Here is a 64,110-nt window from a genome sequence, read left to right as displayed (position 1 = left end):
ATACCGTGCTAATAGTAGCGTATCATACGGAGCAGGCTAAAAAAAGGCAGGCCACTTGTACATTGTTCCCGATGAATAATTTTTCAGACCCTCAAGATTTTCTTCCTGCAGAAAGTTTGCCCCGACCGACCCGAAATGTCTCGTCAAATTTCGTCAACAGCAAGGCGGCCAAATGGCAAATGTTAAGTGTGCACACGAGCCAGGCAACCAAGAAAGCCGTTGGCACTTTTGTTCGTTGCAATGTCTGGCCGTCGTCCTTGACGCAACGGCAGTTAATTAGAAGAATTATTCTGAACCACCTGCAGGTTCGTTGCAATGTTGTGTTTTGTTTGGTGAGCTTTAGCATCAATCAGTGTTTCGCTTGTGAACATAAAGCATGAACCGAAAATAGCTGTTTTCAGAAACACATGAGAAGCATCAGGAAGCATTCAGATGGCGCTTGGTGTGCCTGCTCATTTCTTTCTTTTACGCAATATAATAAAATAGGTAGCACATTCTCAGTTAAACAAATAGTACTCCCCACCACCTAGATCTCCAACAACCATGCAGGGGGAGAAAGAGAGATCCACTGCTGCTTTGCTAGTACTTTGGATCTGAATGCCGTACATACCGATCGATGCACAACCAATCAATTTTAGTAGCACCAACAATTGCAACGAGACATTAACGAACAAGAGATGATGATGTGTGTGTACAAAAATGTACTTGTGTATCCTCCTCATCTCCATCCATATATATATGATACGAATAATGTGTATCCGATTATTTATGTCATCACCACCAAAGAATGAATCAAGGTTACACAAACACACCCCAATGTAGTAGTAGAATGGAACAAGAAACAATCTATCAGACCGACCGATGGATGAAGAAAGAAGGCGGACACATCGCCCCAACAACGGATGCGTGCGTCTTCAGTTCATCAATCAATCAGCACTAGTGTTGTATCTCTCATATATCGTATATATGACGATTGTACTCTCCTAGTATGTATGCATGTATGATGCGATCCCATCCACATCCACATGTGGTGAAGCGGAAGATAGATGATCCATGAATCATCCGTCAGACGAGCTCGAGGCGCGCGGCGTAGTCGGCGTACCTGGCGCGGCGGATGTTGGCCCGGCGCTTCCTCCAGACGAAGCATCCCAGCCCGACGACCGCGGCCGCCGTGAAGGCGCCCACCACCACGCCGGCCTTCTTGCCGCCGTTCATCTCCTCGTGAACCTCGCCCTCATCAGCGCCAGCGGCCTGCTGGGAGGCGGCGGCGCTCGAGGCCTTAATCTCCTGGGCCGCCGGGGCGGGCGCGGGGGAGGAGGCTTTGTTGTTGTTGTTGTTGTCGGCGGCGGGCGCGGGCGCTGGAGCAGCGGAATGCGTGTGCGTGGGCGGCAGCAGGGAGGACGGCGCCTCCGCGGGCGAGTCGGAGGGGGCCGCGACGGGGGAGGTCTCTGGCGGAGCCGGAGGTGATGAGTTGGCGGCGGAGTCGGTAGCGGAGGGGCCGTCTGCCGCAGCAGCGGTAGGGGGCTGGGAGATTGGCGAGAACGCGGCGGATTTGGTGTCGGCGACTCCGTCGGCGGGGAGAGGGGAGGCGGCGGGCTCGTTCTGGGAGCGCGCGGCGGAGGCGAGGAGGAGCGGGAGGAGGAGGATGAGGGCGGTGCGGGGCAATGCCGGCGCCATGGTGGGTTCTGACTTCTGAGGCGGGCGGCGGCGGAAGCAGAGCAGATCTGCGGCGAAGCGGAGGTGTTTGGCCTTGCCCCTGGTTGGTGGTGCGACTTGGAGGAGACGTTTGATTTTATACTGGGGCGTGGGATCGGCTGGGCTGGCGTGGCGGCGGGTGGTGGGAAAGGCGAGTGAAACGCCATGGCTGCACGCGAATGATTGGCGGGGAGACGCGGACGCCAACCACGACCCTGACTGCTAGTCTCTCTCTGTGCCTGCCTGCCTTGGAGCCTCAGAGCCTCGTGCTCGATTGCACTTGCACGCTCGCTGAACAAGCACAAGCACAACGGCTCAGCAGCTCTGTCCTACACAACCCCCCTCCGATCCATCCTTCTTCTCAGCCTCAGCCCTCTGGGAGACTAGACAACGCTTCCTGATCCAATACAATAGGGAGGGACTCGTGATGCTCACAAATTATTTCAGTTTCACAAGTGCTTTGGCAGCGTGCAATACAGCCGCCTCCATCCGCACAATGCGCCTAAACATGACCGACTCAAAACTGTCCTGTCCTACAACACATTGCTGCTTCAACACATCAATTGCGCTTCTATTTTGGATGACATGACACCATCATCATCATGGTAGAAAACAAAGTTGCAAAATCCCCCCAAAAATCAACGTTTCCACCCCGCTTCTCCTCATCATCGACCATCACTGCAAAGCTGCAGCCTGGTTCTTCCGCTGCCCTCGTGTGGCTCTCCCTTTCCCTCCTTGGGCAGATGCCTTATTATCCTCTGCCGCCACGGATGAAGCGCTGCCTTCCTTAGGTGCCTCCGAGCTTTCCGTGTAGGGGGAATACAGGAACTTCTTTGCGTTGCCGACGTGTACGCATGTCAACTTGACAACCCTTCTTCCCGTCATCCATTTCAGCAGGATCTTCATGTGAGTCTTGCTGTTCAGGCCGCTAATACCAGCATCCTGTTGTTAAGCTAAACATCAGTGAAAAGCTCTTCACAAGACAAACATATAAACTCGCATGCTACACCTCCTGCTGTTAAGCTAAGCTACATCAGACAAGGGTAAGTCTAATCAAGATGCAACTGAACTGCAGTCTGGGAAATAAAGAGATGCAAAACATGAGGGGATGAGCAAAACGATTCTAAGTTGTACATGAACTGCACCCAAGAACAGTGCAAGGGCTCAATAATAACTAATCTCCATACCCACACTGATACGTTAGGTATACATACTTCTAAATCGTCATCAGCTACTTCCTACACAGTGAACAAAGAAATCCCTATTTGATAGCATAAGTTCCCATAGTACAATCGTGCTGATTCGAACACATTCAGTTCAAAATAGATGACATAGTTTCATTTTATTACAAGCTGACTGAATGGTATCATCAGCTGCTCAATTTTTGGCAGATCGAAACCTAAGCCTGCTAAGTAGTAGCACACATATTGCAGATAAAACTGCCGCTTCAACCAAGGCTGGACAAGGTACACAAACCGTGGATTGAAATAAACGTAGACAAGTTGCGATTGCAAAGGTACCGCAATAAAACTGCGCTCTAAAGCTCCAAAGTTGGAACGTCTCAGAAGTCGCTAAACTCAAAAACTACCTAGGAACTAGGAAGGATTCCTCTCTAACTGCCGGAATGGACCATGCTCCAATCAACAGGTGGATGGCACAGTGCCGCAGAAGGACAATAATATTATCGCAGACTGTATTCTATTTCTACTTCACCGCCCAATTATTCGAAAAAGAAAGAAAGAAAGAAAAACTTCACTGCCTAGTGCCTAGTATTTGTTTCCCCAAATGCGACGAGCACGCGCGGTAAAAGGAAAGAAACTACCATTCTCGTGATCATTCTGATGGACTATTCCTAGTTTCAAGGCGTCTACTGCTCTTAACAACGCTACTGATTCACTTTAAAAATAAATAAATAACCAACGCTACTGATTCGGAATGACGAACAGAGCAACAGGCCTGGGGATTTGCGGCTATTTGATGCAGGTTATTACATAGGTTGATAGGGTGTGTTGTACCTTGGCGTGGTTCCAGGTGTTGCCGACGGTGAGGGGCCCGTGGTCGGAGAGGATCTGGAGGAGGCGGCCGGAGATGGCGACGGCCTCCTCCTTGGGCACCTTAGGGTTGATCCGCCGCACGTCCACCGACCGCTTCCTAGAGAAGTGCCGCCGCAGCAACTCCCACGCGGCCCCTCCGAACCCGCTGCCACCCCCGCCGCCGCCGCTTCGGAGGAACTGCATCACGCCGCCGCCGCCGCCGGTCGCTGCTCGCTAGGGTTCTGTCAGTTGACAAAGCCTCCTCCAAGACTGGCTGGGCTGGCTGCCGCAAGAGGAAATGACCAAGGGAAGGAAGCCCAACTGGCTTGGAATAAGGCCCATGAATTGCATCTTTAGGCCCAATATTTTCTACCTCGGGCTCGTCTTCGGCCGCTCCCCTCCATCCAACTACCCCCATCATCTCTCTCCACTCCACCACGGGGCCGCGGCGACTGCGCCGCCGGCTCCGGCGGTGACTGACCGGTGACCCTCTGCAGATCGACGAGGAGCGTCGTTACAGGTCAGCGTCCCGCAGCCACGCTCCTCTTCCTTCTTACGCTTCTCTTGAGCTGCTGGATACTTGGATTTGTTTCAGATTGTCTTAGTTTACTTCCTCAGCGGATGGGATGTTTTAAAAAAATTCTCGAATTTTTCAGCGCAGCGCAGATGCTTGCCCAGTAGCCGCCGGCCGCATATGTCAGCTCTCGCCTTGTGCGAGGGAGCCGCCAAGTCGCCGTGCTGGTCGGAATGCTCTGGATCGAGGCTGCTTTTTCCTACATCCCGCGTTCGGAGGGGGGCCATTTCCTGCCGCTGGGAGAAGCCAGGGACCTTTTGCTTGCTCACGGCATCTCCTTCCTTGCGCACAAACTCGAGGTTCGTTCCTTGTGCACCACTCAAACAATTAGCTGCCTCAAGCGTCTGTTTTATATGCTAATTCTCGTGACCAGGTACAGATTTATTTTTAGAGCTTTTGATTGGGAATCCTAGCAATCAGTCTCTCTCTTGTCTTTCACTGCTGAATAGCTATGCAGTTCACAACTTCAGATACAGCATACCACCGGACTGAATTTCAAAGTCAAGTAGTGTTACCGAGTTTCAATGTTGGAATCCAATCTGTTAATTGCTCTATGCTTGCAAACTATATAAATTTTTTCACATATTTAGGCATATCTCTAGTTCCACACCTTCACTAGAACTATTCAAATTTATTCTTGCCTTGACCTAGGTGTCTGCTTTCAGCATTTTTCAAGTAGAGAATCCTAAATGTGAGATCTCATTCAGTACGCTGTTAATTAATAGTATGGTTTGAGCAGTGACCGTTCACTCCTTTAATCAAGTCCTCTCATTTTATTCAGCTATACATCTTCCTTTGTCAATCCGCTGATCTGACTAAAAAAATAACCTCCTAATCATATTTCATTCAGCAATGCCGTAGTGCATTTCAATAAGAAATGTTTCATTCTTTATGTAGGCGGATGCAATGGTCCGTCAAGACCATGTCAGACGATAGTAGTGACCAATCAGGCAATAACACTCGCCTTTTCAGTGCAATTCAATCCTTTTGGAACAAGTTTTCTGCCAAGCTGAACAAAGCAAGGAGAGGGCTACCAATGAAGATCCTATTCTTCCTGATTGGATTCTATTGTGCGACGGCCTTTGCTACCGTCATTGGGCAAACAGGTGACTGGGATATATTGTCTGCCGGACTTGCTGTTGCCATTGTGGAGGGTATTGGTGCACTGATGTACAGGGCGTCCTTTGCATTTCTTGGTAGGATCAGGAATATGATTACCATATTCAATTACTGGAAAGCTGGGCTTACACTTGGGTTGTTTTTGGATTCTTTTAAATATGAAGTGGATGAGCTTCTTGAATCGTGTAATCCATTCAACTTCGAGATTAATATATTTGCTGGCCTTTGGTAAAATTCTGTTCGAGGTTTTTTTTTTTTGCCTATGGAACATGTCGGTTTTCCAACTCATCCAAAAGAGAAGATGTCAAAGACAAGTTGAATTTTTGGATTAAAATTCAAAACAACGATCCATCATCTTGTTTTGAGTTACACAATCTATGTCCTTTGTTGAAATGATAACTAGTTATATAATATACAAGTCGTTATCCCATATGCATCTATAATTCATGGCATGGATCACACACAATTTTTGGACACAATGTGGAGTTACATATAAGCTGACAATCAATCGGACGCCAAGACACTACTAGCACCCCATCATCGCCGGTTCAAAATAGCTATCACCGCCACTTTTGGAGTGGTGTTGGATTTATGTCGATGGTGATGGGAGGGTCCACCGGTTTATGAACCGGCAGTGATGAATGTGTCCGCGTTGGTGACGAGGGCTCATCACTGCTGGTTTGTATTTTGAACTGACTGTGAAGACCTTTTTCCATCAAAAAAATATTAATATTGCACCATTTTTACACTATATATTTATAATCTATAACTATTTCTATAAGGTTTCCACCCAATTTTTAAATTTGATCTATTTGGTTTGGTCCATCTCGTATTATTGATAGGTGGGCAGTCCATCCCGTATACGAGTCGGATCAATCACGTAGATCTCTACGAATTAACGCATAGGCACCGATACATATCCGATATTTATACCAACTTTATTCATAGCAATGCACGTGCATAATTATTGCCTAGTAATATATAATTATAGCAGCAGAACTCAACTAAACAACTTGTACATCGAGAATAAATGAAAGTCCATACATCAAGATTAAACACAAAGAGCCCATACATCAAAATTAACCATGACAAGTTAGACATAAATCATAGCAAGGATAAGTAGAAATAATTTTCAGGTATATAGCCTATGATCTCCTCGCTAGATAACATGGAGATCTCGTAAAACAGAGTCCTAGGACGAAACAATTTGGTCAATCTATTCTCTTTGTGCCTTTGCAGAAGGACCGAAAGAGAGGGGGGAAAAATTAAGAGCAACTCTAGTATGGCTACTAAATTTGGGTGAGTAAATGCTCATTTAGAAGCCCACATCTAAAATAGCAGCCCATTTGCTCTCTCTGCTGGAGATTGATTTTTTATGTCCACCGACTAAATTTTTATATGACAGCCCATTTACTCTCTCTACTGGAATTGCTCTATGGGAGAGAAGTGAAAGAGAGGAAGAGGAAAATTAAAATAGGTGGAGAATGCCGCCGGGTTCATTTGTAACGGGCGGTCCTTGCAGAGCGTGTATTCAGATGGGGTGTTTGCGATGATATATTCGGGTGGCCATCCAACTTGCAGGGCGTGTAGACAAATGTCTCTTGGATGCCTCGGCATCTGTCCTCGAAATCGACCTCATAAGATCAAGTTTTATGGTTGCGCTTGCAGCCGGCAAAACAACACTCAAGCATGGACAATAATTAGTACGGCGCAGCACTGCGGCAGCGCGCTGGGAGCTTGGGACAGCGACATCCGGCCAATCAAACTGAGAAGCTGTGTGGCACAGGTCTTTTCGCCCACCTTCGGCCGGCGTCTCACGAGTCGGTCGCTTCAATCTCTCTCTTACTTTCTTTCTTCTCCACGTAATATAAAACGTCGTCTGCTACACGCCGATTATAATATCCGCTCTAACTTGTAGGGTACAGGGTTTGAAATTCGGCGAAAAATTTCGTTTTCGCTACTTACCGGAAAAAAAAAATTCGGTATTTTTCGGAAAATTTCGTTTGAAAATTCAAAATTCAAAAAATTTCGGCCAAAAGTCACCGAAATTCGCCGAAATTTACCGAAATTTCGGAACGAAATTTCGTTTCCGCTAATCACCGGGATTTGCAACGAAAACGAAATGGTTAACCCTGGTAGGGTATAGGGTGGCTCGGCAGCGGGGGCAGGAGGGCGCTTCGGGAAGGCGGAGGGGCGGCTCGGTGTCGGGGCAGACGCGACGGTGAGGCGGAGGTCCGGCTCGGTAGCGGGGCTACAGGCCGCGGCGCCGTTGGCCGGTGGAGAGCGAGAATACGGAGCGACGAGGCACCACTGACCAGGAAGCAAGGAGACTTGGTTTGACTCAGCAGGAAGGAACCGTAGGATGCGACCTGGACGGCGGATGCGGTGTGCATGCCGAGAGACAAATTTGTGCACGGCTATAAATTAGTCTGTCATTATTATTTGTCAATCATTGTGCACGTGGTATATTATTATATTTGCCAAAAACATTCTAATGATATGTAAGGGAAATAGAGCAATTATACTTGTGAGGAGCTAATGAGTCCTTTCAGCTAGCTGTTACCTCCAAACTAACGGTTTTGGCACTGAGAGAAAGTTTGTAAAATTTTGATAGCACTTAGAGAAGATTGGAAATTTTTGTGGCACTGAGGAAAGACCCTTAATTTTTTGTGCCACAGAAATTTAGATAGATTTCTTTAATGCCACTGAAATTTTCAATTTTCTCTCAGTGCCATCGAAATTTTGATTTCTCTCCTCAGTGCCATTTCGTCTCCTTTTCCATCCATGTGCCATTAACTGAGTTCTAAAAAGACCGATGTACCCTTGTCCACCTGTGCGTGGGCAGAGTCCATGAGTGAGAGAAGAGGAGACAGCAGACATGTGGGGCCAGAGGTAATTAATTTTTTCAGACTTCAGTTGATGGCACATGGATGAAAAAAAGGATGAAATGGCACCGGGAGAAATCAAAATTTCGATGGTACGGAGAGAAAATTGAAAATTTCATTGTAGCCATCTAAATTTCTATGGTACGAGCAAGAAAATTCTCTCTTCGTTTATTGCCAGCCGATTGAAACCCTGGAGCCGCGTTCCCAACCCACCCTGCGCCCTCCCCAGTATCCCCGGAGCCGCTTAGCCATTCCCCTCCTCCGCCAGATGTGTTTAAGCTGTATGTTTGTATCAAATAGACACATCATATGTTGCCTGTTTATCGTTACTGACAGTACAAACCCTTTAAGCACCAGTCATGTACAAATTGCCACTTCATAGAGCCACATCAGCTGAATTTGCTATCCAAGTCAATTAGGGTCTGTTTCGTTTATTTGCTGGCTCTTGCCTTGCTTTGCCCAGCGAGGACGGGTATTTGTTAGTCCCCTGAAGCTTAGCTTTGCTAGGCAAACTTGCTTAGCTTGGACAGGATGCGGGACTTATTTGGCTGTCCAGCACGGGCAAGGCTATCTTAGCAGATGTCCCCACCTGATTCATTGCATTGAGCTAAGCAATAAAACATGCTTAGCAGACATTAGATGTTTGTTACAGCACATCAAGACTAATTAAAAGATCTCAGTGCGAAGTCGAGCTCTATCGTCCCCAAATCAAGCACTGCCCATAGGCATTGAAGCTTCATGCAGCGAAAATGAGCTCCAGTGGATTGGATTACTGACAAATCAAGGTCAAATGGACCTCGTCTCTGCAAAATTGTGTTTCATTTCCCCAAATAGCTAGCGCAGCCATCAATTGAAATGTAGCACATGTCCATTGAGAAATTGAGGCTGCTCGAGCAGCGGTGCGTCAAAGTATTCCACCCATTTGTGGATTTGCTTTCTTGTTCATTTTGCAACTTCTAGCTTGCTTGGACAGTTGGACCTATTCCCTAGTTAGTTTGTATGTGAATTGTTTCTTGTCTGGCTAAGAAGCATGAGGAGGAAGAAGGTGTTGAGGATGTGGAGAACCTAATGTTGCTGTCTCTGCCTAACCTTGCTTGGCTGGGTAAGGCTAGGCTTGCCTATTTGGCCTAGGTTGACAAGGAAGCCTAACATGCCCTTAATTGACGTTACTACAATAAAATGAAATCTATTATTATAATTTTGAACCAAGGCGTTGGATGCAAAGTAGTCAGATCTCATCACGCAAAGCTATCCTTCATTAGCCCAGTGGTGTACAGCTATATGCGGTACAAGAATTGGGTGGGACTACACATATATATGTTACGATCAAAGCATTTATATTTTCCTTACCAGTTCAATTCCACTCATGAAATTTGGCAACGAAAATGCTATTAGAACAACTTCTTGTACTTGGTTACAAAGGTCACATTTGAGCAGCATAGGAGGCTGGTTATACTGGAAACCTATCGAATGGGTTCAGTTTGATGGGTGTCTGGTCTGAGTCAAAGCGCAGTATAGGCTTTCTCTTATCATACAATTTAACTGATAAGGATAGTTAACATTGCATAAATGCCGACCAAATGCTGTGTACCAATAGCAGTTATATATTTTTTGATGGGGATAAAAGTTCATGGTGTAGCAAATAGCTTGCACGTAATTTTGAACTTAAAGAACAGTAATTTGTACTTATCGAGCAAATTTCTTGTTATTATTCATTTTTATATTTTTATAACAACATTACTTTGCTATGATAGTTGGACCCCTCTTCAATTTGGACATGAGGTCAGACAAAGAAGCTATGCCCTTTGATGTAAAGGACCTTGAGTCGGAGCTAACCTTGAGGGCCTTGTACAATCGGTGGTGTAGCTACTTCAACATGGCACGTAGCAGTGAGGGCTATCGATTCAACATATTTAAGGAGAACGTTCGTTTAATCTATGAACGCAGAGGTGCTGATCCAAAGAAGTTGGAAGCAAACCATCTCTGTGATGTTACCATAGATGAGCTCTGCCCCCCAAAGTTTGCTCGTCGCCGTTATTAGTGAGGATCTCCATGAACTCGGCAAAGCGGGCCTGCAACTCCACAATAACCTCCAGCCGATCTCCCTGTTGCTTTATAATGTGCTCTTACCTGCTGGTGCATCCTGATTTCACCCCCTCCGTCCACGACTCGATCACGTAGATATCTACATATTAATGCACAAGCACCAATATACATATATGATATTTATACCAACTTTATCCGTAGCAACGCACGTGTATAATTATTGCCTAGTAATATATAATTATAGCAGCAAAACTCAACTAAATAGCTTGTACATCGAGATTAAATGAAAGAGTCCATACATCAAGATTAAAACAAAGATCCCATACATCAAAATTAACCATGACAAGTTAGACATAATAAATCATAGAAAGGATAAGTAGAAATAATTTTCAGGTATATAATCTAAGACCTCCTCGCGAGATAACATGGATCCCGTAAAAGAGAGTCCTAGGCCGAAACAATTTGGGTAATCTATTCTCCCTGTGCCTTTGCAAAAGGACCGAGAGAGGAAAAAAATCTAAAGGAGAGGAGCGAAAGAGAGGAAGAGGAAAATTAAAATAGGTGGAGAACGCCGCCGGGTCATATTACGACCCGGGGGTGATGCTAACATATCACTTTGTAACCGGCGATCCTTGCAGAGCGTGTATTCGGATGAGGCGTTTGCAATGATATATTCGGATGGCCATCCAACTTGCAGGGCGTGTAGACAAATGTCTCCTCGATGCCTTGGCATTTGTCCTCGAAATCGACCTCGTAACTTGTAGGGAATATATTGCCCAAGTATTGAAACTTGGACGAATTCATATCGTAGGCCAGGGCCCTCTCTTTTCCTGATCCCAAGAAGACAATCTCTTTGTAAGGATGGAATCCAAGTACCCACAGATCAGAAATGTAGCAGCTGCTGGTCGTATCCTCAGTGGTTCTACAGCTATCAAGAGAAAAATCGTCTTCATCGAAGCTGTAGCCGCAGTCAGATTGCTGTTTTACTACTGGTGCTGCGGCGGTCGCTCCATCACTATCAGCATAAGCCATGAGATAGTGATTATAGTTGATGTCTTCAAGGATCCAAGGGCCAAACACTGTGTTGTCCAAGTAGCAGCGTGGCAACATCGTCCCTAGATGTTTGTTGCAATGCGTCAACACCCATTCACCCCTCTCATGGTTGGATTCGTCAAGGATCCAAACTCTTAAGCAGGGATCGGCGTAGTACAATGATTGGGCGGCAAGGTATGGCCCCTTTTCAGATTTTCCCAAGACAAGATTTTCTGAATGTATACTAATACCAGGTGGCGGTTTGATTACTCGGTACTCATCTTTTGACAAGCAAATCCTGCAACACATACAATTGTATATATCATCGCATTGTATCGATGTATGTATGTATGCATGCATGAATATTAATGCTTCTGATCATCACTAACGAATTAATTACTAGCTGTTATTGATAAAGTGATGATGAAGGAATGAAGGATGAGCACCGTACCTGAAGAAGAAGTTATTGTGGCAATGCACATAGAGCGTTTGCTTCCAGTAGGCAGCAAAGCAACGGCACTCGCGTTGGGTTTCTGTTTGTTTTCCTAGTCGAATGTCTGCAATGGCCCCAGCGGCCTCCCCTTGTCGGAGGAATGGTCGCTCCTCCCACCGGCCAGTCCTCGACGAGAAGACGTGAAACAGGTAGGGGGATGGAGGCCACTCCGCCTCCGCCGCCGGCGATGATATCATCGATTCTTCTTCACCGTAGTAGAGAGGAGCATAGTTGATTATGAAGACGCTGTAATGTGAGGATATGGTGGGGTCGAACACGAGGTAAGCACTGTCGTGGAAATAGTGTCGTATGCTTGACCTTGGCCATGGAGGGAAGGCAGCAAACCATCCGGTCGCCGGGTTGGCCACGACGCTATCTAGCAAGATGAGGCCGTTGCAATGATCCTTGACCATGCCGGCGTGCCATACGGTCCATGGGTACAGGTGGTGGACGCTGCCGGACACCGTCGAGCCCGAGGGGCGGAAGAACTCGGCTTGGCCGTGATCACCACCCAAGATGTCGAAGTTGAGGAAGATGCCTCCGACGGAGAGCGGCAGGAGGTGGGCGCACAGCAGGCGGCGGCCGTCGATGGCGCGCTTCCACTCGCCGCAGACGCACCTCGACGCGGCGAGATCGCGCGGCGCCAGGCGGCACAAGATCTGAGCGAGCACGTCCTCAGGCAGGAGCAGGACGCGCGTCGTCGTCGTTGTCATCACGTCCCCTTGCTGCTGCTGCTGCTCCGTCATCATCAAATCAAATCAAATTATTAAACCCTAGCTTAAGATGAAGCTCAACTCTACCCTAGCTATATATATATATATATATATATATATATATATATATATATATATATATATATATATATATATATATATATATATATGCTGCAGGCGTGGCGAGTGCGGCCTGTTATGATGTGGATCCCATAGGAAAAGGATTTCGCCGAAACAGTGAAAGGAAACTGAAGATGCCTACATGTAATGCTTGTTATGGTATTATTTTTAGCTGCTAGTTAATTGCTATACCATTACCATCCTAGCTACGGAGGGCAATATATATATATAATTAAGGACGGATCGGATTAGCTGAATTGACCATTGAAAGGAAATTATCCTTGTTTATATATTCTGGCGCCGAGTAGAATACGCCTTGGGAAGCCAATAAGCTCCAGACCAATCAATGGTTTGTTTTTCGAAGGAACAGATCCACCCCTCAGGCCCTCACCATTAGCGCCAGGCCATGCGTACGTGGGAGATTCAGCGCGGGCAGTAACAAGCAGACAATAATTAATGGGGCGACCTGAACTCAAAGCATGACAAAACACTCTGCTGGCTTGGTTCTCCTGGGCAGGTTGCTGCACGAAATCGACAACACGGCAGACAGTTATATTAGCTGTCTGATGGTGTCTGTCTGAAGCAAAAGCAGCGAGCGAGCATGCAAACCAAATGGGCAATGGTCGGCGGCGGGCGGCCTCCAGATGAGACTCCCACAAGCCCAAGAAATTAAGAGTCTAGTTGTTGCGTCTCGTCTTTGGTTGCAAGCATGCCCATCCAGCATTTTCTTTAATTTTTGCAGTGTTCTCGACTCAAAAGGAACGAACTACGTAGAGGTAGCTTGCTAGTAGGTCCTGTGATGCATGCAGAGAAAGATAGATAGATGGAGAGGCAGGTCAATGCATCGCATCCAGCAGCTGCCTTGCTGCCCTTGTCAGCAACTAACACCTCCGGCTCCGGGCTCCGGCCGGCCAGTCAGTTCCTTGCACGCACCGCAGGTTAGATGGATCGGAGTTGGACTGTCCACTTCAATTCATCCACACGCTAGCTGCAAAGTGGAATATCCGCGCGCATCGGAACTCTTCCATCTCTACACTCCATCCCGTTCCATTCCATCCACTAGCAGCTAGTAGATAGTCTCTTCCTTTTTATATCCATGCATCCATCTCTTGTATTGCATGGATCGATGAGCTCCTCTGATCTTCATTAGCTCCTACGTTATTGAATGGCGGGCAAGATCAAGACTGTGGTGGTGCTGGTGCAGGAGAACCGCTCCTTCGACCACATGCTGGGCTGGATCAAGTCGCTGAACCCGGACATTGACGGCGTCACCGGCGACGAGACCAACCGCGTGGACGCCTCCGACCCCTCCTCCCGCGCCGTCCGCTTCAGCGACCGCGCCCAGTACGTGGACCCGGACCCGGGCCACTCCATCCAGGCCATCTACGAGCAGCTCTACGGGACGCCCTTCGTCGACGCCGCCGCCACGCCCATCACGCCGACCGGCGTCCCCGCGCCGCCCATGTCCGGCTTCGCGCAGCAGGCGGAGAAGGAGAAGCCCGGCATGGCGGACACGGTCATGAGTGGCTTCCGCCCCGACGCCGTGCCCGTCTACCGGGAGCTGGTGCGGGAGTTCGCCGTGTGCGACCGCTGGTTCGCCTCCGTGCCGGCGTCCACGCAGCCCAACCGGCTGTTCGTGCACTCGGCCACCTCCCGCGGCCTCGTCAGCAACGACGCCAGCATCCTCGTCGCCGGCCTGCCGCAGAGGACAATCTTCGACAACCTTCATGACCAGGGCTTCTCCTTCGGCATCTACTACCAGTACCCGCCCTCCACGCTCTTCTACAGGAACCTGCGCCGGCTCAAGTACGCCGGCTGCTTCCACCAGTTCGACCTCCACTTCAGGCGCCATTGCCGGGAGGGCAAGCTGCCCAACTACGTCGTCGTCGAGCAGCGCTACTTCGACCTCAAGCTCCTCCCCGGCAACGACGACCACCCCTCCCACGACGTCGCCGAGGGCCAGCGCTTCGTCAAGGACGTCTACGAGGCGCTGCGCTCCGGCCCGCAGTGGGAGGAGGCGCTGCTCGTCATCACCTACGACGAGCACGGCGGCTTCTACGACCACGTCCCCACCCCCGTCGGCGTGCCCAGCCCCGACGGCATCGCCAGCGCCGCGCCCTTCTTCTTCCACTTCGACCGCCTCGGCGTCCGCGTCCCGGCGCTCTTCGTCTCGCCGTGGATCGAGCCGGGGACCGTCCTGCACCGGCCCTCGGGACCCTACCCGACGTCCGAGTTCGAGCACTCCTCCATCCCGGCCACCGTCAAGAACATCTTCAGCCTCGACGGCTTCCTCACCAAGCGCGACGCCTGGGCCGGCACCTTCGACTCCGTGCTCACGCGCGACACGCCGCGCGCCGACTGCCCAGTCACCCTGCCTGAGCCCGTGAAGCTGCGGCACACGGCGGCGGCGGAACATGCCCCGCTGTCGGAGTTCCAGGAGGAGCTCGTCCAGCTCGCCGCGGTGCTCAACGGCGACCACACCAAGGACTCCTACCCGCACAAGCTCGTCGAGGGCATGACGGTGCCGGAGGCGGCCAAGTACTGCGTCGACGCCTTCAGGGCCTTCTTGGACGAGTGCGACCGCTGCAGCAAGTGCGGCGAGGACGGCTGCCACATCCCCACCGTGAAGCCGTCGTCTGCTGCGCCGGGCAAGAACAAGAGCAGCTTCGCGTCCATGGTGCTGGCTTGCCTTGCGTGTGCCCATCCATCTTCCTCTTCCTAGACGTCACGCTACTTCTTCGTTCTCTCTGTCTCATCAGGGAACGAGATGGGTTGCTTGCTAGCTCATACTTGGGTTTGTGTTGCAGCAGGGGAAGAGCAGTGTACAGAGCCTGATTCATTATACGATTTAATTTACAGAGCCTGATTGATATGGTTTATTCTACTGGGTCCCACATCATGGAGATTGGTGAGACAGATACATTTGCATTTCAATTGTTGGTATTGACCCTCCCAATTGCATAACAGATTGACAGTAAATACATGGGAGCAAGCAAATCACCAAAAAACACTTCGGATTTCAAAAAGGCCAAGTGATTTTGTTGCATCTGCTGTTAATGTTACTAGGAATCTGAAAGCAATTCTTTAGCTGTAACTTCTCTTCGGAAGAGTGCATGAAACATAAACCAGCATACATCAATTGCAAATTAAAATGAATTAAAAAAAGACACAGAAAAGATATTCTCAAAGAAAGAAGGTTAACATAGTAAGAGTAGCTGTTAGTAGAAATTAGTACAATGTTGTAACTCATGTTTCAGAGGGAGTACATAGGCTCAGAGCACTAATCATTTCGTGTTTTCAACAACTGTGGTACAAGACATTTGACTCAAAAAAAAAAAGTTCTGCTCTCTAAATGAAGTCGAATGTTGAGCTAGGAAATGTTGGATAATAAGTCTAAAGCATGATCTTGGCACCTCCAGATCAAGAGGCTAAAAGTGGGATTGGTCTCACAGCACCCTGTATGCGACGGAAAGCAGTCTTGATCCGTTCTTTCAGTGTAGCATTTTCACATTCAACATCACCACTCCTCCCATCCAAGTGTGCCACATCTCCATCGACGGATATGACAAATTTCCCTTCCTCTCCAACTTTAACATCACCAAAAAGCGACACCATAAGAGAATACACTACCTTTAGTGCTACCCTTTCTGTATCTTCCTTGGTCTTCGCTGCTTCTTCAACCGGAACAACTTTTGGACCCTCACGGCCTATGTTCAAGACCACAGCCACCACAGAATCAGACACCATGTCGCTAATGGGATCCGATGACCATTGCAGCGTAACATAGCTTTCTGACTCTTGGCGAACTGTCACTCGTTCATGCACAATAAGTGTGGGAACATCAGATTCTTCAGTTGCTGACTCCACGCTCTCATATATTTGCTTCAGCCTGTACTTTATGACTTCAAAAGAACCAGAGTAAGGGACCGCAATGCGTTGAGTGATGTTAGCTGTAGATAACTGTGTGAACACTCGGAGATCTTCAGGAGCCATAATCTGATATGTGAACCCTTTTTTCACAAGTAAGCCACCCGATGACTCTCCACCTTCTGGTACGCTCTCTGCCAGCCTGCCAATAGTCTTGGCCATTTTCTCACAGGTGAAATACATCTCCACTGATTGGCAGTTCTTGGGAGAAACAATTTTGGTGTTTGTCCCATCAAACTGAGAAATAAGTTTCTGTTTAAGCCTTGACATTTCATTTGCTTCTCCATGCACAAGAATAATGTTGGGTGGCCGAAGTTCATCCAAAAAGTTGCTTGTCTGAGGGAAATCAGCATGAGCTGAGAAAGATATATAGTGAACCTGCATATGAAGAGGAGCAGTGAGCCCATTAGCTAGCGTCACTTCTCTTGGCTCGTTGATAATGGTCTTTGCAAGGGTCCCCTCCACAACATAGCCTGGAATAACACAAGCATTCTTCTTATCTGTGCACCACTTATCAAAAAGCTGCCTGGAGAGACCGCTCTGAAGACCACCTGGACTAGCCATCACCACTGAAGGACCTACGTCATGGAAATTCTCAATGCTATTCAAGGACTCGATATGCTTGAAAACAAAGGGATTGGACTGTGCAAACTGGTTCCGTATCCTTTCATTCATGGAGTTTATGTATGTCTGGTAGACAGCCATGCACCTCTTTGCAAGAGGGGAGGCATAATAGATTGGAATCTTATGGAGCTCTGGGTGCTTGGACCAATACTCATCAAGGATAAGCAACAGCTCTTGTGCTCTGCCAAGAGCAAATGCTGGGATAAGAACACGACCCCCATGTGAAACAGTATTGTGGATGACCTCAGTAAAGCGCTTCTCGCGTACAATCCTGGGCTGATGTTGTTGTATGCCATAAGTCGACTCAATAATGCAAATATCTGGGGAGAACTGTGGGAGCTCAGCAGCTCGTAGGTGGCGGTCTTCTTCACGGGAGTAGTCACCAGTGTAAAGAATGCGCACACCAGCGATATCCACCATGAACATGGCGGCACCAAGTACATGGCCAGCAGTGTAGCACCAGAAACGTATGCCATTAACTTCCAATGTCTGGTGGAAATCGATAACCTGTGCAACACTTTAGATTAATAAAATTGTCTTACCTGAATAAAATAGCCTTTGTTTTCTTCAAAAAAAAACCTTTGAACAATCACCAGCACAGTTCTGCATCTTCTCTAAAGATGAAATATAAGATTATGCTTTTGGGGGGGGGGGGGGGGGGGGGGGGGAGTGAGCAGCTATGGCATGCTGCACTAAGCAGAGCATCATGAGCAGTAGCATTATAAGGATTGTTTGCCATTCAGAGATGCACTAACATAAGCATTTAAAAGGGTAAAACAGATGCTAACATGATGAGGCAGAGTTGAAGGTAGAGAGATCAAATATAATTTCACAAGTCTCTAGCTATCATCTTCGCAAAAAAAAAAAAGCAATGACTTTGCCGCGGAAAGAGAAACAAGCACAAGCAAGGACATAGCATACCTCAATTTTCTCCATAGAGCGAGCAATGTCATTCTCATTATACAGCATATCCTCCACGGAAACTTTGCTGACTTTGACATAATCCGTAAGCAGCAGCTTGTAAATAGCCTTTGTCGCATGGGTCATAAACACCCTGCCCTGGAACGTAGTCTGTGGAAATGACCCAGGAAAGGAAATTTGAGCCACAAGGCAGCATGACAAGAGCAGTGTCGCAAATCTGTAGGCGAAAATTACCTTCTCGAGGAAATAGGGCAGCGAGGCGGCATGGTCCAAGTGAAAGCTGGAATTTTGCAAAGGTTATTAGGCATGCAGAGGGCGCAGGGGTGAGTAGGCAATGCAAGTGAAAGGAGGGATTACTGACTGGGTGATGAGGAGGACGTCTATGGTGGAGGGATCGATCTCGTCGAAGTAGGGCAGCGCCGCCATGCCGGAGTAGGCCGGGTGGATGCCGCAGTCGAACTAACAAGAGCAGAAATCAGCAGCAGCAGCAGCAGCAGCGACGAATTGGAGGAGGGGGTGGGGGGATTGGTTGCTTACGAGGACGGTGCGGCCCTTGAAGGTCATGTGGACGCAGGAGCGGCCGACCTCGCTGCCGGCGCCCAGCGGCGTGATGACCATCTGGTCGCCCTCCCGGGCGCCGGAGGTGGGGCGCTTTCCCGCCAGCGAGGCGGTCGGCGCGGCGACGGACGCCATGGTTGCCCTTGTCCGCCGCTCCGGGGTGGGTGGGATTTAGGGTTTGGGAACGGCTTCTTCGCGGGCCGTGTGAAAGCTGGGCCGGGCCATACTTTGAACACAAGTCTTCCTTTCCTTTCTGCTTCTGCTAGATGGTGGTGGCCTGCATCATGTCTTCCTCATCATCCTTATTATTATTAAAAATGGAAAATGAGGGAGGGCCCCACGTGTCATTAAATTGGGTCTCGTCGAATTAATCCAACGGTGGAGTGCGTGTGTAAAGAAGAGACACGTGCAGTATGTATGCATACTGGCTCAGCACTCGGCAGCAGCAGATGCTTTGAGGCTTTGAACAAGAGAGACAGATCCTGGTGCCTGCCACCTGCGCCGCCACTGGGGGAAGAAGAAGAGACTCAAGGCGGCAGCAGGGCAGCAAGACTGCCATGCCTACGTATAGGAAGGAGCATGGCATTTGGGTGGGAGGATCCCCATGCCATCGAGGCCGGCGTGCGTGCTCATCATGCGTGTCGTGGGCGTTCGTGTGCGGCGACAGTGTGTACTGCCATCATGGCGACCACCCGGCCGGCCACTTCCACTTGGTTGCCTGCCTGCCTGCCCCTGCGCCAATTAGTAAGGGAGATTCCTGAGAGCAAGCCCCGTAAGCTTGGCTAATAGTCAAGCCACATCATTTGTAGACTAACTTAATAGACTACCCATACATCGGTTAGTCTCTTCACGAATTCCAAAAACATTTTTCATTTACTTGGGACCCATCACGTTCCCCTCCTCCATGCTCTTCCGTAGCTCCCACCTCGCCAAGCCGCCTCGCTCTCCGCATCTTTTTTTTCGCCGCGTGGCTCGCTCTCCCGTACGGGGCACGGTAAATCGACCGGCGCCGAAGCACGCGACAAGCTGATTCTCTCTCCTAATTTCTCTCTCCGGCACGTCGGATTTTTCTGACGTGGCTCGGCGAATGGACTTGTTTGGCTGGTGCTAGAATTGTAACGTGCTAGAAATAGTAATAACTTTGACCGTTAATTACGGTGTCAAACAAAGTCAGTTTACAAAATCAACTTCAGAACCCCGACTCTGACCGCGCGATTAGAGGACGGTTATTGTAGCATCACTGTAGTAAACCATCGATTAATTACCATCATTAGATTCGTCGCGAAAAGTTACACCCATCCCTAAAAAGATTTTACAAATAGACTTCATTTAGTGTTTCATGCTGCCAGATTTTTTTTCCAAAAAACATGAGCGCTAGGAATCTTGCGGAACCAAACAAGACCCAGCTAACGTGGATTATTGTACCTGCTCTGAGCGAGCATTATTATGTCGGTCGGATGCCATGGCCGTCGAGATGTTCTGTTCTGCTCATCGTCGGCTGCGCGGCGTGCGGCCGTTCCATTCTTCCATCTCTCTCTGTATGTACAACATGAACGATGCTTGCTCTCGGAACAGTGGGATTTGATGACAAGTTTTATAATCCTCTATCCAGTTTTGATAAATATATTTTTATATAGCACCAAATGTGATTATCAATCTAATAAACCCCAACTCAAAGTGGCTACTAGTATAGCTTTTACATCAGTATCATGCATGGGGACCGTGCGTGAACTCCACGTCATTCATCGATGTGGTTATTAATTGGCCTAATAAGCCCCAACTCTTAGCGAGGACATGCATGATGCCAACTTATTACTTATTATTAAGCCTAATCCATTAGTGGTACAAATAAATGCATGTGAAACGCTCAGACGATCGAGAATGTATGCTGGCTGCTGCTAATGATGGATCATCGCTAGCTGCGCCGGCTGGCCTCGATAATCTCCATCATCTCTCTCTACTTCGTCAAAGTTTGTCACCACAGCCATCATGATCATGGGCGCGCATATAACCCTGTAATTCAAGTGGAATTAGCTACCACGATCGGCCTGCTCATGATCATCATCACCTCCTCCGATCCCTCCCTGTATGTTAGTTTATCTCATCACCAATCTAAGCTGGTAGGTATGGTATGGTAGTACGGGCGGGGCCATGCCAGTTGAGATCACGGGATGGATCGATCGGGGACACGCACGAACCGACGACGCATGCAGCGCAGCGCAGGGGATGGATGGCTCGGAGAGACAAAACAACAGGCCTCTGCCGTCTCTGCAACAAGCAAGGGCAGTAGTGGAGGCAGCTGCTAGCGGTAGCAGTAGGAGCGAGCGAGCGGCCGACCAGAGCGGCAGCTGCCAGCCAGCACCACAACAGTATACAGAGAGCAGCAGCAGCAGCAGCCTTGACATGCACCATGAGCTGCTGGAGCCTGGAGGTAGGTATCAGCGAGGCTCCATCCATCGATGGATCAGCTTCTGCACGCACGCCGCATGCGGCAGCTCAGCTAGTTTGTACTCGTAGCTGGGGCTTTTCTTTTGGATCACTAGGACTAAACTAAAATTTAGATGACTACGTAATAAACATTAGATAATTAAACTTTAGTCTAATATATGTTTGGATCCGTTGACTAAACTTTAGGTGCGGGAAACTATTTCAAACACATGAATGGATAAAACTAAGCTTTAGTCCGAATCAGATGGGTTCTATAGACTAGATTAAACTTTAGTTAGGATGAATCTAACCTATAGTCTAAAGTTTAATCCACTTGTTTGGATCACCTAATAGACCTAAAGTTTAGTCAATAGATCCAAACACGAGTCTACACCCACGATCAAATCGAGTAGTGAAGAAAGATACACACACAGCTTGGCCCTGTTTGGTTCTCTACACTAGTAAGTGCTAGTAAACTTTGACCACTAATTACGGTATTAAATAAAGTCAGTTTACAAAACTAACTTTAGAACCCCTACGCTAGGAACTTTGAAGAATCTAATGAGGTCTTTGACCGCGGGATTAGAGAATAGCTATTGTAGCATTACTGTAGCCAATAATCGATTAATTACCGTCATTAGATTCGTCGCGAAAAGTTATATTCATCTCTAAAAAAGTTTTGTAAATAGACTTCATTTAGCGCTCCATGCATGCGAGATTCCTTTCTTGGCTTGTGTGCACTAGGAGAACCAAACAAGACCATGGTGCAGTTGCAAGTTACAGTGTAGTACGCGTCTCCTGCATGGTCATGGCGCCGCAACAGTTGCAGTGTAGTACGCGTCTCCTGCATGGTCATGGTGCCGCCCAGCCAGACCACCAACGAACTCGGTCGGTCGTGCCGTGCCCGTGCGTGCATGCTAGAGTGGAGTAGTAGGGGCCAACACCCAGGCAGCACCGGCTCATGTTGTTTGCTGATCGAGCCGAGCCCATTGGACTGGACACTCGGCCAGGCAGGCAGGTGCAGGCCCAATGCGAGGCAAAGCAACGAAGCATGCTGGGCACAGCCATCCTGGCTTGCACGGCTAGTCGTACTAGCACTGCACTGCCATCCATATCCTTATATATATATAATATAATATAATACTTCTTCGGATTGATAAACAAAGTCGTTTCGAACATCGACACAGTCTTAAAAAAACAATTTTGATCACTATTTTTACTATAAAAAATTATAAAAAATAATCAATATAAATTTTTACAAAACTATATTTCAAGATGAATCTTCTTACATCGCTTAATGTTTTCAAACTCAACCTACAATAATTTATTTATAGTCAAAATGTAAAAAATTTGACTTGAGATAAATTCAAAAATAGTCTGTTTACCAACCAGGGTTAACCATTTCGTTTTCCGGTCAAATCCCGGAGTTTAGCGGAAACGGAATTCCGAAATTTCGTTGAATTTCGGTCGAAATTTGTTGAATTTTGAATTTGAAAACGAAATATACCGAAAAATACCGAAATTTCGGATCCCGGTAACTAGCGGAAACAAAAAATTTTCCGAAATTTCGGCGAAATTTCGCCGAAATTGTTAACCCTGTTACCAACACGCGCTGCTCATGTTGGCTGCTGATGAGCGTGACTATATAAATAGGAGCTAGCTAGGGATATAGTATTGAGAGCGCGCGGCGAGTATATAGCTAGTATCTAGCAAGCTGCATGCTGAGAGCATTCCGTCACTTGCACACCTGCTAGCTAGCTAGCTCTATCTACTACTAGCAACGTACGCAAGGAGCACCACCGTACCACTCACTCACTCACTCACTCACTCACCGATCCATCCAAGACATACAACATCACACACTCTTCGTGCCTGCTTGGAGCCGTGACACTAGCAGATCTCTCTGTCTGAAGCTGAGTAGCTTGGTCGTGGCTGGTGACCCAAGAAGAAGATATCGTATATATAGAAGAGACCGGCTGAAGAAGAAGAAGAAGAAGAAGAAGAAGAAGAAGAAGCTAAGAGACCCAGGAAGGAAGATGCTGGCCTGCATCGCGTGCGTGAAAGAAGAAGGCGGCGGCCGGGACCGCGACCGCGATGACGCTGCGCGGTCCGGCGCCGGCGACACCCCGACCGTCAAGTCGCTCACCTCCCAGGTACGCGTGCATCTCGATCGTATTGATCTGTGCTGTGGTGTATTAGTAGCAGCATGCGTATTCATTCTGTTCTTGCACTCCTCCTCTTCGATGGGTACGGTTCTTGAGCTTGCTGCTGTTATGTTTCTTCTTGCAATGGAGAGGTATATAGCTCCTGTCTTTGGCGACAGCTCCGTCCCGTCCGTATATATATAGTAACTGTACGTAGCAGTATGCAGAGTACTGATGAGTCACATCGTATATACTTGCATACACTGCGCGCCTCTGGCTAGCTCTTCAATTTCTCTAGCTAGCTAGCTAGGTAGCTCTCAGGACAGGAGAGGAGATTCAGAGATAGATTCCTACGGCTTCTGTACTGTCGTCGTGCACCTGCGTCTGCATTCATACCATACCCGACCACCTGCATTCATTCATATCCGGCTTCCCTCCCTCATCCTATATATGGGACATACTCGATCCCTACACGAAGAACACAAATAGTGAAACAAAACTAAGCGAGGGGTTTGTTTGAAATTTGAATTCGGATACACACATCAGTAGTTGTAGTTCTGTTCTGAACAAAAAAGAGAGTAATAATAAACTGCTGAATAAAGCCATATACTACTCCTGTATGGTTGGCATGATGATTGCGCCAGCCAGCAGGCCAGCTACTCACTGATCGAGCTGCTAGTGGGGTAATACGCACGTAACGTAATAAGAATTGAAGGAGCAGAGCAGAGCAGAGCAGGAGTAGTCATCAGTGAGCTAGGCAGGCGTGGGCGTGGCGTCGCTTTCGTCGGCAGCGCCCCCGAAATCGGCGACATGTCGTGGCCCTCCTCCCTCTATCCCCTCTGCTCTGCTTGGACGGTGTTGGTGTTGGTGTTGGAGTTGGACCCCGCCGCGCCGCGCTGCCTACCATGGATGGCATCCATGCCCACCATCACCATGGATGGATGGTGCTCCCTCTTGGCTCAGGTAGGTCGCGCGCGGCTACCGAGGCCGCGGCCGGACGGTAGCAAGCAAAGGGATTGGGATCGTTGCCCTTGCGCGCGCGCGTGTCGGCATCCAGACCAAATCATGGCAGGGCTTTGCTTCTTTTCTTTTGCTTTCTTCCATGGGCCCTGTTTGGTTTACCTATGGTACCTATAGCACACGATTCCCGAGAAAAGAATCTCACATGTATGGAGTATTGAACGAAGTTTATTTGCAAAACCTTTTCACGGATGTGTGTAATTTTTCACGAAGAATCTAATGATAGTAATTAATCGATGATTGGCTACAGTTATGCTACAGTAACCACTCCTCTAATCGTGCGGTCAAAGACCTCATTAGGTTCGTCTCGCGAAGTAGCACAGGGTTGTGGAGTTAGTTTTGTAAATTGCCTTTATTTAGTACCCTTAATTATTGGTCAAAATTTTTATGCTACTTGTGCTCCTTCAAACAAACAGGCCCATGGACTTGGATGCATGAGACTGTACGTTTGGCGTCGATCCCGATGGCTGGGCTGGCCCCCCGCGTCCTCTAGCTCCTTTCATTCCTCCTCTCCTCTCCGATCCGATCCGCCCGTCCTGTGTACACTACACACGCGCAGACGCATCATGTGTTCACACGACACGAGCTCAAGCAACGGCAGCGCAAGCGAAGCAGAGTTTATTAGGAGCTAGCTAGCACTCCGATCCATTGGATTGGAGTAGAGATCGAACAACAATTTTCCTTGTCCCTTTTCGCTTTTCTCGATCTCTTCTTCTTTACTTACTCGGACGATCAAAGAAAAGAAGAAACTAAAGCAGATCGATGAGATGCTCCATCGGCTACCTCTGACGTCCTGAGCGCCACAAACAACAAAAAACAAAAAGAAGGAAATTAAAGCGAAAGAGGAGAAGAAGCTAAGGTCTCTTTCGGCAAAGCCAAACACCAGCACATACAGGCTGCATGCTCCTCCTGGAAGCTCCCCCTCTTTCCTTTTCGCTTTTTGTTAATAATATATATGTATCCATGATGCTGAAATGCTATGCTTCTAGATCAATCTGATCGCCACGCCTTTAAGTTCAAAGTTCAAAGCGCGCCTTTTTTTTGCCCCTCTTCTGTTCCATCACGACCGTTGTTGTCCCACCCGAGTTCAGATAGTATGGCTGCATGGTTTTCAAAATTCAGATCACCTACTGTGAAAACGTAACCTCTTAGCAGGCTGGCAGGCAAAAAGATCGGTGCAAATTTGTGTGATTGAACTGATCATAGGCTTGCAATGCAATTGTTCACTAATTTGCTGCCTGTAGAAGCTCTCCAATGATCACTGTTGTTACTTGTGACATTCTATGGGATTTTCATCACAGTAAATCAGCGAACTTGGAAAGTCTTGTCCTTCTTGCTACCTTCAAAATTTCAGAGTCCTACTCCACATATAATTAACTAAACAGTTGAATTACTGAACCACACTAGTGACTAGTCAGTGTCGGCTGCTTTGTTTGTTTAGATGTTTAAACTGGACCGAGCAACACATACGTCAAAGGCAGTCAAAATTAGAGGGCAGATTTATAGTGTAGGCTCAGGCCTGCCTGGTAGATACCATCACCTTTCACTTTGTGTCATGTCCTTCCATTCCCTTGGAGATGGAGAGAGAGAGAGGCAGAAGACATCGTGGAACAAATTAAGGAAAGCACAAAGTGCGGCCATGGACTATTCCCTTGTTCTTTTCTCTCTTATATATATAATTAAAGAAGCTTTCTTTCAGCTCCAACTCCCTATCCTGTGGCCTTATGCACATCTTTGATTTCCCCTACCATATTTTCCTTCTTTTGGCTTTTGGGTCAGTAAAGTATGTAGGCATGCATGTTCTTCATCAGACGAGACTGATATAACGATACATGGGTTCTTCATTGCTTTCTCGAAAGGAGAGATGGATTGGTGGTGCAGTGCCGTAGTGTAAACCTGCAAAATGCAAAAGAGATCCTCTGGATGGATGGATGGGGATGTTGCCTTGCTGCTTTATTTGCATCTCACCCGGAAGCAAGGCAAGAATCCTCCAAGCATTGGGATCATCAGTTTATTTTAAATCTTGGATGGAAAAGAAGCCACCAGGCCTGAAAAGATGCATGCATCTTGCATTGCATCGCAGGAGGAGTATCATCAAAGGGGGAAACTGAACTGTAGATGAAACATACAAGTGAGAGGGTGTGCTGAAGCTGAAAAGAGGATAAAGTAAAGTGAACATTGCCAGAGAATCCATCCTTGTTTTAAGCGGCTGTAACTGTACCTCCAAACAAACTTGTTTCCCAGCTTTTTTTTTTTACCCCGTGGTAGAATAAGGGTTTACCACACACATATCATCTACTAGACTCTAGTGTGGAAGGCTGGAAGCTACCATCAGTCTTCTCCACAACTCATCTGAGTGTGAGCAACATGACATTCTGAGGTCTGAACTGAATAAATATAAGTGGCTGATTAGGTATAGGTCAAATAGTGGACCTACTAGAATGCAAGACAATCTTTGAAAACATGTCGTTGCTTGACCCCTAAAGAGGTAGCACTAGCAGTGCATAGTTTGACCGAAGCAATCAAGAGATACAGAAGCTCCACACCTGCAGAGAGCAGAGCAGAGTGCTTGTAAAATGCAGTGTTCCAGTGGTAGTCAAAGATTAGCCTACCTAATTTTGGTAATACAGATAAGTGAAAATGTTAGCTTAACATGCTAACATTAACGCACGTATGTCAAATATGTTCAAGTTCCTCTACAACCAAAGATCTAGATAATAACGGTGCAGATATGTGCTAGTTGACCGGGCAGCAATAGTACTGACCGGCCAAAAACTCTGCTTCAGTATATGAGACCTCTGAAGAAGAACACTGAATGTTGCTGGAGACCATCCAGTAGTGTGGCCTGCTTTACAGTATTTTTTTTTTTGAAAGATTGCTTTACAGTAAATTCGCACCTGTCTATATGTTCCAAAGTCCAAAATAGTGCAAAACTCACTCGAAATCAACATGCATCGTCCACACTCTGCTTTAAAATCACTGAACTCTGAAGAATGTAATTTCTCCGTCCGAACTCTGAAGCCTTATGCTGTCATGCTGCCTTAGGAACAGTGGAACACTGGCTGACTGATGAAACCATGCATTGCTTGACAATGATAATCTTTGATTGCCGTCCGATCATTTTACTCTGAGATGATGCAGTCATGCAAGTTCTGCGACACAGTCCGGCAGCTGATCTGAATTTGATGGGCATGCGCAGCTCAAGGACATGGTGCTGAAGCTGTCCGGCACGCACCGGCAGCAGGGCGCGCAGCAGAGGCGCGGGGGATCGCCGCCGGCGAGGGGCCGGGCCACCTCCATCTACCGCAGCGGCTACTACCGGCCGGGCGTGGTGCAGGACGACATGGCGGTGCCCCCGGCCACTTACCTGGGCGCGTCGAGCGCGAGCGCGAGCTCCACCCCGGCGTGGGACTTGGCAGGCCGCGCGGAGGGCGAGGCCATGGCCAGGGAGTGGGTGGCGCAGGTGGAGCCGGGCGTGCAGATCACCTTCGTGTCCCTCCCGGGCGGCGCCGGCAACGACCTCAAGCGCATCCGGTTCAGGTTGTCTTTGTCGTCCGAATATCATTTGATCTGACTGACTGACGATGGCATCCATCATCGCCTCGCCTGATGAACATGAACGATGCATGCAGCCGCGAGATGTACGACAAGTGGCAGGCGCAGAAGTGGTGGGGCGACAACAACGAGCGGATCATGGAGCTCTACAACGTGCGGCGCTTCAGCCGGCAGGTCCTCCCCACGCCGCCGCGCTCCGACGACGGCGAGGTCAGTCGCAATCGCAACGATTAAAGCTGCGTTGCATCAAAAGACTCCACGGAATAATATAAAGCAGCTGTCTGTTTGCTCTGCACTTCAGAGGGAATCCTTCTACTCGCAGTCCCAGGTGGGCTCCATGGCAGGGAGCCCTGCCGCCACCCCGTCGCCGGCGCCGCTCACCCCGGACAGGATCAGCTGGGGCGCGTTCGCGCGGCCGCCGGGCGCCGCGCGGCAGCAGCAGCAGCAGCACAGCTTCCGCCCGCTCTCGCCGCCGCCGCCTTCCTCGTCCAACCCATCGGAGCGGGCCTGGCAGCAGCAGCAGCGGCAGAACCACGGAGCATCAGCCGGCAAGAGCCCCGCGGCCTCAGAGGCCACCGCCACCGCCACCGAGGCGGCGAGGACGACCACCTCGTCGAGGGACGACGTCTCCATCAGCAACGCCAGCGAGCTGGAGGTGACGGAGTGGATCATCCAGGACGAGCCCGGCGTGTACATCACCGTCAGGGAGCTCGCCGACGGCAGCAGGGAGCTACGCCGTGTCAGGTTCAGGTCAGCTCCACTCCAAAACATCTCTTGTTACATACAATGCATGGTTACTGATGATGTTATGATGAACGGGCCGTGTGTTTTGCATTTGCAGCCGCGAGAGGTTTGCAGAGCTGAATGCCAAGCTGTGGTGGGAGGAGAACAAGGAGAGGATACAGGCTCAGTACCTTTGAAACAGCACAACTTGGTGATCTGCTGCCACTAGGGACACACAATTAATCTGGTATAAGTATATACTACTAGAGTTTGTGTTTGAGTTTGGAGATGGGGGAGAGATAGGGGCCGGGGTGATTAATTTGGAGCTGGGAGAGATAGGAGGGGATCAGGAAACAAGGAAATGTTCATGCATGTTTAGGGCACCTGGCAGCCCAGGTAACTTGTGATTGGTGTACCGTGCTAAAGTTTTACCAATCAGTCACTATGCCCAATTCTCGTTTTCATTCTTCTGATCTGATGCCACTCAGGGTAACACAATGGCTAGCATTTCTTTGTCCCCTCTATAAGTGTACTCCTATATGCATGCAGCGTACAACACATAATTCAGTCAAACAGCAACCAACCTCACGACAAATCAATCAAGCTGCATTGACAAGAGTTTGCTCAACAGTCGGCAATGCACAAACTACATACATATAAGTAATCATAAAGTGACAAGAACACGGTTTAGTACATCCAAGATTGTGCTCTAGACACAGTTAGGTGAATCCATCATAATCATAAACATACAGCTATACAAATCCTAACAAAATGGAGAACTACAGAGTGGCAAGTAAAGCCTGCAACCAGATCAACGCCCTATGTGCAAACAGTATGGCGAGGAGCCTGCATCCTACCAACAAATATGAAGACAACTGATCTAGGACATGATACAACAGAGGTCAAAATTGAGACTAATGGGGAATTTTTTTTTCTATTTTGCAGAAATCAGTCTCTTTTTTTTTCTGCCTGTAAAATTTGGTATGATCCTAGATCATTTCTCTTCAATTCTGCTAATGATCGCCATAAAGGTCAAGGGGCTACATGAGTGAGCATAAACTTGATGTTTTACCTGCTGAGGGCAAATACCAATGGGCTGTCCAGCTTGTTCATTGAATCCCTGTATTTGTAACTTGTAAGGGGAAGATGGTTCACCGAACGGCAGAAGCATACGGAGACAGAAAATATTCCCTAATGCGTGAGGCCCCATCCCTTGCTAACATACCCTCCAGGTCTCCAAGAATCCTTGCCAGCCAAATCTCCAAGCTTCGCTGGATTTCCTTGAAGTTATTCCTAATTGAACTTAGTGCTCTTCTTGTGCACATTTTGGCTTCTGCTGTTAGCTCATCACCAAAGCTGCTTTTTGCGGTCTCTGCTTGCAGTGTGCTCAGCTTCTGCCTTGTTTCAGTTGCTCTGTGCTGAAGGTGGAACGCTTCCAGAAGGAATTCTGTTTGCCGCTGCGTTCTGAACTCTGAGCTAAGTGTTGAATCACAAGGGTCACTAGTTTGCTGCACAAATACATATTCATCAGTTCTTTTTCCTGCTGAAGTAGTTAAATAACAGGACGTTGGTTCTTGGGGCGAAAAAAAAAACCTCCTACTATGAACCTAAAGTAAACTTCAATTAACATCGTGTCTAGGTTAGGACACAGCAGATTGAAGAAATCAGAGCATACTCACCAACATACTAGGGGGGAAACATGCTAGAAAAAAAATGCGACTACTGTTAAGCATGATCCCCGAAACTGTTATTTTCTTCATAGACATCAATTACCGAACCTTTTTTCTAAAAAAAAAAGAATTAGGTAGAATGTGTTAGGAAGAAGAGGTTTTCGAATTTAAATGCAAGTACCACAGGTCAGGCGGAGACAGATTCTAGCACTACAAACCAAAAGAACTAATCTGATATGTGGCTGGAACTGGAAACTACTACTGTCTTTGGACAATGTATTCAATTACAGTCATGTACAGAGGAAGTGTAAAGTATCAACACACATGAATCTTTTCATTGTATCTTGGAAAATGATTCAACAAAAACAATCAGGCAAATTCTATTTAGATGAGCAGACCTACCATCCGTTTGCAAAGATCATCAATTTTTCCAGCGAGAGTCTGGTATCTTTTCACTTGTTTTCTCATCACCAATGGAATCTTGGATGAATCTGCATTCACTACCTTTTCCAGGTTGATTAATTCCTGCTCAAGCAACCTAAGTTTTCCAGGAACTCCTGATGATTCTACATCCACCTTCCAGGGTGACTCTCTCCTGTTAAAGAACAATGGCTTAGACGATTAGACCTAAGATGAAAATGATAAGTAGAATCTAACTAGCAATGTGCATCATTTAAATGTTTACCTTGGTACAGCATGTTTTGTGTTGTATGTTGACTCAACTGTATCATACTTCAGGTCCTACAAGATGCAAGTTCAACATAAGCCAGTGCTAAACACACAAATCTAACAGAAATCTATTTTTTTGAGGCAACCATTCAACGTTCCTGAAAATAAAATAAACCATAGTTTTCTTGACAGTTAGATTTTTACTAATGTTTCTGCGAAGGTTGTAATGCACAGTTAGCAAAATAGAATTGTACTGAGATTTTTTAGAATTGTACTGAGATAGAAAAGCAAGAAACAAAATTGTAGTTTACAGTATAGTATTAGCACATGAGTGTTTTTGAAAATACAGGATAAATCACCCTAAACCCACTGAACAGAAATACTAATGCAGTAATGCTTGCACTAGGTTTAATACAGATTGACAATGATTATATCCTATGGATTCTCAGAGAGTCAGGCTTCTAAGCACCCAAATTCTTCAAAAAAGTAATCTGGACTGAACATCATCATCTTGTAAGACTGTATATCATTCATTTAATGGCAAGGCGCAGAAATATCATCTCATTTGTTGGTTACTTGGCACCTCACAAGTGAGAACTTCGTTTGATAGCCAATTCAGGTTGCAGCATTCTACCAGACTGCTGGTATTTTCCGTTTGCGCATTAGCAGCCATTTTCTTCACATATGTATCATAGTGTACATTAAGTCTTTGAGCCAATGCACCTGTAAACTTCGCAGTGGGTGAAATTGGCCTAGACGAGGAGGTATGGGATGATCCCTCTGAGTTTCGGCCAGAGCGGTTCCTGCCAAGCCCAGCGGGAAGGGGAGGACATGGACCTAACAGGGAGCAAGGAGATCAAAGTGATGCCTTTCGGCATGGGATAGGGTTGCCCCGGCATGGCGCTCGCGCTACTGCACCTCGAGTACTTCGTGGCCAACTTCATGAGGGAGTTTAAGTGGCGCAAAGCTGACAGCGAGGAGGTGGACCTCACCGAGAAGCTTGAGTTCATTGTGGTCATGAAGCGGCCGCTCAAGGCCAGGGCCGTGCCGCTGCGGTCATCGCCGCCCGCCGTTGCAGCTGCTTGATCGATCAAGTTTACTCTTCTCGCTAGCATGGCAATGGATTGGGATTCTTGCTTGTCATGTTGTGCCATTATATATACCCAATGACTAGGGTAACAAATTAACATTCTCTTGTTCTTTTGGGCGTGTACTAGCGGTTGTAGCAACCTGAAGCTCAACTAGTGTGTATGTGTGTGCAATAAGGCATCAATTAGTAACTATTTAGTACAATAGTACAGAGTTGTATTTACCAAGGTCATTCAGAATGCAGCGGCAACATCTAGCTGATTGAGAGCTCTTATGGCCATGGCCCATAGAGTGTCTCAGGGACTTCCCATTGCTATGATTTCTTTGCCTCACCCAACATTCATTCTAGTGCCACCCAACACGACTATAAATTGAGGTCCATTGGGCTTATTTTACGAAAATAAATTAATAAAAAGAGAAAGGGTCTAGCGTCGTGGAGGTATAAAAAGGGAACAGATGTATTACCTTCGTTCCTAATTATTTGACATTGGTTAGTTCAAATTAACGTCAAAGGGATGGAGGGAGTATGTGTGTTGGTGGACAGTTGCTTATAGCAGACATAACTATACAACAACAACAACAACAACATAGCCTTTTTTCCCAAGCAAGTTGGGGTAGGCTAGAGATGAAACCCGAAAGAAATAAGTTCAAGGTTCAGGCACATTGATAGCTAGTCTCCAAGCGCTCCTATCCAAAGCTATCTCTTTAGAGATATTCCAATCCTTAAGGTCTCTCTTAACCGACTCATCCCACGTCCTTCTGAAGTTCAAATGTAATAGTAAAAATGAGGAGCCGTCAACTGAGACATTCCTGGATTTCAGATGCTACCAAGTGCCATTGTGGTTGTTAACCGGCAGATTAGCCAGTTACACAATCAGTAAGGGCAAGTTGCAGTGTGGTCGAAACTGAATGAACTCTTAATGCTCTAATTCGAGTCGTGATTTCCAAAATTTGAGTTCTCAATTAGTGTGCTTTTTTTTATGTAAAAAAGGATTAATGGTATGCTACCACATATGAGAACCATGCCAAGCAACATATGAAATAAAAGAGAACTAGCTTCAATCCTATGTGCCCATATTTAATGTACAAAGGCTCAATTAAACAACAAATGCAAATATAAGAAACTAAATGGTTAAGGAAATTGCAGTTAGGCAAAAGTCTTCCTGAATATGGGTCTTCTGGACTCAACCAAAAATCAAAAGAGTTCTGTTACGACATAACCTTTTCTTTAATAATATAATATTTTGACAAGAAAAGTATAGGAATAAAACAGAACCAATGGGATTTATTCATGTACAGTAACTAGGCCCAGCCTGTGGTGACTTCAGTACAGCACCAATCTTCTAGGTGTGCTGCTTGCATGAACAGTAACAAGAGCCTGTGATTTAGGTCTTGCTATGGACTGTATAAGTTCAGGTAGCCCTTTTTTTTTCTTTCAGAGGAAGATTCAGGTGGCTTTGGCAGAGTAGCTAACAAAAACCAGGTAGCTTTCTTGCAGGCAACCTTGCCCCACGGATACAGTATCGTATTCTGTTGGATGGAAGAGGCTATCAAAGTGGTTGTTTGTCCGTTCTATTCAGCAACAGGCATGGCATTGTGCATGGCGGAGATCGATGATATCACTATCACTCATGGAAAGATGTGTAGCAGGGCTACTTAATGATCCTGGAACTAGAATTAACCAGAGCTAAATTGATAATCTGATGGCATTAATGCAAATGGAAACAATGATGTAAACCCAACATTTAATGAAATGTTATCAAAATTTAATAAAACGGAAGAGATCGAAAGAACTATAGTACTCTAAAGTGTAATGTGGCTAAAAATTGTATCTGACACGCACTCTGTCCTAGCTTATTCTGTAATCTGCGGGGACTATCTGTATCAACGATAGAGAGCAGTCTATGCGTCCACAGCACCATTAATTTTGTGAACAGGATGCACGAGTTATTGATTTAAAAGCAATCCATTCTATTTGCGGCCGCCCTTGCTAAGTTGGAAGTGAACACTGAAGAGGAGAGAAAAAGGAGGTGAGGTGCGGAGAAAAGGGTAGCAGGAGGCACCTTTTTGTCATGCTCACTCCTCACCTGCCAGCCTTTTGATGGGTCCATCCACGGCGGCATTCCCGACGCGGCCGTGGCCGCGGTGTAGAAGTCGTCGTGCTTCTGGCGCTGCTGCGCGTAGAGCGCGGCCGCGGCGGCCAGGGCCTCCGCGTCTGTGGTCTGGGGCGGATCCAACGGCGGCACGGGCACCGGGTCCTGGTCCTCCTCCCGCTCGTCGCCGAGCACGCGTTCCCCCTCCTCCTCGCCAGCGCGGGAGGTCGCCGCCAGGAGCGCGGTGAGCAGCTCGTCCCGCTCGGCGGCCTCGCGCTCGAGGCGCTCGACGCGGGCGCGCAGCGCTGCGGCGTCGGCCTCCGCGTCGGCGAGGCGCGCGCGGAGCGAGGCGGCCTCGTCCCCGGCCGCGGCGGCGCGGGCCAGGAGGCGGCGCTCGGCCTCCATCCATGCGGCGCGGTGGCCCGCGAAGATCTCAGCGGCGCGGGCATTTGCGCGGGCGTCCTCGCGGCGGCGCGCGCGCAGCTGGCGGAGCTGGTCCTCGGCGGCGAGGAGGCGCGCGGCGAGGAGGCGGCCGCGGGACTGGAGCGAGGCGACGTGGCGAACGCCGGTGGTGGCCGGGAGCGTGGCGAGGAAGAGCGCGAAGCTGACGCCGAGGTAGGTGGGCAGCTGGGAGTGCTCCGGCAGCGGAGGCGGGGGCTTGGGAGCGGGCGTGGTGGCTGCGTCGGCCGCCATTCAGGGAGAGGAAGTGGGTTGTTTGGTTGCCGGTGGGAAGGGGGGATCTCGGGTCATGTGCAGGGGTGGTTTTACTTTTTAATTTATAAACGGGTCGGGTCGGATCAGATGGAGGAAGAAGAAAGGGCTTATTACGGGAATGCCCTTGGCGGGCGCGTGTGGTGTGGGGCCTCTCTCTCGTGATTGCCCTGGCCCTCGAGGATAGAACTGTCCTTTTTACAAACAACCAAACAAACAATAGCAAGGTATGTATCGCCGTGGTACGAGCCGACATTGTTATTAGTGGCACCGATATCTTGTACGTACTGTATGTTTATACATGTACACATACGACGACCCCGTGTGCCGGCCGTGACCACTCGCCCCTCCTCTGTGCCAGTCAAATGTTTCCAGCTATCATCATATATAGCCTCCTACTACTAGTAGTAATATTATCGCAACAAAGAAATGCCGTATTATTAACCTAATCTTACCAGTACGCATCTACTATAGGAGTACATTAGTAGTAGCAGAATCAGCCTGTGCCAATTTATTTCCATCCCCTGATGACAGCGCAAACCAAAACAAAACAATTAGCGTTGGGCCCCAGAAAGCCTAAAACCCCCGCCAGCCCGTTGATGACATCTTGTCCGTTGCAATTTACTCCCCTGTCCACGACTCTGCCTGCTTGCCATTGCCAGCCACGGCCCTCCATCGACAGCATGCTGTCAGTGTCAGATAATGGGCACCCAAAGAGATGCAAATTGAAGATCAGCAATACAAACTCAAGATTCAGAGCATTCATCTAAGATTCGGTTTGGGATCATGCCTAGCATTTCAAACGACCTAAGTCCATAGGTTAATATCATACTACTATGTTATTGCACGAGTTTGTCCAAGTACCATTTCATATGCACTGACCATAACTTGAAATCACAAAAACAATTCTAACACAATGTATTTTCAACTGTTATATCCAGCTAGTGCTTGCATCCAATGAGTAACCATTATGTGCTTTTTGAAAGGCAAATTTCTGGACTACAGAGGCAACACAATTTGCTTTCGTGGCATCAATTCAAGCACTGGACTAGGAGCAAGATGTACAGATAATCGAATTACATCATCTCTGAAAATTTTAAGGATGTAGAACCTGCCTCGCTGTCAAAACTGAAGTTCTCACACTACATCCTGGATGAGCTAAAGGGCTTCTCTGAGCTGAAATTTCTTCGAAATAGCCCTAGCCTTGTCATACTCATTCAGTGTTGCCAATATGATTTTCAATCGACGAGCTAGTCCACGAGTCTCTTCCTCGCTGATGCCTGACATTTGTCTCCTCTCCAACTTGTTTCCTAACTCAACAGCCAGATCTACAAAAGGCTGCAGCTTTTCACTTTGTTCACCCCAAACTCCTGCAAGTGAGGCAGCTACTCGCTCAGCCCTAGTGATTGCATCATGAACATCCAAAATGATACTCCTCATATGAGGAAGAATCTTCCCTTTCAGTAGTTCATCTAAAGCAAGCTTCTCAACAACATGCCCCGCAAGGATATCTTTCCACAGACACACATTCTTAAGCAGACGTGTTGCAACTCCAAATCGATATGCAGCATATTGAGCAGCACCTGGAACAGTTCTTGTCACCATTGATCCCCAGGCTGGAACTGAAAGATCAGCAATGGCCTGGGTCAGACGACCTTTCACACAAGCCAGTAGTTGATGCAAATCCTTGCTTGACGTTGGTAAATAACCTATCACCATCCTAACTGCATCTACAGCGTTCTCAGTCCTTTGAGTACTCAATACGTCCCAGCAGTGCTTAATGCGGTGGTGCAAAATAGGAAGAGCCACCTTTTCTACTAGGACTGGAACCACATCTGTATCATTAGAACCTGAGGCACTCTCATCATCTTGCGCACCATAGTCAAACAGAACCTTGTGCCAATCCATGTCAAAAAAATCAGTTGCTTCATGGAGGGGATCCCACTTCAGGAGCTCCAGTCTCACATAAGGGGTGAACACAGATGGTACACTCAGAGCTACATGAGCATCCCGGTACGCAGAAGGGTACTGAGTTCTCCAACCTTCAAATTTGTCCTTGACAATTCGAAGGCTCGAGTATTCCTCTGAAGCATCACTGAACACAAGGTCAGCGGCCTTAAGCAACTCATCCCGGCTGGAAACATAAGCAGTGCTCTCACTGTCACTTTCATCAGTGCTTAGCTCTCCTTCAATCTTTGCAATGCCATTATTCTTCACTGCCGATCCCATTCTCTTTGACTCTGACTTGGTTTTTCTTCGACTCCTGTTCTCTTCCCTGCGCTTAAGATCCATACGTTTCTGGAGGTTGATATCTCTGCCAAACTCATCCAACTCGGGTGGGAGATTCGAACTTTCCCTAGCAGCAGCTGCAGCAGCTTGCGCAGCATTTGACGCAGCGGACAGGTGAGCTGAGCTTGATCCTTTGCTAAGGATAGATACTGCAGCATTTACAGCAGCTTCAATCACACTTGATTCATCGGCTAGGTCAGCTGCACGCCTATCAGAAATAGCCAAAGCTCGATTTTCGTGCAGTTTCTGCATGTGCTCCTCCAACTCCTCAATATAAAACGCCTTGTCATTCAAGAAATCACACATCACAGAAATATAATTCTGGAGCTGCTGCATATAGACAAACTTATTATCTGCAGCAATCAAACCACTATCCAGGCTAGATATCTCTGAAAGAGCTTCACTGAGATGTGTGTCAGTTTTTACTAAAGCACTCACTGTTGTCTTGTGAGTTTCCCTAAGCTTTCGGATGTTCTCTTGCAGGGCTTTGTTTGCAACATCAGCTTGTTGAGCAATGGATAAGAATTCCACGCTTCCCGAGACAAAAACAGAGGCCGCAGGAACAACCCCACTAAGAGAGGGCTGGTAATGGGAACCCACAGAGTATCCAAATGGCTGCGGCTGAACCTGAGCAGCAGCTGATGCACCATTTGCTGATCTCTGAGCAGAAGAAGCATCATCCAGCCTCCTACCAAGACCCTTCCTGAATTGCTCCTCCTCCCACCTTCTCTCCTCCTCAACGTCATCATCATCCCTATCATCCTCAACCTCCTTGACCCCATCACTGAGAGCCCCCAAAGTGGCAGCAGGACCCCTGTTGTTGATCCCGCCAAACACACCTTTTGTGCTCCTCGGTCCGTCACTTGACTTATCAGTGTACATTGCAATACGGCCCCTCGTCTCATTGTCATCCTCATCGCTGGACTCACCTCTAGCATCCCTGCTGCTGAGCACACCACCACCATCAAGGGAGATATAATCTGGCGCAGCGTGCCTTGGCTGCTGCAGCTGCTGCCGCTTCGCCCTGATGGCTTCAATGGTCGCACGGTCAGGTATTACTGGCCCTTCATCCTCTTCATCTCCTTCCTCCTCCTCAGACTTATCTTCCTCCTCCTTCTGCAAGGATTTCCTTGGCCCAATGCTTGCCTCTGCCATAGGTTTCACCAGGCCTTTGAGAATAACCACTGGTTCTGTTGCAGCTGCCGTGGAGGCAGTAGGTGTAGAACTGGCATGGGCTGCTGCCAACCTCTGAGACCGGGGCTCAGTTGCTGGAGTCGACGACGACGGTGCACGCATGAGGCTCCCCGGGAGTGGGCGGGCGTTCTTCTGGAGCTCCCGCAGGCGCTCCGGAGTATACTCCCCAGCATGGGACTGGAAGTTGGAGGGCTTCGGCGCCGACACCGCCGCGATAGCAGCCGCCGGCGAGCTCCTGAGCCGCTCCCTGGCGGGCGTGAGGCGGTGGAGCGACGCCGCAGCCGGGGACGCGGTGCGGGCCGGGCGCACGGAGGCCGTAGGGCGGCGGCGATGCGCCAAGGGGCCGTCCTCGGCGTCATCATCGTCCTCATCGTCGGCGAAGCTGAGGCGGCTCGCCCCCTGGCGCCTCGGCGGCGACTTGGGCTTGGGCACCGTTAGGGTGTGGGTCTTCGTGGCGGTGGTGGGCTTGGGGTGGCTGCCGGCGTCGCCGTTGGCGTCCTCGGCGTCGTCCGCGCGGCGGCGGAAGTTTTTGCGGTGGCTACTCATACCGGCACGCTAGGCTCGCCGGGACGTCACCACCGGAGGAAAAAGCTGAGGAAGTTTAGGGGATTAGATTAAGCCAGGGAGCATACCGAAGGCGTTGATTCGAAGGATTAGAAAGAGATTACAGGGATCGTACCAGCAGCTATGGCGATGGCGGCGGCGTCTAGGGTTCCGGCGAGGGAGGTGGCAGTGCGGAGGCTGGTTGGGAACAAGATCCGTGTGCTTTTGCTGCGGGGGTTAGGGAATCGATCGCTTCGGAACCGACTACTATGATATCGATTTGAGGCCCATTAAGATAGGCCCATTTAGGCTTGGGCCCGTTCGGCTCGTCGTCTTCATCATTCCCAGTCGCACTCGCTCACCATCCGGCATTTCTCCATTGCAAAACCCTAGGCTAGCCCCCCCTCAATCGATCGGAGACCATGGCGACGGCGAGGCTCCGATCCGCGGCCTCCCTTCGCGTTGTTCTCCTCCGCCACTTCTCCGTTGGGCCCGCTTCTACTACGCACGCTGTCCCGCGAGTGTCAGGTTCCTCCCCGCATCTCCATCACTCTCCGCCCTACCCCGTGGTCTTCCTCCGTGTTAACTTCGATCCCGAAAATGACGGCTTATGATCTGTGCGCTCTGAAAATGTTGTAATTTTGTGTCATTTCTTATTTGATTACGCCTGGGAAGTTCGGAAATTGCGTGCGCAGTTGTTGTTCTCTCACAGATTGGGTGCGGATTCTATGCTATGTGTAGCTTGCAGTTGTTAGGGGTGGATGTGTAACCATGGATGCTTACCAACGAGATCTGACAGTGGCTAGAATGCTAGATAAACTACGGCGCGGTTGCTTGCCATTTGTTTTAGGTGCAATTGTGATTTGCAAGGTTCAGTGGTGTTATTTTCGGGCTCGGTAGATCCATCCTCTTCGATTGAAAACCTGCTATTCATGTGCTAACATCTATCTGTTGATTGAACTCCACTCGCACTAGGCAATTGCACTCTGGCAGCTTTCCTGATAGTGGTACATAAGGTGCAATTTTCTGTTATACAGTGCATTAACTATCTAGTGTGCTGATAACAATAACACGTACATACTGAGAATGTCTGACTTGTCTCGCAGTATGCTCATGTCAGTTAACTAAAGTAAAAGTTTTGCATTTTGCCTTTAACTTGTACACACTCAATGTTAAATGTGAAACCATACCAAAATATACTCATTTCCCTAGTCCTCTCCAGATTTTCAGGTTCCTCGGACTATCGTATGGAGGCATTTCTCAACATGCAAGCATAATTCTCTTGCAAAACGTGATGACCTTGGCCTGGCTGCCTGTTTGCACAATCAGACAAGATGGGCTTCTCAAGCTACTGCTGTGAAAGAAAGTGAAGCTAGTGGCAACAAGATCAGCATTGGGCTCAAGCCGAAGGAGATTAAGGAGGATGACAATGATGGTAACCTGGTTTATCAAGGGCCAATATCGTCTACCATAAAGAAAGTGAAGCTTCTCTCTCTTTCCACCTGCTGCCTTTCTGTATCGCTAGGGCCGGTGATAACATTCATGACTTCACCTGACATGAATGTGATCATCAAGGGAGCAGTTGCATCCACCGTCATTTTCCTCAGTGCCACTACAACTGCAGCCTTGCACTGGTTCGTGAGCCCATACATTCACAAGCTCAGGTGGCGTCCTGGTTCAGATAGCTTTGAGGCTGAGGTGATTACATGGCTGGCTACTCCCCTCAAAAGGACAATCAAGTTTGCCGATGTTAGGCCTCCTGAAACCAACAGGCCTTTTGTCACTTTCAAGGCCGAGGGAAACTTCTACTTTGTTGATGCTGAACACTTCTCAAACAAGGCTTTGTTGGCAAGGCTTACACCCCAGAAACTTCCTCATAAGTCTGCGTTCAAGAACTTGTGATCGGAAGTTGTTCCATTGGCCCGCGGCTGCACTTGTCCGTGAACCTTTGTTGGCCATTTGAACTTTTTATGAATAACTCCAGCTAATTTTTGGGAGATGTGTTGCTATATGTTAGTACTGTACTACTGTTGTTTACTTTCCATGTGGAGATTTGCAAGCAGTTGGTTTCCAACAGTTTTAGTTTAGGAACACCATGAGGTTTGGTGTTGAGCCAGCTCTTGGAATAAGTTGGGGTGAAGATATCTACTTCTGATGCGTTTAAACACTACTTTGATCTGAAGGTTCATTACTTTGCCTGCGTGTTCTTGCTTAACTCATTGCTCAAGGGATGGGCTGGTTCTCTTGTTTGTCTTGGGATGTGATCTGCTATTACATCGTTGTTGATGAATTATGTTACACTTTATACATTTGTGTGCCTGTTGAAAATCTCTATCAATGTTTCATAGAGCATGGTCAGAAAACTTCCACGGTGTGTGGCCTGCTGGTAAAATGTTATGGCCACACAGTTGAGCACTGGCATTTTTTTGCTTCCACATGTTAAGCGTCTTTGCCTCACGTGCAGGCAGTGGCTAGCCTATGGCTAACCTGCATGTTGCTTTTGTGTTAGCGTCCAATGGCTTCAGTGATCGGGCCTTAGTTTCAGGTTCTCATCAAGAGCACGTCTCTTCTTATATGCATTGTTCATTTATGTGCTTCTTTTTGGATGAAATGTCAACATTTAAGAGAAAACTCAAAGACCAAAAGCTCTAATGATCCGTTCTCACATAAACATGCTTCGCCCACTCCTGCGTTTCTTTTTAAGTTGAATGCTCGACATCTAATACCCAACTCAAGGAACCTTTTGCTAATACATGTGCGTCCACATTCGCCCTGCGGTTTGCATGTGTAGTTCATTGATCCACCTGAGGGTGTTTGTACCTCTTAAAGCCGCTTAATAAAGGAGGCGGATTCTCAAAAAAAAAAATCTAATACACAACTCAAACGTCTAAAGTTCTAATTTTCTAGACAATCATTCTCACATAAACACGGCAAAAGAATTGGCACTGAATTAACTGATGAACGATGTATCAAACAGACTTCCACTCCCTGGGTTTGTACCACGGTCCAAATCACCTAACTTTAGTGCTCATGGATACATCTATGAGGCTACCAATCAATATATGTTAATATCAGTGCATAAAAAGACTGGATTAGTACACAAGTAGTTGCTTCTCAAATGAAAACCATTACATCCATGGCATTGCCAGCGAGAATGCATTCACATTTCACAGTCGCAATCATAATTGTACTTTGTGTAACAAAATACCATGTGGGCAGCAGCAAAATTCCACAATGGCCAGCATTGCTCAAAAGGACTACTATTCGGACACCAACGCCTCCAGCTTCTTGCGAAATTTTGGGATTGCCTCAGCTTTAACTGCCATCACCAAGCCCATCTCTTTGTAATTCTTCATCTGCATTAACAGCCGGAAAGTTCTGTTTAGGAAAAATGTCGTTTTTTACAGGCAGGTAGCTATATACTATCGTTTCAAAGCATCCAGCTACTGATACTGATGGCAGATTACAAATAGTTCATCAGAAGGGCCTATAATCAAGAGTTCAAGACAAGGTGGTACGGAACAAAATTTCCAACTTCACATTCTTGACTTATAGTACCATACAGATAAGAGAACCAGTCGACAATTACACATTTCAAGAGATCATAATGCATCAATTAGCATTTTCTCCAGTTTCTAGGGACATCATATGAGTGCTGTCATGCAAAACCAAATACTGACTTATAGCACTACAGACACAAAGAGAACCAGTCGACAATTACAGATTTCAAGAGATCATAAAGCATTGAATGATAAAATGCAACTGACCTCCTGTTGAGGTGACTGTTCAGAACGTATTGGGAAAGTGAATGACCATGAGCTAAGCTGAGGAAGAAAAGATTTTGTTAGCATCAACAGCAAGCACAACCAATTTCTGAATAGCATGCTTTGATACCTCATTAAAAATTTCATCCTCCAACTTTGGATAGATAATAGGTTCATCATCTTTGCTGTTCTTTGCTTTGTGTTTTGCAGGGGTTTTCCTCTGCACACAGCAAAAGATAAAGAGTGAGTAATGACCGAACAATCAACAGAAAATTGAACACCCGTTCAGATGTCATATAAGATGATACAAATACTTAATTTGGTTGATGAACATGAAATCTTAGCTTAAAATGGTTCTCCTCTACTGAGCATAAAACATAGCCGCCTTGAACATTGAAGCCAATGGGTACAGGATAGAAGCAATAAAGGGAAAGCACAATATATTTCTCACCTCAAGCATTCTGACAATTAGAAGGTAATGTTTGAATCGGAAGGAGTCCCGGAGTTCTTGTGTTGGCTTCAGCCATGCAGGCACAGTTACAAATTCATTATCCGAGTAAACGTAGACAGAAAATAAGTAGGTTTTTCAGAAGAGGAAGTCACCTCATCTTCCGTGGCCCAGGAAACCTCATCAAAGAGTGCATCATACAGCTTAGGCACAAGCTCATAAGGGAAATTCACAAAGCGGCGACACACCAGCAGGCCCACACTAGATGCTTTCTCTTCCAGCAGAGACTTAAGCTGCCTCTTGGTATCCTTGTCAGTGCAAACAGCTAGCAGATACTCCTTAAGATCCTTGATGCAGCGGTGCTCCTAAAAATCAGTAACAGCAGCAAGGTGTTCTCAATCAGAAGATAGCATTGAGCAGAAACTATCAAATGTGAACGTCTTGTTAATATATTTAAGAGAGCATACGGCATAGCGTCCCAAATTTAGCACGCTAATAAGACCAAACAGATCATCATCGTCATTGCCAGCAGCACCGGTCTTGTCATCGCCAGTCCCTTCCCCTTGCTCCTCCTCATCATCGGCCAACTTGACAACCGTGCCGACGGTTGTCTGTGCAAGGATGAGGTCGACGAAGCCAGTGAGGTCCCAGGGCTTGGAGTCGAGGTATGTCTTGAGCAGCAGCCTGACGCCGTGGAAGTCGGTCGGCTTGGGATCGAAGAAGGCGAAGTCCGCTTGCACCGTCTCGAGCTGCAGGTGTCATGCCGCATCAGAGGAGCAAAGCAAACGCCGCGCAACAATTCCTGAGGGGAAAATCAAATTCCCGGTGGGAGGCTAAGTGCCAGGTAGTTGGTCACCTCCTCGGAAGACTCCTCCCCGTCTTGGGCGTCGCTTTCGCTGCAGGTGCTGCGGTCCTGGTCGTTGGAGGGTTCGGCCCGCTTGGACGGCGGGCGCGGCATGTTGTCTGGTGAGCAAGGGAGGCATTGAGTGGCGTAATTCGAGCGGGGCTAGGGGCTACGGGTTCGGGGACGGGCAGAAGCATACCTTCACCAGGAGTTCCGGCGGCGGAGGTTGTACCGTCGTCGGTGGGACGAAGAGGTTTTGAAGGGCCTGAGGAGGCGGCGGCGGCGCTCGCGGAGAAGATGAGGGAGCGAGCGAAAGAGGAGAAGGCGAGGAACGGAGCCGGGCGCTTTCGGCCGCCGGGCATTCCTCTGAGCTCTCGGGGGCCAAGCGGGGCGGGGGCGGCGGCGGCGGCTTCGGTGAGTTGTGTTGTGTGGGAGGTCCGTGGGAATCGATCGGTGTGGTTTGCGTGGAATGGGCTGTGAGGCCTCTATGCTGCTGGGCCGAAATTATCCCAAATTTCTTATCTTTGTTCAATGAAATAAGTCAATTTTCCCTCATCACATTCCGGCAGCAGCACAAGTGGCCTTTCATTTGTGGCGTGCGTTAAGTAAAATAAAATACTCCAAAATCGGCGAAAGGGATCCAACCCCCTGCCCCCAGCCCCCCAGCCCCCTAGCTAGCACGACAGGCCCAGCACAGCACCAAACCAACCACCCGCCCGCCGCCGCCGCCGCCGCGCCTCCTCACAAGTCAGAACCAAACCAAATCAAGCAGCGATCAATGGGCACGCCCAGCGACGAGCCGCCGAAACGTACGCTCGTGTTCACTTACGGCACGCTGAAGCGCGGCTTCTCCAATCACCAGCTGCTGCAGGAGCTGGCCTCCACCGGGGACGCCTCCTTCGTGGGCGCCGCCGTCACGGCGTCGCCGCTGCCGCTCGTCTGCGGGCCCTACCGCGTGCCCTTCCTCCTCAACCTCCCTGGCGAGGGGGACCGCGTCGCCGGCGAGCTCTACGCCGTCACGCCCCGGGGCCTGGCGCGCCTGGACGACCTCGAGGGCGTCTCCCGCGCGCACTACGAGCGCCTGCCCATCGCCGTCCACCTCGCCGAGGGCGGGAGCGCGCGGGTCGACAGCGCCGTGGCCTACTACGCGCACCGGGACTACGCCGCCGAGCTGTGGCGCCGCAGCGGGGGGAAGGGCTACCCCGAGTACTCGCACGCCGTGGCCGACGGCTACGTGCGCCGCAAGGACAGGCCGCAGGGGCAGACCTTCCTCGACCAGATCCGCATCTTCGTCTCCTCCCAATCCTAGCTCCCTAGCTGGGATTTTTGCTGCTGCTGCTGCTGCTTTGCTTGGATTGGATTCCCCATTGTTGATTCTTCAACTTCAACACAATTACTCTACGTATATTGGAACTCTCTTGTCTTTATTTGTGTGTGGAATAGGAATTGCAATACTAGGAGTACATGTAGGGATGGATATGCATATCATCCATCTCTCTCCCTTGCTGATAAGATGATAAGCTCATCCTGTGATCTTGGCTGCTTGTCGCTTGCCTTGCCTGCAACAAAGATTCCAGCCGATCGATCCAGCCGTCCACCCCTAGCTAGCTACCATCTCCATCCTGGGGCGTTTAGTTCCCAAATCAAAATTTTTTGGGTGTCACATCAATGGTTTCATCAGATGTCGGGAGGATTTATCGGACACTAATTAAAAAACTAATTTCAGAATTCACCTGGAAACCGCGAGACGAATCTTTTGAGACCTTTGACCGCATCATTAGCACATGTGGGTTACTGTAGCACTTATGGCTAATCATGTACTAATTAGGCTCAAAAGATTCGTCTCGTCGTGTACATCCAAACTGTACAATTAGTTTTGTTGTTTAATTACATTTAATGTTCCATCATGTGTCCAAAGGGGAAGATACAAATTTCGAGGTGAAAATTTTTGGGAATAAACGCCCCCTCAGCTCCTTGCCCGCCCGCCAGAGATGACTTGGACATTATATTGGTGCCAATAATACAATAGTGCTGTGTCATTGAATCACATACATACAAGAAACTAAACTAGGAAGGCCTTGCTTCCGTCACTCGCCTTAAACTCAACAACAAAGCGGGAACGACTTTGTCAGCTTATTGCAGTTAACAAATGTAGCCAAGGAAGAGGAGGAGAATTTTGCCTTTGTGAAAGATTCTTTGTCCAAGAGCTAAGCTAGATGGAATCTGTTGCTGTCGACCTTTCCATTGCCCAATGGCCGACCTATCCAGACGCCAAATGTCGCCTCCCACTCAAATGCCGATCGATACACAACAATTCACAACCAAAGCAAATGTTTAATTAAGTAATACTGAATCTGGCGTGGCAACGCCTCCGGTTTCTTTCACTCATACGACATGCTTCCTGCAACTTGCCTTACTGAATTTCAAACTGTTGGCTGAATCATTGACAAGCCGGTACCAAACAACCAATAAGAGTTTGTAAACAATTTCAAAAGCAAACTTGATTAGGAGTTAGGACATCATCACAGTCAAAACATCCGGCTCAGTTTCATTGACCACAGCCATGGATTTTTCTTCCAAGATACAAGAAACCTTAATTAATTAATGTATAAAAGAGTATGCTTCATTGCTGTCAACAAATAAATGAAAAATATCTTTATGTCTGAAATATGGTCAAATACAAACGCAGAACATGAATCCTCTACTATCCTCTACAGAGCTGAGCAAGAATTGCTTTCAATTGTCTGATGCACCACAATCAAATCAAAACATGAGGCGGCGGCGTTCTGGTTCACATAGGAAATGCTCCAAGTCTCAAGCCAAATAGCCCACTCAGAGCATTCTGTCGAGGTCGCTGATGAAATTGGAGGCCAAAGATGTCAGCTTCTTTCCAGTCTCTCCAGCTATGTCCTTGAGTGAAGAAAGATCCTGGGAAGCCTAAAAAACCACGGCAGCAGATAAGAAAACTGCCATGTGACTTTCACATAACATCCCCGTATAATACTACAGCTACAGGTTTTCTTAGTGCATTTACATTCTTCAAAATGTTGGGTTAAAACAGCAGACAAAGATGCTAATTATCCAAGATCCAAGGGACAACAGGTGTCACAAAAGCTACCTGGAACGATATTCTGTTGATGAGATCCGCAGCACTTAAGTCCAGATTAGAGTTGTCCAAGTCACGACCATGACCAAAAAGATCGGCACTTGAGATGGATGATGAACCCTGAATCACGACAACAGATGAACTCTAAGCAGAAAGGCAAATTCAAAGCCCCTAGACTACCTTTTGCAAAGTCTGAGCATGGAATCTTGAAAGGAGTAAATTCAGTTTGACCTGAGACTAAAAATCAATGACAAGGTGATAAAGTAAACCGTAAACGCACCGCATATTTTTGAAGGGATAGTTGAGCCTCTTTCTCTTCTCTGTTCTGAGTACCAAAAAATTGAGACGATGAAATTGCCTTTGCATTAGAGAATTTCTTCCTTGCTTCGTCAGTTTCTTCAATCTGCAAAGAAATGCATCTAATTCAAACCACAAAACAGAGTAACTGAAAATCTGGACGATGATAATTATTTCAGCACATAAGAGCATCGTGCAATATTTGCCTTACTAGAGTTAAAAAGAGAATGTCAAATTACAAATGCACTAATTTTGACCGAACAGAATGCCCATTGCACGTTGAAGAAGCCAGCCTGAAAAAAACTGCCCAGGTAACTACCAGACAATGTAGCCAACCAAACCAGCTTGAGTTAACAACTAGACATGACACAAGCAACTTAAGATATTGTTTGGGTCCTAGACTAAATTATAAGCATGTACAGTGTATGCAACCTTGCAATATGAATAAGTAGACAGGCCAATGGACATAGAATGTCCAAGAGCCAGGGAGCAAATAACAAACCTGACAAGCAAGCTGAGCTATTAAATACAATAGTGCATGTGAACAAAATAAGTAATAGAAATTGGAAAAAAAAATGGTTGCAAATGCTTGCATATAGGCTAAGTTTCCTGATTGTCAGCAGAGCAGACCATAATTTCATGCTACTCGGAAAACATGTGTGGAAATTGGTTTTACCTGAGCTTTTGAGGCATTGCTTGATTTCTTTTGGAACCCATTGCCCATCCCGTACTCTTGAAAGAAGTCTGATGATTTTGGTGGTGCTACATGGCCAGTCACATGAGATCCCCCTGTCCTTGAGTCAGCTGATGGTTCATTCTCCACGTATTCAAAACGCGAGTGCAAGGATGGACCGCTTTTAGTAGTTGAAGTAGTCGTCAAGGCAGGCACAGCAGGTTTTGGCTCTTCAGGTTTCTGCTCATACAGGCTTTCATTTGGCTGCAGGACAAAATGAAAAACAGCAAGTGTTAGGTCCTTCAAATTTTCAAATTCAAAACCGTATCATATGGTTAAGAACCTGGGGCCACAAAATAGCTCCTTTGATCCACAGCATTACCTTTGTAGTAAGCTTTCGGACACCAAGCCCTCCAGACTTGGCTCCAACCTTCTTCGCACCAATGGGCTTCTTTACGGAGGTGGCAAAGGTGGGATGGGTAGGTGCTTTTGGTGAACGGGGAGGTGCTTTTGGCGACTTAGGCTCCTGCTTCCCGTTCAAATTCTCTGCCGGTGCATCTGAGAGCTTGAATTCAGGGAAGTCATCGGCTGGCTTCGGTGGCTCCGATGCGACAGGTGATGACGGTATGGCATTATCATTGGTGGCACTCTTAGCGACCTCCTTTGAAAGTATCTGCCTGTACAACTCAGCAGCTCTTGATGTGTACTTTGCCTCGACTATGCCACCATCATTCCATCCATGCTGTTTGAAGAAAGCATGTGCCCTGTTGTTGCCTCCGAAAGCCATCATCTTGAGCTGATCTGGAGTCCATGAGTCAAGGTTTGTTGACCTAAAATAGGCACAGATACAGTTTGCATAGGAGATGTTAAAAATGACAGAAGATTATTTATTGGCAAGGACAAAATGCTGTTTGATATTTTTTAATAGGTATTGGAACTAAGGCAAATTTTCTGGTGAGACGAGTATGGAAAAACAGGACAGTAGTGTGCATTGGGAAGAGTAATCCTTTCTGCATTTGCAAAGATCATAGTACTGTCTCGCCCATGGAGGTGATGATGTAATCTGTCTGGCACATAGGTACAAAAATAGCAACGCGTGGCACATTACATTTAGCTTTTGTTTGCGTTTCCTAGATTACAGGAGCTGGGTTCCGAGATCCAAAGCGTGTCGGCAGTATAGGTGGCCAACCGGGCCGCCCGGGCACGGCACGGCCCGAGCACGGCCGGCACTGGCACGGGATGGCACGGCGCGGCGGGGCACGGCGGCGCCGCCGTGCCGTGCCGAGTAGTGCCGCCGTGCCGGCACCCCGGCCCAGGCACGGCCCGACGAGGCTGCCGGCGTGCCGTGTCATGCCCCGGGGCACGACAGCACGAAAGGGGCGGCGGCGGCCCGCGCGGGGGCGGCGGCGGCGGACGACCGGAGACGGCGGAAGGCCGAGAGCGAGGAAGCAGTCGGCGAAGGGCGGAGGCAAGGTCCGGGCACGCGGCCGGAGGCGAGGTCCGAGCTCGCGAACGGAGGCGAGATCCAAGCACGCCCGAGGCGAGGTCCGAGGCTCCGAGCTCGCGGACGGGAGGAAGGGAGCAGCGCTGCGGATCCGGCCGGAGGGGGGAGCGGCGCTGCGGCGACCGGCAGCCGGGGGGAGCGGCGCTGCGGCGGCGGCCGGAGGGGGAGCGGCGCGGCGGCGGCTAGGGGTGGGGAAAGAGGAGCGACCCGAGTCGCAGTCGCCAGTCGCAAGGAGAAAGCGATGGCCGATGGGAGGGGGAGCGACGCGAGGTGTTTGACGGGCCGAGGCCGTGCCGCCCCGTGCTTGTGCCTTAGCCGGGCCGGGCCCGTGCTAGTGCCGCGGGCCGGGATTGCAGCCCAGGCACGGCCCGGCGCCTGGCACGGACACGGCACGGGCCCGCGAGGCCACGGGCCGGGCCGTGCTTTCTCGGGCTCGGCCCAGTTGTCCACCGCACTTTTTTCATTTTTATATTTAAAAAAACAAAATTTCAAAAATATATGCCGAATAGGGAAATTTTCAAAAATGGGTGCCTGTCGCCCCCCTAATGGGCGACAGGGTGCCTGTCGCCCATCCAGTTGGCGACAGGACCTAAATGTAAAAAAAATTACATTTAGGTCCTGGCGCCCGGGGCACATTAAACAGTGAACTTGTAAAATCGATATAAAATCGTAGAAAAATCATAAAAATACAAACTCAGCTGTTCTGGATTCTATGAAACAAGATCTACAACTTTTGTTACATAAAGTTTTTCACTTGATCAATGTATCTTGCTCTATTTTAAATACCAGTTTAATGCACTTTTATTTCTCAAGATCCATCCTTTGGATGCATGTCATCTTTGGCCAGAGTGTTGCATATAGTGAGCATATGCTTGTAAAAAATTGGTAGGCCCAGAAAACATTTCTAGAATAAGTTTTTAAATTAGATCTTGCAATATGTCTAGTTTAAATGGGTTATTTATCCATGCTGCTATACTGAGTATTAGAAGCCATAACTTTTACAGTACCATTATTTTATTTTCTAAGAGCTATAAAAAAAGTTTGGTAAATTTTAGATAAGCACAACTAGACCAAATGAATTATTTCAGATTTTTCTAGGTAAAAGAACTATTTTTCTTGATTTAGATACATTGATCAAATAGAAAACTTTATGTAACAAAAATTGTAGATCTTATTTCATAGAATCCAGAACATTTGAGTTTGTATTTTTTTTCTGATTTTCCTACGATTTTATATCGATTTTACAAGTACACTGTTTAATACGCCCTGGGCGCCAGGACCTAAATGTAAATTTTTTTACATTTAGGTCCTGTCGCCAACTGGATGGGCGATAGGGTGCCTGTCGCCAGGCGACAGGCACCCATTTTTTAAAATTTCCTTATTCGGCATATATTTTTAAAATTTTGTTATTTTAAAATATAAAAATGAAAAAAAGGCGTTGGCCACCTATAGTCGGCAGGCAGTGGTCGTGGCTAATTCAGGCATCGGGGTCAACCGCCCAAGGACTAAAACGTGATTTCTCCAAGCCCATATACGAAGTGGCGAGAGCTGTGCGCGAGGCTGAGATCCAGGTGGAGCAGGAAGCGCGAGATCTGGATGGGGAGCAGGGAGATCTAGTACCTGACGAAGGTGATGTGTACTCCGAGGCTGCGGTGGACGGCGGAGCAGTCGAGGCAGAGGAAGATGCCGTAGGTGACGGAGGCCCAGGTGGGGTTCTTGGCGTTGCAGTCGAAGCACATCTGCGGTGCGGAAGGAAGATCTGAAGATGATCCTTCGTATAGATCTCGAAGAAGAAGCAGTAGAGCAGTTAGGTAGGTACTCTACCTTGTTCTCTGGCTTGGCCTTGAGGCGGCGGAAGACGGCGTTCTTGTCGGTGAAGGCATCGAACGCCATGGCTACCTGATGTTCTCCCTGCCGGCGCGCGGGGAGTGGATCCGCCTGCCGCCGGGTCGATTGAATTGGTTGGGAAGGCCGGAGATGTTGGGAAAGAAGAAGAAGAAGACCCTGGAGCCGAGTAGTAGTAGTTGGTTCTAGAGTAGGAGGAGTTTGTATAAAGCAGGCCAGCAGAGGCAGAGGGAGACGAGGTAGGCAGCGCAGCGGACGGGGGTGCTCGAGCTGGAGCGGACGAGATCCCCCCGCCCCCGTCTCCGTTTTGATGAGTCTGGTGGGTGCCTTCTTTTGTTTGGCCAGAAGACGAGACGAGGAGAGCGAGACGACCGCGCCACGACGGCCGGGCCGACGGTGGTGGACTCCCCCCTCTTTTCTTCCGGGGCGGCCGACACGGTAACCGCACCTATTCCTATTCCCAGGCAAGGTTTTTTTTTCCCGACCGGAACCAGTCCGATACCGGCCGGTTTGAAACCGACCAAATTCAATATTTTAAATTTAAATTCAAAAAAATGAAAAATTTCTAAAAGTACTTTATGTTGCGACGAATCTAATGGTGTTAAATTTTTTCAAATTTTCATTTATTTAGTATACTTTGCAGGCATTTGAAGTTAAACAAAAAAGAAAAAAATGCACCGGCCCATTAAAGCCCACTTTGGCCCGATGCGCCGGCGACCAATATACCCCCTCCGCCCCCAGAACCCTCACTCCCGTGACTCCTCAGCCACATCTCGCTTCGCTCCGCCGCCCCCACGCCCGTGACCGGCGCTCACCGCGGGCCAGCCGCCCGGAGCCCCATTTGTATTTGTAAGTATGATTATAAATTGTTGCTTTGGTGTGGTGTTTTACATTAATATGTGCATAACTCATGCCAAAAATTTACGTCAAAAAAAACTCATGCCAAAATTTTTATTTATTTCACACTGGAGAACAACTTTAAAACCGTCGATTTTTTTTTTCAACGCTCCGGTTACCGCTCAAACCGAAGCGGTTTACCGGCCTAACCGGGCGGCTAACCGGTAGAAACCGATTGAACTGTCGTTTTTAATTTGAAATTTGAATTTGACCGATTTTTTTCGGTTTCAACCTACCATCGGGAAAAAAAACCTTTTCACACCTAGCCGGCTTGGTTTGCCACCGACGAGCACCAGAGCTCGGCTCGGTTGACGGTTGGTGCGCGTGCGTCAGGGTCGCCCATCCAGCATCGGGCATTGCATGGATCATCGTCTTGCACTTGCTGCCCGGGCCATCTCAACCACAATTTGCGTTGCGTTGCGTTGCGTTCTACCAACACCTTCATCAATGACCAATCATTTCATCCACCAAACAAAGCACGACAATATGCGGACTACAAACACATGACATGCGCCAAATACAAATATCTGCCAACACAAACCTGCAGTAAAGCTGATACTAGTATATATTGTGCACAAACTCGTCAAAACCAACTAACTAGCTAACTAGTACTCCAGCCACATCCCATCTCAACGTTTTCAAAGCCCCCCAATCCTAGCGAGGCTGAGAACAACATCAGATCCTCATCAGATCGGGTAGCATTTCCTCCTGCTAATTGGTTGCCTCCTCCACTGCAACATGAGCGAGCTGACACCAAAATCACACTAGCTGTCAACCATGATGTCACTCAAGCACCTACAGATGACGCCTCCTTCTGTAGAGTCTTCCTCATAAAATCCGAGATCCGTGAGGACGCCGCAAGACCTCTCTCTATGCAGTTCAAGTAGTCATCCTCTGATCACAAAATAACAATAACGACGATGAGCATGGGAAAGCCAACAGCACCCAAGAGCAAGACAGAACCATACCAGACATCACTCCATGGGAGATTGAGGTTATCAATCCTCGCTCAAACTCCTCGTCTTTCTGTTTTGCTTCCTTCGAATCCACCGACTTGCGTGAACTGGGGAACACCAGATGAGCAAAGGACTTCAATTGCTGCACGTTGTGACAGGACGCGGATTATCAACACTCCCATCATACAGGGTACTGAATATATTCCTCCTGTCCTGTGGAGTTCAGAAAAGGGAGCAACTCCTACCTGCTCTTCTGCCATGTTTGTGTCCAAAATAACCGCACCATTCTCCATCACCCCACAACCAATTGCCACTGCAGCAAATTTTATAACTTGTTAGCTACAAGGTACCAAGGCGTGACATACAAAAAAAAAACTACTCAACTTACCTGCAAGATGTTTCAAAGGGATGCCAGCAAATGCAAGGGCAGCACAGGAAGCGTTAATTGCGCAAGGTAGAAGCTAAGCGCAGTCAAGGAGAAAAAGGACTAGCTTAAATTGAGATCAGGAAGGTACTGGCGTTTAGAGTGCACATGATGTTTTGGCAACAAACTACATACGAAGGAAGGCATATATAGATTTCAGACAACAAACTCCTTCTAAATTCCACAACTACTTGATATCAGATAAAGAACTCCCTCTTAACTGCCCAGGAAATGTGAATGAAAGGCAACAAATGCAGTAAGCATAAACTGTGAAAGGATACAGAGCCATCATCACCCACAACCTGCAAAAAAAAAATGATTAACCACGGATAAGTGACACTTAGTGGCATGAGCACAAACGTCAGCCAGCATAAGGCAGACTGCTGTGATGCACTGCAAAATGAAAAAGGTTGACAACAGAACACGGATCTGAAATACAGTAAGCAGACGTGACAGGAACAGTTGGTACAAGGAACACGTTTACCATAATAGGCCCCAACAAAATTGTGTATATGCTGAAACCTCTATGAAAGTGGACACCCTATTACTAATTTGTTGCATTTCTGCAGGCAGCATTATAAGCTCATCATTAGTTCACAGAACCAAATCAGTTTGCACCTTGGATATGCTCTCGAGAAACTACTTAAGGTTTTAATGAGGAAACTAAGAGGTGCACCCTGCTTTCTTTACAGAATTTGCAGCCTCATAATTCAGTTGACTCGAGTATAGAAAAAATTCCGGTTATACAGTTGTTTTTCAACAGTACACAGAAAGTGCTATTCCTATGTTATGACACACTGAATTAGTGATTGCCACTGCATATCGAACAAAACCAACAAGAATGGTAGAAGTGTATGAAGAAGATTAAAAGCAAGTTAGAGTAGCTGACAACCGGGAAACATTACCTGAAGCACGACAGAGGTGGTGGTGTTTGGATGAACGGTGAGCACGCAGATGCTCTGCAACGTCCTCTTGAGTGTCATCTCATACTCCCTCTCCTGCCTTCCTGTAAACAACTTGCCATTTCAGTGACACGGTTACCTGGGGACACGAGTGGCAATGTAAGCATCCTCTTTGATTGCCAGTGACGACGCAAGACGCAAGGCAACACAGCAGACGAAGTGAACTAGTACTAGAGTGGAAGAGGAAGAGCGGGTACCGATCTGGCCGGTCTTGGGCTTCCAGACGACCTCGATGGAGGCCTTCTCGGGGTTCTCTCCCTTCCTGGTCCCCGGCTTGGGCCCGTAGACGGCGGCCAGCACGACGGTGTCGCCCTGCGCCCAGCGAGCGGAGCCGTGGGCGCGGTTGAGCGGGTTGCCGGTGCAGCTGAAGGGCCGGAGCTGGTTTGGGTTCCTCCCGTCCGCGCGGCTAGTTCCCTCCATCCTCCCCTCCCCTTCCGTATTTTCCGGTCAGCAATGGCGGCGGCGGCGCGCAGGGAGAGAATGAGAGCGCAAGAACCCTAACCCCTCTCCTCCCGTTCACAACAAGGCAAGCCAGAGAAGCAACCGCTTCGCGTACACAACACGGGCTAATCCTAACCGTTAGCGCTGCATCGGACGGCCGAGGATGCCTGAGGCTCCCCCCACCCCACGTCTATTCCGGGACGCCGCCCAGCGAGGCAAAGGCCCCCCTCTTCCCAATTACAAGGCCCCGCGCCGCAAATCGCAACCGCATCGCGCGCCCCGACCCGCCGCCGCCGCCGATGGCGAAGAAGCCCAAGGACCCAGCCCCCGAGGCGGCGGGCGGCGCCTCTCCGGACGCAACCATCCGCTCCCTCTTCTCCGCGGACAACCCGTTCCGCAGGAAGGCCTCTACGGAGGAGCCCCCTGCTGCTCCGCCCGCGACGCCCCCTCGCAAGCACCCCAGCCCAGACGCCGAGGCTGCCGAGCCGTCCTCGAAGAAGAAGAAGCGCAACGAGGAGGGGCCGCAGCGCAAGCGGAAGCGGGACGAGGTCGAGGCCGGCCGCGGGCGGCGGAGTGGCGCGGGCAAGGAGAAGCCGCCCAGCGTTGGGAACAAGAGGAAGGCCCCCGACGATGCCGCGGGCGGGGCGGGGGAGGACGACGAGGAGACGTTCGACGACGAGACCAAGCTGCTCAGGACGGTCTTCGTGGGGAACCTGCCGCTGCGGACCAAGCGCAAGGTGCTCACCAAGGAGTTCGCGGCGTTCGGAGAGATCGAGTCCGTCAGGATCCGCTCCGTGCCACTGGTCGACGTCAGTACAATGCCATGGCCATCGAATTCCTTGTTATATCATTGACTTTGATTTGGTTTGAGGTGGAAACATCCCAATGCCTTGTGATTCTTCTTGCTTCCTGGCTGCAGACCAAGCTTACGAGGAAAGGGGCTGTTTTACAGGGGAAGGTCAATGAATTGGTCGACAAGTGAGTGCTCGTTTCCTTGTGGATTGTTCTTCCTTATCTATTTATATTAGTTAACTTAGTTATGTATACTTGCACTATACATCATTATTTTCCCCTAGCATAAACGAATGTATGCAACAAACAATGATTAAAAGCACATGACGCTTCACAATTGGTTTCCTTATTAAACACATATTTGCTTATATTCTTTGCAGTGTGCATGCCTACATTGTCTTCAAAGATGAGCAGTCTGCACGCACTGCTTTGTCCCATAACATGGCACTGGTAAGTTTGGCTGTTATATATACAACTGGTGGAAACATGATTAGTTCATAACTGATACTAGATTAAAAATTTCTGTGTTGTGTTTGATAAGTCTTTTCTTTCCCAATCTTGTAACCTTTTAGTTCGGTGGCAATCACATCCGTGTTGATATGGCATGCCCCCCTTGTAAAAAGCTTCGAGGAGAAGGACCTCTTTATGACAGAAAGAGGACTGTGTTTGTTGGGAACCTTCCATTTGATGTAAAGGTAAGCAATTTGTTCTAAAAAGAAGAAAACTGAAGCATCATTTCAATTTCTTTTCTCTCTTTGTTAACCAAGATTATCTTTCTGACACATTAGGATGAAGAGCTCTACCAGCTGTTCTGCGGTTCCAGTGGATCAGAAGGTGATGTAGAGGCTATACGTGTTATCAGAGATCCAAATTCAAGCCTAGGGAAGGGTATCGCATATGTTTTGTTCAAAACTAGGGTAAACTTCTTATCATTCTTCTTTTGCTTGAGTATCGTGTGGCCCATTCGATCAGCCAACTAGTCTATGTAATGCGCAGGAACTGGTTACTGTATTTCTTATATGCTATGCAATCTTGCAAATCATTTATGGAAGGCTCTAACATTAGTAATGTCATCCCCTAATGACTGCTTCCTGAAATATTAAAGGAAAGTGGATACGCAAAGGAGAATCTGTACTAGCGTGAAAACCTCAATTATAAGCACGTTTTTATAGAAGCTTAGTTTTTCTTGTATCATCCATGCTTCTGCTTGCAATATTGGACAGAGCTTTTCTACACTTAACAGAGGCTACTAGAAAATGACTTCATTTTTGTTAACATGATCAGTATGTATTGTCTCTCTGTAAATAACTCCTAACTGTCCTGAAAAGAAGTAATATACCTTTGACCTTCTGATATATGCTGTGCAGGAAGCTGCTAATGCTATTGTAAGGAAACGGGATATGAAGATCCGAGACCGCACTTTGAGGCTCACCCATGCAAAACAGGTTGATACAACACCAAAGAAGACATCAGAAGCCCAGAAGAAGAAGCGCCTGCCAAAACACAAGGAGGTTTCAACACCAGGCAGCAAATCTAACGAAGGCAGTGACAAAGCGAAACGTAAGGCATCAGCTTTGTCCTATCAGGGACTGAGATCAAGCAAATCTGGTGTGGTGAAGAAGGTGAAAGTGAACCAGCATCCCAGCAACCAAGGGAAGCAGAGCAAAACTAATGAAACTGGAGCTAGTGCTCATAAAGGGAAGCGACCTGCTGTGGCTGCAAGAAAGGCGAAGCAACTAGCCAAGAAACGCAAGTTAGATGCTTCAACTCCTGAGAATACGCACAGGAGCAAAAAACCAAGGAAGTAAGCTATGCATTGAGTTGGTTCGCGTTGTAACAGGAGTCTTACTGTATCAAATTTTATCAAACTGGGCTCCTGGTCAGTCAATGATTGTGTTATTGTCAAGGAAATTTGCAACCTCAAGTGAGTTTGCAAAATGTAAGGCTGATATGAGTCGAATGTAGCAATTCGGTGCACACCATTTTAAACCTTGTAACTCTGTGGCTTGGTTTCGATTTTGCTCATAATATTTTCATCCTAACTTATTCACTGCAGTAGCAGACTACTCCCTAGACCCTACCAATCAGGATATCTTGCCCGGCCATTGATTGAGTGTGACATTGATTGTTACTCAATTGCTCATAGTTTCTGGCGACAGAATATTTGTACAGCATATTTGGTGACATTTTGTTGCAGCCAGAAATCCAAATGGACATTTCTGCTTCCTGGTTGGAGCATAGCATACTACCAGTAGATGTAGTAGAGCCTAGTAAGTAGCAGTTGAACATCATAATAATAAGAGGAGAGTTGAGGAGCAATCACTAAACTAAAAACACAACAGAAACGTGCTAGTAGAACACTGATGAAGGTGCAAATCCATCCACACTAGTCCAGTAATACTCGTAGATTACTAGAAGGTAGCTGCTGCCTGCTGCTGGAAGATAATCCCGGCCACCTCACATGGCGGCGGCGGCAGCAGCAGCTGTGAGCACGTGCAGCCTCCAGAACACCTCCACGGCGGCGTCCGTGCTATTTGCGTCGACGGCGACGGCGCCGATGAGCGCCCGAAGCGCGCCGCAGACGACGGGTGCCGCGGACGCGCTGGTGCGGCTAGCGACGCGCACGATGGCCGGGATCCCGACGTGCGTCCCCGCAGCGGCGCAAGCGGTCTCGGAGGCCGCCTCGCTGGCGCGGCGCGACACTGCGGAGGCCGCGGCGTCGTTGTCGGCGGTGAGGGCGCCGAGCGCCGCGGCGGACTGGGCGGCGGTGAGGCCCAGGACGGCGAGCGCGCGGCCGTTCTCGCGGGAGTAGGAGGCGTGGGTCATGGCCCGGCGGAGGAGGTCCGGCGCGCGGAAGGCGTAGCCGATCCGCGCCTGGAGCTTCGCCAACGCGGCGTCGAACGGGGAGGAGGACAGCGGCGCAGGCCCCTCGGCAGCCGTAGCCCGCGGGTGAGAGGGGAAGGCGACGAGGAGGAGGAGGAGGCAGCGGATGATCGGTGATGGTGGAGTCGCCATTGCTGTTGTGACAGTCGGCGAGGTGGGGAAATTTGGCAGCTGATGCGGATGGCGAGTCGGAGCGAATCTGGACTGGACCTGGACGGCCGCTCCTGTGGAGAAAATGGGGAAACTGCCCCATCACTCGCCCCTTTTTTCTCTTTTTTTTTTTGAGTAAAGTTCATTGTCCATCTCTAAACTTGGAGTGTGTCGTTCCGATTCCAATAAACTTATAAACGACTATTTACATCCTCAAACTTATTCGACTATGTTATATGAATCCCTAAATTTAGAAATCACCTCGTTGGATTCTCAAACTTATTAAATTGTGTCGTCCATAAACTTAATTTTGAATCTCGTCTAGATCAAAATAATACGATCTAAAAACTCTATATTAAAAAATAATTCATAACTTTTACATATAAACTTGAATAAAGACAAACTTTATATCAAAATTGTAGCCCTCGATGCGATCTACAACTGCAATGAAAAATTTCCGAATTAAAACTATTTAGGGTCCCAAAATATTGTTGTAAGTCTACAGATTTTAAAATTTATAATATAAAATTTAAATGATTTCAAATAAAAACTTTTCAACTACAAAGTTATAGACCATTGAGGACTATAATTTTGACATAAAATTTATCTTCATTCGATTTCATATGAAAAAGTTATTAATTATTTTTTAAAATAGAGTTTTTAGATCGCCATGTTTTGATCTAGATGGAACCCAAAACCAAGTTTAAAGGCTGGGATGACACAACTGAACAAGTTTGAGGATCTAAACAATTAATTTTAGAAATCGGGATGATACAGCCCAATAAGTTTGAAAATCTAAACGGTCAATTCGCAAATTTAAAAATTGAGATGACACAGCCGAAAAAGTTTAAGGACCGAGAATGAACTTTACTTTTTCCTTTTTTTTTTAATAATAGCCAGCCAGCAGCATGTGGCCAGAGCTGGATGAAGCTCATTGCTCACTGCGGGAACCGGTTCCCTAAGATGAAATATCGACCGTCATGGCCGCACGGATGGTATAGAACACGCATGTACCATTCTCGATTGGAATGTGAGATTTTAAAAAGTCTACGAATTAATGGTGAAATCACTACGAATTAAGGGTCAAATATCGGAATTTTTATTATAACAAGGATTTTTTTTATTTTTAACCTATTTTTAAGTTTTATTTTAAAAATAACCCACCCAAACAAATATTTGCAGATCTAACCCATTTGGTCGCGCCAATCCGCATGGCGTGACAAAAATATGCTGGCGCGCCATATGCATTGGCTTGACAAGGTGTGCCATGTTGGCACGCTCTGGAGTGCTCGGAAGGTGAAGCGTCCCCTCATAAGAGAAGACTTAAATGTGATACAAAACATCAGTCCCAGGAGGCTGATGCCACATTTATTACATCAGATGGTTCAAAACCTTACAAACCTTGGCGGACACTCGATACAGATGATAATAATAATTAACCAGGCTACGACATAACACCAGACCGCAAACCACATAGGGTCTACTACGGGCTCAGAGTACTGCGACAGCGGAGGCATCTCAACAGGGCCGGTTCCACAGGCAAGGTTGGGTGTAGAACGATAACCCTACTCGGCGTCGTCTGGTACGAAGTCCGGGTCTTCTTCTGTAAAAAGTAAGAATGGGGTGAGTACAAACGTACTCAGCAAGTCCAACCACACCCACGGAGGGGGTTATAACAGAATAATATGCATAGGTAAATCAAGGATAATGTTACGGTTTAATTTGCAGAAAAACGACATTTTATGCAGGGGTTTATTTTACGAAAAACCTTTTAGAAATCAGTTTTTGCAGTGACACAGAGTTCAGGTTTTAAAACTGCTACCGGACTCCCCGTCCGTCGTAGCACACGGCACAACTGCCGGAACCAATTCCAAAACAACTCATATCAGCCCATCCCAAAGAAACACTAGTTATGTGACCACACCATAACTCGCCCAATACCGAGGGCACGGACTATTCGAATAGATTCTTAACTCTGCAGAGGTGTGCAACTTTACCCACAAGTAGGATACCACAACTCGAACACCGTCGTGTCGGTGTAGATCCCAACATAGCCATTACCCACCATAGCTAAGCCTGACTAGCCATCACGGGATACACCAAGGGGTCATTGACCGTTCACTTAGGTATAACCGGGCATAAGTCACTCGGGGCTTATCCCTTTTCCTTAGTCACCCGTTGCTTTCAGCTTTCCTGATGGCTACCACACCAACTAGTGGGATTTATGCTACGCCGTTGCCCATTCAACGGTCGAGTGGTTTGCACGATTGTGGAGTTAGGTGAGATGACACACCAACTCGGTCCTTAGACGCGACAAGATGGATATCTCCCTTCTTTGCCCTGCCACACAGGCATAAGCACACCAATCGGCAAATCGCACAGAAATGCCGTCCATCTCGCCCATACTCATCTTTCGAAAATCCACATTTTATCCCTTCCCACACGCACACATTTTCTTTATAAATCAAATAGTATTATGAGTAAAGTCCTAAGCATTCTAATATCGATTAACGTCCAAACAAAATCAGACATTAATCTAGGTGGTCAAGGAATGGTCATCACAAATCAAGGGGTGGCTATCCAACCGTGTTTTCATGCAAGTAAAACATATGCAATTTATAAAACAGGCCATTGGGTTGTGTTTATAAAAAAACTAGGACAGAAACATGCATCAAAGGATGGGATTGAACTTGCCGTCTTCAAAGCCTTCGGGGAAGTCCTGTCCTTCGGGCTCGGGGTCGCGAAACGGGTCCTCGTTCACCTGCTCACAGCACTGCTCGTCAACGGGTTCTCCTTCGTTCACTCCGTGGTCTACAGCGCACACAAACAGGCACACAATCAAAACACAGAAAACAAAGATTTGTCGTCGAGCTCGAAACGGGAACACATGAAATATAGAGCATAGATTGTTATTTTTTTGAATGGTTTCTGAATGGTATGGCCAAAACTGAGTTAGGAGAGGCGGGGTAAAATTTTAGGTTAATCCGGGGTCGTTAGGCACATAAAATGATAGGTCAGGGGAGCGTTTAGGCCCTAAACAGGGGTTCAGGGACCTAATTGTAATTAAAATTAAGTAAGCAAGGGCTTGGTTTATATTTTAGAAGTTTCTTGGGTTAATTAAAAAGGGTCAGGGTTTTATTTGCAAAAGGGCTTAAAAGGGCGGGGTTCTCTTTACTGATTAAAGAAAAGTGGAGGGGGTTATGGGCAAAAACGCCCTTTCTTCCTCCTCCCCCCGACGCAGAACAGGGGAGGGGTAGGGGCGCGCCGGCGGCGGCCGATTCGGCCGCCCTGGGCCTCGACGGCGGCCCGGGGTAGAGGGGAAAGGAGGTGGGGGCCCTGCGGGGTTGATTCCCGGCCTCACCTTGTGCCGGGGCGGCGCTCAGAGGCGGGGCGACGCGGGCCGGCGGCGGCGGCGCTACTGAAGCGGGGCGGCGGCGCTAGCGGAGCAAGGGGTAGCTAGGGCGGCGGCTGCGGCTCTTGGTGGGGGATGGGGCACTCGGGGACGCTCCGCGGCCCCTTTTATAGGCGGTTAAGGCGGTGGAGCGGGGAGCAGGGCAGCGGCGGCGTCAACGGCGGCGCTGTAGAAGGGTCGCCGGCGTCGTGCGCGCACAGGGCGGCGGCGTGCGCGGCGAGGCGAGACGTGACGCGTCGAGGAGGCGGCGACCGCGCGCAGGCGACGCTGTTCGGGTGTCAACGGCGGGCAGCAGCGGCGTGGCGTGTGCGGGCGCTCTGGTCGCGGCGCGGCCGCGTGCGTGGTGTGGGCGCGCGCACGGGCTGAGCAGGCGGGCGCACGGTCGGCGTGGTACGGCTGCGCGGCTGGCGTGGCGTGGCGTGTTCGTGCGCGCGTGCGCGCGCTCGGGCGGCGGGGTGAGCGGGCACGCGTGGCGAGCGGCGCTCGGGGCCGGGCGTGCGGAGCAGGGCGCGCGCGTGAGGAAGACGGGCGGTGCTGGAGCGGCGTGCGGGCGGGGTCGGGCTGAGCGCAGCGGCGGCCGAGAGCGGGGCCCAAGGGTGGCGTGCCCCGGTGGAGGGCGCGGCCGGGTGGAGCAGGGGGCAGGAGGAGAGGGCGCGGGCCAGGCGCGCGCGGCAGAGAAGAAAGGAAGGGGGAAGAGAAGAGGGAAGGAGAGAGAAGAAATAGAAAAGAAAAAGAAAATGGGAAAAGAAAAAAAAGAAAAAGAAAAGAAGGGGAGAGAAATAAAGAGAGAGAGGGGGCGAGTGCGTCGGCGCTGATCGCGGCCGCGGTCGGCCACGCGTGTGTCGGCCGCGTGCGACGCGCAGGCCGAGGGCCAAACAGGGATGGGACAGCGGAGGATTTGGGTGCCGGCTCAGTTCCTCGGGGTATCGGGAAGTCAGGCGGAAGATGAAACAAGAAAGGATCGAGCTCAACGACAAAACAGGGATTAGCGCGTGATTTATTTTTGTTAGATTTTTGGGATGTTACAGAAGGGGTCTACCAGCGCATATTCCACGTGTCAAGCTTGTCACGCCACTCCCACCGGCGTGACAGTATAGTCTTGTCATGCCACTTCCGCCGGCGCGATAAGGTCTGACTTTAGAAAAATCATATTTTTTTCATACGAACTCGGATGAAGATGATTTTTATAAGAAAATTGTAACTCTTAATGAGATCTACAATTTTATAGTTTTGAGTTTTTTCATTTGAAGTCATTAAAAAGCTTAAATAATTTATTTAAGCTTTTCACTGCATATTAAACATTTGTACCTCTGTCGGATCGTCTCCAACTTGGCGTGTTTGTCATGATTCCACCAATTAAGTCTTAGTAATTTGAAATCACAGTATTAAAACATATCACTATGGAAGAGTGAAGCCATGTTTATCAATTCCATATATAGATATTTTAAGGTCTTAATCTTTCAACAAATTACTTGATCTAGCCTATAGCTACCATTAATATTTAAAGTGTTACATTATATTCTATATTCAATAATTATATAGTTTGATTTGTCATTGTATTTTTTATTAAATTATTATTATTTAATTCATAATATTTCATATATCAAATGATATATATAATTTAATTGGTGGAATCATGATAAACACGTCAAGTTGGAGACGATCTGATAGAAGTACAAGTGCTTAATATGCTGTTAAAAGTTTAAATAAATTATTTAATCTTCTTAATTACTTTAAATGAAAAAACTCAAAACTACAAAGTTATAGATCTCGTTAAGAGCTACAATTTTCATATAAACATCATCTTCATCCGAGTTCATACGAAAAAGATATGATTTTTCTAAG

At 48.1% G+C, this 64,110-nt stretch overlaps 15 protein-coding genes across 17 annotated transcripts; 6 read left to right on the top strand and 9 right to left on the bottom strand.

The window, feature by feature from the left end:
- Positions 1–663: 663 nt before the first annotated feature.
- On the bottom strand, positions 664–1,837 carry LOC120649067 (skin secretory protein xP2-like). The gene has a single exon (XM_039925746.1). The coding sequence runs from the start codon at positions 1,675–1,677 to the stop codon at positions 1,066–1,068; it is 612 nt and encodes a 203-aa protein (XP_039781680.1). The 5' UTR covers positions 1,678–1,837; the 3' UTR covers positions 664–1,065.
- A 243-nt stretch (positions 1,838–2,080) lies between these two features.
- Positions 2,081–4,022, bottom strand: LOC120649068. The gene is made up of 2 exons (XM_039925747.1): positions 3,711–4,022; positions 2,081–2,637 (listed from the first exon to the last, which is right to left on the bottom strand). The coding sequence occupies exons 1-2, from the start codon at positions 3,930–3,932 to the stop codon at positions 2,371–2,373; spliced, it is 489 nt and encodes a 162-aa protein (XP_039781681.1). The 5' UTR covers positions 3,933–4,022; the 3' UTR covers positions 2,081–2,370.
- Positions 4,023–4,075: 53 nt separating this feature from the next.
- LOC120649066 (ycf20-like protein) lies at positions 4,076–5,655 on the top strand. 2 transcript variants are annotated; one of them, XM_039925744.1, is made up of 3 exons: positions 4,076–4,248; positions 4,385–4,601; positions 5,200–5,655. In XM_039925744.1, the coding sequence occupies exons 2-3, from the start codon at positions 4,423–4,425 to the stop codon at positions 5,651–5,653; spliced, it is 633 nt and encodes a 210-aa protein (XP_039781678.1). In that variant the 5' UTR covers positions 4,076–4,248; positions 4,385–4,422; the 3' UTR covers positions 5,654–5,655. The 2 variants fall into 2 exon arrangements, with proteins under 2 accessions (XP_039781678.1, XP_039781679.1); XM_039925745.1 differs by having other exon boundaries at positions 4,109–4,248; positions 4,395–4,601.
- A 7,749-nt stretch (positions 5,656–13,404) lies between these two features.
- On the top strand, positions 13,405–15,604 carry LOC120649062 (non-specific phospholipase C4-like). The gene has a single exon (XM_039925739.1). It carries the CDS (start codon positions 13,876–13,878, stop codon positions 15,430–15,432), a length of 1,557 nt encoding a protein of 518 aa, XP_039781673.1. The 5' UTR covers positions 13,405–13,875; the 3' UTR covers positions 15,433–15,604.
- A 284-nt stretch (positions 15,605–15,888) lies between these two features.
- On the bottom strand, positions 15,889–18,937 carry LOC120649061 (cleavage and polyadenylation specificity factor subunit 3-I-like). Its single transcript, XM_039925738.1, has 5 exons — positions 18,720–18,937; positions 18,544–18,641; positions 18,417–18,462; positions 18,183–18,332; positions 15,889–17,768 (listed from the first exon to the last, which is right to left on the bottom strand). The coding sequence occupies exons 1-5, from the start codon at positions 18,873–18,875 to the stop codon at positions 16,131–16,133; spliced, it is 2,088 nt and encodes a 695-aa protein (XP_039781672.1). The 5' UTR covers positions 18,876–18,937; the 3' UTR covers positions 15,889–16,130.
- Positions 18,938–22,834: 3,897 nt separating this feature from the next.
- Positions 22,835–29,073, top strand: LOC120649064 (protein Brevis radix-like 4). The gene is made up of 5 exons (XM_039925742.1): positions 22,835–23,320; positions 27,531–27,871; positions 27,964–28,096; positions 28,188–28,636; positions 28,728–29,073. The coding sequence occupies exons 1-5, from the start codon at positions 23,204–23,206 to the stop codon at positions 28,804–28,806; spliced, it is 1,119 nt and encodes a 372-aa protein (XP_039781676.1). The 5' UTR covers positions 22,835–23,203; the 3' UTR covers positions 28,807–29,073.
- Positions 29,074–29,228: 155 nt separating this feature from the next.
- LOC120649063 lies at positions 29,229–34,888 on the bottom strand. Of its 2 annotated transcripts, none has more exons than XM_039925740.1 (4): positions 34,101–34,888; positions 30,965–31,020; positions 30,682–30,874; positions 29,229–30,117 (listed from the first exon to the last, which is right to left on the bottom strand). In XM_039925740.1, the coding sequence occupies exons 1-4, from the start codon at positions 34,821–34,823 to the stop codon at positions 29,761–29,763; spliced, it is 1,329 nt and encodes a 442-aa protein (XP_039781674.1). In that variant the 5' UTR covers positions 34,824–34,888; the 3' UTR covers positions 29,229–29,760. The 2 variants fall into 2 exon arrangements, with proteins under 2 accessions (XP_039781674.1, XP_039781675.1); XM_039925741.1 differs by having other exon boundaries at positions 34,125–34,888.
- Positions 34,889–35,707: 819 nt separating this feature from the next.
- On the bottom strand, positions 35,708–39,115 carry LOC120649060 (transcriptional repressor ILP1-like). The gene is made up of 2 exons (XM_039925736.1): positions 39,004–39,115; positions 35,708–38,915 (listed from the first exon to the last, which is right to left on the bottom strand). The coding sequence occupies exon 2, from the start codon at positions 38,868–38,870 to the stop codon at positions 36,000–36,002; it is 2,871 nt and encodes a 956-aa protein (XP_039781670.1). The 5' UTR covers positions 38,871–38,915; positions 39,004–39,115; the 3' UTR covers positions 35,708–35,999.
- A 9-nt stretch (positions 39,116–39,124) lies between these two features.
- LOC120649065 lies at positions 39,125–41,082 on the top strand. The gene is made up of 2 exons (XM_039925743.1): positions 39,125–39,395; positions 40,090–41,082. Exons 1-2 carry the CDS (start codon positions 39,290–39,292, stop codon positions 40,767–40,769), a joined length of 786 nt encoding a protein of 261 aa, XP_039781677.1. The 5' UTR covers positions 39,125–39,289; the 3' UTR covers positions 40,770–41,082.
- Positions 41,083–41,834: 752 nt separating this feature from the next.
- Positions 41,835–44,447, bottom strand: LOC120649058 (protein BCCIP homolog). The gene is made up of 8 exons (XM_039925734.1): positions 44,123–44,447; positions 43,936–44,042; positions 43,547–43,828; positions 43,235–43,444; positions 43,083–43,148; positions 42,762–42,851; positions 42,635–42,691; positions 41,835–42,223 (listed from the first exon to the last, which is right to left on the bottom strand). Exons 1-8 carry the CDS (start codon positions 44,283–44,285, stop codon positions 42,128–42,130), a joined length of 1,071 nt encoding a protein of 356 aa, XP_039781668.1. The 5' UTR covers positions 44,286–44,447; the 3' UTR covers positions 41,835–42,127.
- A 107-nt stretch (positions 44,448–44,554) lies between these two features.
- Positions 44,555–45,435, top strand: LOC120649059 (putative gamma-glutamylcyclotransferase At3g02910). The gene has a single exon (XM_039925735.1). It carries the CDS (start codon positions 44,702–44,704, stop codon positions 45,230–45,232), a length of 531 nt encoding a protein of 176 aa, XP_039781669.1. The 5' UTR covers positions 44,555–44,701; the 3' UTR covers positions 45,233–45,435.
- Positions 45,436–46,442: 1,007 nt separating this feature from the next.
- Positions 46,443–51,730, bottom strand: LOC120649057 (probable ADP-ribosylation factor GTPase-activating protein AGD9). The gene is made up of 7 exons (XM_039925733.1): positions 51,328–51,730; positions 51,124–51,242; positions 48,382–48,829; positions 48,003–48,263; positions 47,310–47,432; positions 47,042–47,149; positions 46,443–46,860 (listed from the first exon to the last, which is right to left on the bottom strand). Exons 1-7 carry the CDS (start codon positions 51,394–51,396, stop codon positions 46,756–46,758), a joined length of 1,233 nt encoding a protein of 410 aa, XP_039781667.1. The 5' UTR covers positions 51,397–51,730; the 3' UTR covers positions 46,443–46,755.
- Positions 51,731–52,691: 961 nt separating this feature from the next.
- On the bottom strand, positions 52,692–55,117 carry LOC120649055 (exosome complex exonuclease RRP46 homolog). Its single transcript, XM_039925731.1, has 7 exons — positions 54,785–55,117; positions 54,531–54,631; positions 53,907–53,927; positions 53,590–53,662; positions 53,447–53,514; positions 53,214–53,343; positions 52,692–53,139 (listed from the first exon to the last, which is right to left on the bottom strand). The coding sequence occupies exons 1-7, from the start codon at positions 55,005–55,007 to the stop codon at positions 53,033–53,035; spliced, it is 723 nt and encodes a 240-aa protein (XP_039781665.1). The 5' UTR covers positions 55,008–55,117; the 3' UTR covers positions 52,692–53,032.
- A 136-nt stretch (positions 55,118–55,253) lies between these two features.
- On the top strand, positions 55,254–57,875 carry LOC120649054 (nucleolar protein 12-like). Its single transcript, XM_039925730.1, has 6 exons — positions 55,254–55,837; positions 55,948–56,006; positions 56,201–56,270; positions 56,393–56,515; positions 56,609–56,737; positions 57,188–57,875. Exons 1-6 carry the CDS (start codon positions 55,328–55,330, stop codon positions 57,626–57,628), a joined length of 1,332 nt encoding a protein of 443 aa, XP_039781664.1. The 5' UTR covers positions 55,254–55,327; the 3' UTR covers positions 57,629–57,875.
- A 54-nt stretch (positions 57,876–57,929) lies between these two features.
- On the bottom strand, positions 57,930–59,083 carry LOC120649056 (protein NUCLEAR FUSION DEFECTIVE 2-like). The gene has a single exon (XM_039925732.1). The coding sequence runs from the start codon at positions 58,833–58,835 to the stop codon at positions 58,278–58,280; it is 558 nt and encodes a 185-aa protein (XP_039781666.1). The 5' UTR covers positions 58,836–59,083; the 3' UTR covers positions 57,930–58,277.
- Between the last annotated feature and the right edge of the window lie 5,027 nt (positions 59,084–64,110).

This window comes from Panicum virgatum, chromosome 9K (assembly GCF_016808335.1).
Source record: "Panicum virgatum strain AP13 chromosome 9K, P.virgatum_v5, whole genome shotgun sequence".
Lineage (NCBI taxonomy): Eukaryota > Viridiplantae > Streptophyta > Magnoliopsida > Poales > Poaceae > Panicum > Panicum virgatum.
Note: the sequence above shows the minus strand (reverse complement) of the source record. Positions and strands in the feature narration are given on the sequence as shown.

Excerpts from the sequence above, each read along its gene's own strand:
- LOC120649067 (XM_039925746.1), bottom strand. The coding sequence starts at position 1,677 with ATGGCGCCGGCATTGCCCCGCACCGCCCTCATCCTCCTCCTCCCGCTC.
- LOC120649068 (XM_039925747.1), bottom strand. The coding sequence starts at position 3,932 with ATGCAGTTCCTCCGAAGCGGCGGCGGCGGGGGTGGCAGCGGGTTCGGA. Across the intron at positions 2,638-3,710 it reads ACACCTGGAACCACGCCAAG|GATGCTGGTATTAGCGGCCT; the intron begins GTACAACACACC and ends GCTTAACAACAG.
- LOC120649066 (XM_039925744.1), top strand. The coding sequence starts at position 4,423 with ATGTCAGCTCTCGCCTTGTGCGAGGGAGCCGCCAAGTCGCCGTGCTGG. Across the intron at positions 4,602-5,199 it reads TCCTTGCGCACAAACTCGAG|GCGGATGCAATGGTCCGTCA; the intron begins GTTCGTTCCTTG and ends TTCTTTATGTAG.
- LOC120649062 (XM_039925739.1), top strand. The coding sequence starts at position 13,876 with ATGGCGGGCAAGATCAAGACTGTGGTGGTGCTGGTGCAGGAGAACCGC.
- LOC120649061 (XM_039925738.1), bottom strand. The coding sequence starts at position 18,875 with ATGGCGTCCGTCGCCGCGCCGACCGCCTCGCTGGCGGGAAAGCGCCCC. Across the intron at positions 18,642-18,719 it reads TCAAGGGCCGCACCGTCCTC|TTCGACTGCGGCATCCACCC; the intron begins GTAAGCAACCAA and ends TGCTCTTGTTAG. Across the intron at positions 17,769-18,182 it reads GCTCTATGGAGAAAATTGAG|GTTATCGATTTCCACCAGAC; the intron begins GTATGCTATGTC and ends AGTGTTGCACAG.
- LOC120649064 (XM_039925742.1), top strand. The coding sequence starts at position 23,204 with ATGCTGGCCTGCATCGCGTGCGTGAAAGAAGAAGGCGGCGGCCGGGAC. Across the intron at positions 23,321-27,530 it reads TCAAGTCGCTCACCTCCCAG|CTCAAGGACATGGTGCTGAA; the intron begins GTACGCGTGCAT and ends GGGCATGCGCAG. Across the intron at positions 27,872-27,963 it reads CTCAAGCGCATCCGGTTCAG|CCGCGAGATGTACGACAAGT; the intron begins GTTGTCTTTGTC and ends CGATGCATGCAG.
- LOC120649063 (XM_039925740.1), bottom strand. The coding sequence starts at position 34,823 with ATGGCGGCCGACGCAGCCACCACGCCCGCTCCCAAGCCCCCGCCTCCG. Across the intron at positions 30,875-30,964 it reads ACAAAACATGCTGTACCAAG|GAGAGAGTCACCCTGGAAGG; the intron begins GTAAACATTTAA and ends GTTCTTTAACAG. Across the intron at positions 30,118-30,681 it reads ATGATCTTTGCAAACGGATG|CAAACTAGTGACCCTTGTGA; the intron begins GTAGGTCTGCTC and ends GTATTTGTGCAG.
- LOC120649060 (XM_039925736.1), bottom strand. The coding sequence starts at position 38,870 with ATGAGTAGCCACCGCAAAAACTTCCGCCGCCGCGCGGACGACGCCGAG.
- LOC120649065 (XM_039925743.1), top strand. The coding sequence starts at position 39,290 with ATGGCGACGGCGAGGCTCCGATCCGCGGCCTCCCTTCGCGTTGTTCTC. Across the intron at positions 39,396-40,089 it reads CGCTGTCCCGCGAGTGTCAG|ATTTTCAGGTTCCTCGGACT; the intron begins GTTCCTCCCCGC and ends AGTCCTCTCCAG.
- LOC120649058 (XM_039925734.1), bottom strand. The coding sequence starts at position 44,285 with ATGCCCGGCGGCCGAAAGCGCCCGGCTCCGTTCCTCGCCTTCTCCTCT. Across the intron at positions 42,692-42,761 it reads AGGATGAAATTTTTAATGAG|CTTAGCTCATGGTCATTCAC; the intron begins GTATCAAAGCAT and ends TTTCTTCCTCAG. Across the intron at positions 42,224-42,634 it reads AACAGTCACCTCAACAGGAG|ATGAAGAATTACAAAGAGAT; the intron begins GTCAGTTGCATT and ends CTGTTAATGCAG.
- LOC120649059 (XM_039925735.1), top strand. The coding sequence starts at position 44,702 with ATGGGCACGCCCAGCGACGAGCCGCCGAAACGTACGCTCGTGTTCACT.
- LOC120649057 (XM_039925733.1), bottom strand. The coding sequence starts at position 51,396 with ATGGCGTTCGATGCCTTCACCGACAAGAACGCCGTCTTCCGCCGCCTC. Across the intron at positions 48,830-51,123 it reads GTACACATCACCTTCGTCAG|GTCAACAAACCTTGACTCAT; the intron begins GTACTAGATCTC and ends TGCCTATTTTAG. Across the intron at positions 46,861-47,041 it reads TCAACAGAATATCGTTCCAG|GCTTCCCAGGATCTTTCTTC; the intron begins GTAGCTTTTGTG and ends GTGGTTTTTTAG.
- LOC120649055 (XM_039925731.1), bottom strand. The coding sequence starts at position 55,007 with ATGGAGGGAACTAGCCGCGCGGACGGGAGGAACCCAAACCAGCTCCGG. Across the intron at positions 53,928-54,530 it reads CCACCTCTGTCGTGCTTCAG|GTTGTGGGTGATGATGGCTC; the intron begins GTAATGTTTCCC and ends TTTTTTTTGCAG. Across the intron at positions 53,663-53,906 it reads TTGTGGGTGATGATGGCTCT|CTTCTACCTTGCGCAATTAA; the intron begins GTATCCTTTCAC and ends GACTGCGCTTAG.
- LOC120649054 (XM_039925730.1), top strand. The coding sequence starts at position 55,328 with ATGGCGAAGAAGCCCAAGGACCCAGCCCCCGAGGCGGCGGGCGGCGCC. Across the intron at positions 56,271-56,392 it reads TGTCCCATAACATGGCACTG|TTCGGTGGCAATCACATCCG; the intron begins GTAAGTTTGGCT and ends GTAACCTTTTAG. Across the intron at positions 56,738-57,187 it reads ATGTTTTGTTCAAAACTAGG|GAAGCTGCTAATGCTATTGT; the intron begins GTAAACTTCTTA and ends TATGCTGTGCAG.
- LOC120649056 (XM_039925732.1), bottom strand. The coding sequence starts at position 58,835 with ATGGCGACTCCACCATCACCGATCATCCGCTGCCTCCTCCTCCTCCTC.